The 72,089-nt window shown below is 37.9% G+C and overlaps 1 pseudogene; it reads left to right on the top strand.

Moving 5' to 3' along the window:
* Positions 1-29,136: 29,136 nt before the first annotated feature.
* LOC125075712 lies at positions 29,137-51,382 on the top strand (annotated as a pseudogene).
* Positions 51,383-72,089: the final 20,707 nt, after the last annotated feature.

The raw sequence follows: 72,089 nt of genomic DNA, 5'->3' as shown, positions 1-72,089 counted from the left end.
GAAACATTATCCTGAGACATTACAATTTTTATAGAGTGCTGTCGCGAATACTCCGGGCAATCTTTATCTGTGGCAAAGTGTTTGCCAGAGCAGTGTAGGCATGTAGCATTATCTTTAACAACCTCACACAACTCACCTGTATGAGATTGGGAACATTTAAAACACCTGGGAGTGGATCTACACTGAGTCTTAATGTGGCCATAACGACAACAGTTCAAGCATATTATAGTGGGGAGATTATAGGTTTCAACAGGGAGGGATGTATGGTAGGAAAAGATTTTACCAGGAAGGATTTGACCTTTAAAAGTTATAACAACCGATTGAGTTGGAATCCAGGACACAACTCCTTCGTTAAAAGTCTTACGGTTTAGTCGTCTCAATTTGATTATATCCCCACATCCATGAGGGAGCTCAATTGACTCCAAGAGATCCTCCATAGACCAATCCAATGGGATGCCTTTTATTAGACCCATTCTGGTAACATTATATGTGGGTAAACTAGCCTTATACTTGCAGAGATCTAATATTGGGTTTTTAACAAAATTATTTGCCGCTTGTGCTGATGAAAATTGTATTTCTATTTTATTGCGACCAACATTTTTAACACCATCATTAACAATTGAGCCAATCTTGTGATTATGTAAGAACTGTCCGAATTTAATGGCTCGTATCGAAATACCAGCAGCTGGATCAGCAACTTCCCGAGAGACGTGAACTATGAAGAGCCGAGATGGCCCAGTGGTTAGAACGCGTGCATCTTAACCGATGATTTCGGGTTCAAACCCAGGCAGGCACCACTGAAATTTCATGTGCTTAATTTGTGTTTATAATTCATCTCGTGCTCGGCGGTGAAGGAAAACATCGTGAGGAAACCTGCATGTGTCTAATTTCAACGAAATTCAGCTACATGTGTATTCCGCCAACCCGCATTGGAGCAGCGTGGTGGAATATGCTCCAAACCTTCTCCTCAAAGGGAGAGGAGGCCTTTATCCCAGCAGTGGGACATTTACGGGCTGCTTATGTATGTTATGCTTATGTATAACTTTTAGGGCCATCGATGAAGGATGGATTTACATATATAGTTTGAATGGAAGGACTTGCGGTAGTAGGGTGGACTACTGTTTTCTTAGAGGAGGAAACAAGAGAACATGAGGAATTATCCCCGGAACGTTTGCGAGAGGAGGATGATGAGAGGTCAGTTTGTAATTCTGAGCCCCCAGGATCGGGAGGTTCAGGAGGAGGATCGACATCCATTATAAACTAACTACTGTAACTAAACTAATATACTTTATCTATAATAAAAAACTAAAAAATAACACTTACCGTAACCGAATTATGTTAGTAAAACCCAAAAACCATAAAATCGAACTATTTGCACTGAAAATTAATGAAAGAATCACACAATGTTATTGTAAAAACACAGATATCTCACTAACACGTGTGTCAACCAAAGCTAACGCAAGCGAAAAAAAAAAGGTTTAATGATAAAATTTAATTATATTGCTTGACATATTAAACATTTTTGTTGACATTGATAATTTTTTTTGAAATAAAACTAGTTTTTAACGGATTTAATCGCATATATTAATTATTTTTTTTGCAGTCTGCCCATTGATAATTTTTTTTACTAAATTTCATCATTCAAGCAAAGGTAGTCTATGTTCAGACAGATATTAATAATTGTGTCTGATTTTGCGTTACAAATTATTTTAAGCTATAAAATAAATTATTTATAACATATTTTGTATGGATTGTGACGTCATTGATTTTTTAAATCCTCAATTCTTTAGAAATTTCTAATCGAAAATGTTTTTTTAAAAACCGGCAATAAAAGTAGCTGCACTATCATCTCGCTTAACAGTTTTCGCTTCACACGATATGACATATAGTTACAGAATACCAAATATTTTTCAATTCAAGGTCGTATCGAAATGAGTTCAGAAATGAAAACTGTTTAAAATCCTAACGTGGTTTTTGCAGAATCGCACTACTGGTCCCAAAAGATTCGTTAAGAGGTAAATTTAAAGAAATTAAAATAATGACTGTCGCTTCTCAATTTGTTTTTGATAATGTTATGTATGTACGCAAAAACATAAATGATTTTCCCAGAAATTGTGACGTACACTCTATTAACACTAGGAACAAGAATAAACTTGTTACTCCAAGTACCCGATTACACAGGGTTAGTAACTCTTTTTTGGGGCAATGTATACGTTTTTACAACAGGATCCCAGAAAACGTTCAAAATTATTCAATTATAAAATTCAAAAGAGTCGTTAAAGAGCGTTTGTGTGCTAAAGGATATTACAACACTAATGACTTTTTAGTTGACTGCACACCTTGGGAATGAAATGATCGCCTCCAGGCTGTTTCAAACAACTAAAATATACTTATCATTGTACCTACATGGAAAATGGTTAAAAAAAATGAAAAAAAATATATCCCGCTGAGTTTCTTTCGCCGGTTCTTCTCAGGTCCGAGGTGCTAAATTCCGAACCGGTGGAACCGAAGATTTTTGACTTTGACTTTGACTAATAAATTCTCACATTTTCGTAAGAATTTAAATATTTGTCACATCAATGTGCAAAGTGTTCCAAGTCATTTTTCCGATCTCTATTCTACATTTAACCAGGCATCCATTCATGCTGTTCTTATTTCCGAGACCTGGTTAAAACCTTCTCTTCATTCTACTTCTTTTTCTATACCTAATTACATCTTAATCAGGAATGATCGAATCGGAAAAACTGGTGGGGGTGTTGCAATATATTTAAAAGTCACATCCCTTACAAACTTATTTGTCAATCAACTTCCCAGTATAACGCATCTTCTGAATGAAAATTTATTCATCGAGATAGATGTAGGCACTAAGATAGCCCTTGGAGTGGTCTATTGTCCCCCCAATATTAATTATTTTTCTTCTCTTGAGTCCCTCTTCGAGAATCTGATGCCTAAGTACACTAATCTTATTGTAATGGGGGATATCAACACCTGTCTGATCAAGAGTAATTATCGGTCGTCTAAGCTCAGATTTATACTAGACTCCTTTAACCTTCAGGTTTTACCGCTCGCTGCAACACACCACCCAATCGACGGTCCCGATAGTCTCTTAGACTTAATTATAACGTCTAATGGCGACATGGTCTCTAAATTTGGTCAGTTTTCAGCGCCGGAATTCTCACACCACGATCTAATATTCGCTTCCTTTAAATTCAGATCGCCTAAGCCCAAACCCAAGATGCTGCTGCTGCGAAGCTACCGTAATCTAGATCTCGATTGGTTATTGGACGATGCTACTCTTATTCCTTGGACGCAGATAGAGGTGTTGTCGTCAATTGACGAGAAGTTGCATTTTCTGTGCTCTAAATTAATTGAGTTATTCGACCGACACTCGCCTTTACGCCTTGTTAAAATAAAAAATTCTTCAAACCTTTGTTTTAATGACGATTTAAGAAAAGCGAGAGCCAAGAGGGATAAAGCTTTCCGTAAGTATAAGAGGGACCGTTCTGCTCTCAACTGGTCAGCTTATAAAGCTGCAAGGAATCGCTGCAATCAGTTGTGTAGGAATCTCAAACGCCGATATATCTTTGACAAAATACGTGAATCTTCTCCCGAGGAAGCTTTAAAATTTTTAAATACCCTCGGTATTGGCAAGTCTCAAACTTTCTCCGATCAATCTCAATTGGATTTAAACAATCTCAATCTTTACTTCTCTTCACCTCCAGTCCTCGACTTGCAAACTAAACTTTCAACGCTTTCTGAAATACATGGCTTGCCTAGAATCACTTCCCCACCTTTCAGCTTTTCTCCTATTACGGAGAATAATGTTAAGAAAACCATTCTTTCGATCAAATCTAAGGCGGTTGGTTGCGATGGAGTAAGTCGAGTTATGATTACCCTTATCCTCAATTTTCTAATTCCCTCCATTACTCACATCGTAAACTTCTCCTTTACCACGAGTACATTTCCTGAGATGTGGCGCAAGGCTTTTGTTCTCCCACTCCCTAAAATATCAAATCCTTCGCTATCTTCTCATTTTTGTCCTATAACAATTCTCCCCTTTTTATCCAAAATCCTGGAGTCCATTGCACACCAACAAATCTCTTGCTACCTTCATAAATGCGTCTTATTCAATCCACTCCAATCGGGCTTTCGTCCAGGTCACAGCACAACAACAGCATTGTTAAAGGTCACGGACGATATTCGTATTGCCATGGAAAACAAGCAACTCACAGTGCTCGTGTTAATTGACTTTAGCAATGTTTTCAATGCAGTAGACCATGACCTCCTTCTTGCATTTCTTTCCCATGCTAACTTGTCAGACTCTACCGTTGAATGGTTTTCTTCTTATCTTCGAGGGCGTCGGCAATCCACACGCATTGGTCAGCTACAATCTGATTGGTGCGAAGTGAGTGCCGGCGTTCCTCAAGGCGGCATATTATCTCCTCTGTTATTTTCTGTTTTTATAAACGCCATCACTAAAATTTTAACTTCGCACTACCATCTGTATGCCGATGACTTGCAGCTCTACGAACACTCTACTGTCAATGATCTTGCCGCGGCTATTAACTCCCTAAACGATAATCTCCACCGCATTTCTGTTTGGTCCGCTAAATATGGTATCACTGTCAATCCATCCAAGTGTCAAGCCATCATTATAGGCAGCAGGAGACAGTTAGCTAAGTTAGATGTTCTGACTCTGCCCAGCCTACGATATAATAATATACCAATAGAGTTCAGCAGTAGTGTTAAAGACCTCGGCATTATCATTGACAGTAAACTCAGTTGGGGGGAACATATTAAAGAAGTTTCTCGTAGGTTTTACGCCACTATGCATTCCATAATGCGTTTAAAAATTTTTTTGCCTATGGAAACTAAAATCCAGCTTGTTGCTACCCTCTTGGTTATTTACATTTTTATATTTATTATTACAATTCTTGATTACGGTGACTCCTGTTATCTAGATCTGTCGAAAGAACACCTGAATAAACTTAATCGTCTCCTTAACACGGGTATTCGCTTTATCTTTAGCTTACGTAAATTCGACCACGTTTCTCGTTTTATGAAACAGTTACACTGGCTTCCTATACGGGAACGTAGATATACTCGGCTTCTATGTCTTCTCTACTCTATTCTTACCGACCCTAATGCTCCCACTTACTTATCCTCTAAATTTTCTCTTCTTTCCTCTACTCATAATAAGCCCCTACGATCCTCTCATTCCCTTACCCTTTTCATACCTTCCCATAAATCTGGCTTTGTTTCCAACTCTTTCTCTCTAGTTGCAGCCCGGCTTTGAAACACTTTGCCTGATTCTATTCGTAGAGCTCCATCGCGCGACTCCTTCAAGCGCCAAGTAAAAGAATTTTGTTTGTCGTCTGTCAACACTATGTGATGTCTTTTCATCAATACTATTATCGTAATTGGATTCATATATATATATATTTTTTATGTATATATGTTAAATATTTATGTACTTATATATGTATATGTTTGTGCATATTTATGTATATTATGTATATGTATATTTATGTATTATATATTATGTATAATATCGAAATGTACTGTATTATTATTATATATATTTATAGGCATGTATTGCTACGTATATATATTTTTTTAAATTATTCTTTAACTTCTGTGCACACCCTACTGACTACTCTCCTACACTATTCTGGGTTGGCTGGCAGAAAATGCTATTATAGCGTTAAGTCCGCCCTCTGTACATGTTTTATTTGTGCAATAAAGAATAAAAAAAAAAAAAACATCAAATCAGGTATATCAGATGTAGCATTCTTGGATTTTACGAAAGACCAGAAGATCTTACTGTTACGTTTAATGTTATTTTCAGCATTTCTAATATATCTATTGTAACAATCTAGCTGCACACGTTTTTGGCGATCACGAAGATAGTCAAATTGATCATAGTCATTCGATCTGTCATATATTTTCCACTTTTTATGAAATTTCAGTTTTTCATTGATAATTTTTATTAAAGCTTTGGAATACCAAGGAGGATAGCGTGTATTAGAGATTTCTTAATTGGAACAAATTTTCTAAATACGTTGTTAATAACTTCATAAAAACAGTACATCTATGTCACTGTCATCAATTAAGTCAGTCCAATCCACCTGAGATAACTCTGAGTTTATTGCATCATAATCTACAATCCGAAAGTTAGGTATAAATCGCACTGGCGGCCGCAGTGAAGGGTTCCATGATATTTTAGAATAAATAATCAAAGCTGGGTGATGAGAATCTTCAAAGACCAAAGGTTCATTACATCGACTCACGCTACAAGTAACTTCACTAATGATTAGATCAAGAAATCTTTCATTTATATTTGATACAGCATTGAATTGATTAAACTTTATAAATTGAAGAAAACAGTACAATGACTGGACTAATACATCGTTGTTAATCATTAAATTATTGGTACAAGAGTTACAAGAGCTCCATCCAGCTGCACTGATGTTAAAATCACCTATAATTAAAAAGCAGTCATCAGGTTTATTTACTTGGCAATTTGAGACGGTTTCAAAAAAATCATTAAGACAATCTAACTGATGTGAGGAAAATAACAACAGAACAGATGCAGAACCCTATAACTTGGCTGTTTATTTAATTCTATAGAAAGCATTAAAATGTCAGCGGCAGAACTGGGGGATTGGTAATTTTTCATTTCTTTAACCATCAAACCGCGTTTAACTGCTATAAGCACACTGGCACCAAATCGATCACCCCTTGAGACATAATCACGGTCACATCTATATACATTGTAACGGCAATCAAATAGCTCAGCATCGAAAATACCTGGAGCGAGCCAGGTTTCACTCAAACATATAACATTATAGTCATTAATTAATAAGTTTCTGAAAAATGTATTAGTTTTTTGTGTATTCTGATAACATATCGAACATATACCATAACGAACTTTCATATGAAAAAAGAAACAAACCAACTGTACCAAATTACAAGTAAAGATGATAATCTTAATACACTGTTGGAAAATAATTTCTCAAAAAATTTAAAAACATTGTACATTATTATATAGAAAATCAAATTATTTAATGTTAACTGTATATAAAAAATTGTTGAAGTTGTACCCATGCATGTTACATTTAGAATTATTAATAAAATTAAAAAACACAAAAGAATGAGATACAAAATTATCGAATAATAAGCGATTAACAGAAGCGAAAAAAATCTTACTTTATTTTGTTTAAATCACTCTCATTTGATATATGTATAATGGGACTAGTATCCGTGCGACAACCATAATAGCACAGTTCTTAACCCATGTATATAAAAAATTGTTTTCCCTCGCTTTCACTTTAACCCGCTGTAGAAGAGACTTGTTTTCACTAGTCAGGTGATCGTTAAAAAATATTGGCGAATTACTATTGTTAAATCCTAGGTCACTAGCTTTTAATTTTAATTTTCTTGCTTTACTCAAAAAATCATTCTTTCTATAGCTGGCCAAAAAACGAACAACAATCGGGTTACGTTTTTTTAGAAGTATTATTCTTTGGGGCTACCCGAGTTATAAAATCCAAATCATAATTAATGTTCATGTATCAATTAAATTTTCACCTTTCTTTTCAGGTATACCATAAATTTCTATATTCGAACGTCTCGACCATTGTTCACGGTTGTTGTGTTCTTGCTCAAACCTATTTAAGTTACTTTTAATTTCACCAATTTCCTTATTTGTCGCTTTCAAAGATTTCATATTATTTTCAATAAGTTCAATTTTTTTATTCAAGTTTTCGTACTGGTCATTAATAAATGCTATACTGTCTTGAAAAGAAGCGATTTCCTTCCTAATGGGCATCAATTCTGTAGATATAATGTCTGCAATAGTTGTCTTCATTTTAGAACAAAATTTCTCAAATTCCAAAGAAACAATTTCGCGGACTTGTTCATATGAAATCGACGCCTCCATTGAGCATTCCGGTGATTTGTAAGAAGCACCACGCCTCATTGTTACATTATCGGGTGAACTGCGATCATTATTTTTCTTAAAGGTGTGTTGTCATTAGTATATTGCCTCGGTTTGCTAAGAGAGCATTCAGGACAGACCCAATTTGTTTTAAGGTCGGGTAATATTTTTTTCTTGTCCGTGGGATACATACAAGCGATGTGATAATTGTTTTTGCAATTGGAACATGTAATCATACCAGTAGCTCCCTCTGTGGTCGATTAACAGCACGCAAACTTCATTTTTTATAGAATGTATCTTTTAAAATTGCAAATAATAATCTTGAACATATAAATAAATAAATTTCGATCGAGTTCGCCTCGGGATTGAACTCGGGTCGCTCGAGCGCAAGAGGAGTCCAAAATAGGTATCAACACCACTAGACCAACGATTTACTTCCTAGACTTGATGAAATTATTTAACAGTTGTTAAATTTAAATAAGTGTATTAGTAACGGTTTATCCAATGAGAAGCAAGTTCAGTGACATATGAATGTTCGAATAAAATAACTGGTTTTTTAATGTATATATCACAAAATTGCACTATTTTACTATTTAAAGCACTGACTTTGCACACTTTTAAGAGTTTTATAGGTTTATAGTAGCAGAGATATGAATGAAATTTGAAGAAAAACAATTATTCTGTATTTAAACTGTGATCAACTGTAACTGAATGTTCACATATACAATATTACACTTTATTTTAATAATTATTAATCCAAAGAAGCCACAAACACTAATCCTTGTTACACAAGTATTGCATTTTTTTTTAAATAGCCTAATAAATCTGACGCTCAAAAGATTTTGAAAATTTTATTGCTGGGCTGATGTTGAGGATAATGAAAGTTACTAACTGGTTCACGATTTATTAACGAGACGGTACAATTATACGGACTGTGACGCACTGTTTTACATATGCAATGTTTCGACTTTTATACATGATATCAAAGAGTAAGAGATACACAGATGTGAAACATTTTAGTCATAGAACATGTGAACTTTATTAATTGTTTACTTTAATACCTATGTGCATATACGGCACAATTTCATAAATGTTAAGAGGGAATAAAATAATTATACCACAGAGTCTTAGAAAACAGGTTTCGCAAGCAGCACACGAAGGCCATCCAGGAATTGTAGCCATGAAAGGTCGTTTGCGGTCTAAAGTTTGGTGGCCTAGAATAGACAAAGACGTTGAAGTGATGGTGAAATCGTGCAAAAGTAGTACACTCGTTAGTGTACAGAATCCTCCAGCACTCGTGAAACGTAAAGAGCTTCCTTATGAACCCTGGATAGATATCGCGATTGACCTGTTAGGCCCATTGCCAAATAACGATTATTTATTAGTTATCATTGATTACTACAGCCGTTATAAATAAGTGAAAATCACCAGGAGCATAACTAGTTCACAAATCATTAAAATCTTAAAGGAACTCTTTAGTCGACTGTGCTATTCAAAATCCATAACTGCAGATAATGGCCGGCAGTTTGTGAGTAAAGAGTTTAAAACTTTTTGTGAAGATTGTAACATTAAACTTTTTAGTACTATTCCATATTGGCCACAAATGAATGGGGAGGTTGAGGAATAAGAAAGGACAAACAAACTTGCAAGTACATTTTATCCTACACCTCATATAGTCGAAAAAGCTACATGTGGTGATGTTGCAGTTAGAAATGAGAAAACAGGACAAATACTACGAAGGAATGTCATACAACTAAAACGAGTAGAATGAGAATGGAAATCTATCCAAGATGATAATCTAACTGAAGGCACTAAAAATCAATGAATAAACTAGCCTGATTGGAAATAATTAATTTATAAATAATGTATACGAAATGTAATTTTGAGTTAAAATTATTATAATTAAATTTGTTAAAAAAGAAGGGATGTAGTGTTTGGATCTATATAGTAGATATAATACACTGTCTCACGTACCACACTGGAGGGGGTAGCTGTGACTGTCGGGGAGTCTTGTTGCAAACAAGGTACGAGACGGACGTGCGCCTGCACTCCAGGTGTGGTAGTAGTGAGCCAGTGTCTATAACAGTTATCAGTGAGGGACGGGAGGGTCCTACAGATAGGTTTAAGTATTTCTAATTTATGTTCTTTGTTTGCAATTGAAATAACTTCGTGTATGGCCTGCAACAACGCTGACAACGTTACACCAACTTGTTTCTGCTTATCCATTAAAGAATGGTCTCTTTTAACAGTGACATCGGTTAAAGCCGCCTTCGCCTCGGGGTTGAGTATTGGTGCAACTAGCATTTTGCAATTATCCGGAACCATATAATCACTGAGAAGCTTTTGTTTAGTTTCTTTTGGCAATCCTTTTCTAAAATGTTTTGCCATCTATCCGCCACGTCCTTGTGCATGCTTTTACCGAAGCAAGTATTTGGTTTAAGGGCAACGCCAAGTAATTCCAAAATATCACAGTCCAACTCTTCGGTTTCTGCAGAACGTTGTGGCGTCATCACACTTGGCGGTGTGGCCGGTATGGGTGAAATGGTTGGCATATGTTATAGTACCAGGTACTTAGAGCAGACGTGTTATAATTCCTTTCCACTTTAAAATTCATTTTTTAATATATAAACCTACGTAAACTTTATTTAAATACTGTTATTGTGATTTAAGTGTGTAACATATCCGATTTGAGGTCTAATTTGGACTAAATTTCGCGATTTCTTTTTGTTTTTACGTCACATAACTTAATTTTGAGCTGTGAGTGACTTTGAAGTGACCTTGCGTGTGTTATTTAAACAAAAGGATCTTGATCAAGAGCTTTAACTCAGCAAGCTTACTTTACAAACTAGTTTATAAATTTCGACCTACCAGTTCAGTTGGAGCTGGCCCTGTGGTATAGGAGTTTGATTTTTACACCCAACTATCGTCGCAGTACGGTACAGGTTCAATCCCCAGCTGAACCGACAATTTTTCGTTTCTAAATTTATTTATTCTCATTAACATTGTAAGAATTAAATATTCGTGCTGCAATTTAACAACAGAAGGTGCCACTGTGAGGATGATTTGCACAAAATGTGGCAATAATTATCATTATAAATGCTTATATCCAACTGAGTCCGATGTGGTCCTACCTCACGATGTTAAAACTAAATGGCTTTGCTCGCAGTGCTCGCTATCGATGCCAAGACAAACTAGAAAAGATAATACTCCAGTACGCGGTAATTACAGTTCAAAGATCCACGATAGTAACGAGAATATTACCGTGCGAAGGGGCGGTTCGCCAACGGTTGCATTCACACCAGAGACTAATGACGATTCTTTCTTGGATCAAGTTCGACGAATAATCTCTACCGAAATCGCTGATTTAAAAACCGATTTTTAAACTGTCTTTAACCCCATTACAAAGCGAGCTAAAGGCATTAAAGGATGAATTCCTCAAAATAAAAGATAGTTGAGATTTTGTTAACGGCAAATTCGATGATTTTAGCAATAAAATAAATAAATGTGAATCTGACATTAACATCCTGTCAAACAAGTGCTCTGAATTTGGCCAGCTTAAAACGGTAGTAGATTCAATACAAAAGGAAAATAATAACCGTGAGCAGTGGGCAAGAAAATCTAATATTGAAATATATGGTCTACCGGAGAGAAAGGATGAAAACTTAATTTCCCTCGTGCAAAAAATAGCGGATAAGGCTGAATTCAAACTAAACTGTGATACGGATATTGACTTCGTAACCAGAGTAGCTACCAAAAATAAAGAACATAAAAAAATTAAGCCCGTTATTATAAGGTTCCTTTGCCGTTGGAAGAAAGATGAGTTTTTAGTGAGAGTAAGAAAATTAAAACTAAAAGGCTGTGATATTGGATTTACTTTTAATAATAACTATATTTATTTCAATGATCACTTAACAAGTGCCAATAAAGCGCTCCTGCAATCAGTGAAAAAAGCGGCTAAAGAAAAGGGATACAGATTCGTGTGGGTTAAGAACTGTTCTATAATTCTCATTCATTCTGTACAAGTTAACGGTACGACACGCATACGTCGTCTACCCATTCGTACTAATTAATTAATTATAACAAATTAAAAGATATACTTTTGAAGTGAACAACTGTTTTAAAGTGTATTAGATACTCAAGTTTAAATGTGCTTGATAAAGACTAAAATAATAAACATTAAAACTTAAAATTAACGAAAATATCGAAATAATTGGTGTAAACTAGTGGAGTGGCCAGTGTGTTGTATAAAACGCGTAAGCGACACGGAGTACACGGCGCTTACGACGTTTTGTACGTGACATTTTTATAAGGCAAAGTAATACTTATGCAGTGTTTCTTTTTGTTTACCTGCCTCACATTATAAAACAAAATGAAGTATCTATTAAATGCGTTAGATGTCAAGGTAACTTCCATCACGAATGTATTGGATTATCAGAAGGTGATTTTAAGAAAATGTTGCCAATGAATAAGGCCAAATGGAAGTGTCCTAATTGTAAAATTTCTAAAAAGATTGGTCAAAGCAGTCCCCAGGAGCTGACCGCGTCTCAACCGCATTATATTTTAAACGTTGATGCAAACTCTTTAATGTTTCATTTCGATGAGCGTTTTAATAGATTAAGCTCAACTATCGAGTCATTCAAAACTTTTATAACTGATGAATTGAAAAAAGTTACTGATACGGTCAAGAAGTGTACTGAAAGAATTGTAAACATCGAGTCATCTGTAAAAAGTGTTAATGAAAGAATAGATAATTTTGAGGTCGAATTATCTAAAATCCATAGTTTGCAAGCGGAATTAAATAACTCAAAGACATTGATCAAGGACTTAAAGGAAAGCCACAGTAAGAATGAGCAATGGGTTCGGCGCTCTGATATACAGATTAATGGCATACCTCAAAAAAAGGGTGAGAATTTAATAAATATAGTTAAATTACTTGCTGAACGATCAAACTTTAAATTGTGCCCTGATACTGACATTGACTTTGTTACTCGAGTAGCCACCAAAAATGATTTAGACATTAAAAAGCCTAAACCTATTATTGTGAAGATGCAGGCTCGATATAAAAAAGGTGATTTCTTGTCATCACTTCGCAAATTAGGAAGCATCAAGGCGTCTGACATTGGATTTCCAGGGGTGCAAAATCAAATATATGTTAATGATCACCTCTCCACGCGTAACAAAGCATTATTGAGAGAAGCCAAACGTCTTTCTAAGGAAAAAGGTTATGTCTATTGTTGGGTCCGGAATTGCACGATTATGGTACGAAGAACAGATAACTCGCCGGTACTCCACATTACATCTGAGGAATCTTTAAAAAAAATCTCATAAGCGTTAACTCGATATTTAATATTTTTTTTACTTACTTAATTTATTATCAATCGTTATATTTTTTATATTCTTATATTTTTTATGTAATTCTTTGCATTATATCATACTTTATACCTTATAATCGAATTAAATTTGATGAAATTGCTATGCTTGTCGGCGGTTATGAGTCTAAATCTTGTGATAAGTTAATTTTACTTCTTCTATTTAATAAATATAAGCCTTGGGGTAATTGCTCAGATATTAGTACTCTACTTAAGTATTGGATAATGTTATTCGAAAACTTTAATTGGATAATTCGTAATAAACAGAATGCATATTTGTATATTTTTCTATATCCGCCATGATTTTGAATATTTTTTACCACAACGTTCGTGGTTTACGTACCAAGACAAAACAATTTTATCTTAATGTATTAAATCATAACTATGACATTATCTGCCTAACAGAAACGTGGCTTTTGGAAGGTATTTTTGACGAGGAATTATTTGATATCCGATATACTGTATATCGTAATGACCGTAAATATGACTGTCTTGATATGGAGAGAGGGGGTGGAACATTAATAGCTATTCGTAAGGAATTTTCTGTAGACATGTGTATTAAAGAATTTTCACCAACTCATCCTCATGTCGATATTACATACTTAAAAATTATATTGCGGCACAATTTACCACATAAGTCAATATTTCTTTTCTGTTGCTATTTTCCACAAAATTGTTACCAGGCTGAGTCACAATTGGAATTTTTCGAGTTTGTTTCTGACTTAATTATTCATCATCCATGTCAAGACATTGTGATGGTGGGTGATTTTAACATAAGTAAATCGGTTTGGTATACTATTATATCGGTTTGGTATAATATTAAGAGAGCTGTTATCATCACTTATATAGTGTAGTGTTTCAAATCCTTCTGTGGATGTTATAACATATCAGTTATCTGCATTTATAAATTTTACAAGCTTGCGTCAGTTTAATCACGTTCTTAATGTAAACGGTAGGTTATTGGATTTAATTCTTTCAAATTTACACTGTGATGTATCTCGTACCGCCCCTTTATCTGAACCAGAGGATGCCCACCACCCTGCTCTCTGTCTTATGATAGATATTTGTTCAATTAAAAGGAATTTAAGACCTAATAGGCTTATTGTTCGTTTATATCATAAGGCTGACTATGAGGTTGTTAGTGCTGAATTAGATAAAGTTAATTGGGAGCTTCAGTTAAATAATAAAAATATAACCGAAGCAGTTGATATGTTTTATCAAATCGTGGACCAGATCATACAACATTTTATTCCATCAAAAGTGATTACTGAAAACAATAAATATCCTTGTTGGTACTCTCGGACACTAATTACCTTAATAAATAAAAAATTAAAATGGCATAGGAAGTGGAAAATTTATGGACGAATATATGATTACAATAAATTTTCGGACCTTCGGGCTCAAACAAAAAATATTGAAACGGATTGTTACAACTTATTCGTAGAGAGAGCAGAACAGAATATATATTTTAATTCTAAGCATTTCTGGACTTTCATAAAATCTAAGAAAGGTCATAACAGTCTGCCGGATACTTTATATTATAATAATGAATTCAGTTCTGATGGACAACAAATCTCGAATATGTTTAATCACTTTTTTAATTCTGTTTTTGAATTGGATTAAGGGTCCATGTCGATCATATCGTCTAACAACTCTTGCAATCAGACAAAAATAAATTCAATTGAGGTTACTTATAACAAAGTAGAGCATTATCTTTCAAAGCTGTATATATTTAAGGGTAACGGCCCAGATGGCCTACATCCCATTTTTCTAAAAAATTGCAGCAAGGCACTTTGCACTCCTTTAACTATTCTCTTTACAAAGTCCTTGAACACGGGTTGTATGCCACAGGAGTGGAAGAAATCTTTAATCACACCTATTTTTAAACAAGGCGATAAAAATAATGTTAAAAACTACCGTGGCATTTCAAAATTGTCTGTGATTCCTAAGATGTTTGAAAAAAATATTTTTGATACCTTGTTTCCGTTATTAAGGCCTTTACTTATACCAAATCAACATGGATTCATCAATAAACGCTCAAATGAGTCAAATCTTTGTGAATTTCTTGATATAGTATTGAAAACTATGGAAGATGGTCACCAGGTGGATGCCGTGTACACCGATTATTCGAAAGCTTTTGATATAATTTCTCATAATCTGTTGCAAAAAAAACTAGAAAACATCGGTGTACACGGCGATCTTTTGCGATGGTTGACATCCTACCTTCGTGATCGTACTCAAGCTGTCGCAATTAAAGGGTTTACTTCTACTTTTGTACCTATAACATCCGGTGTGCTTCAGGGTTCCCACCTTGGTCCCTTATTATTTAACGTCTTTATCAATGACTTAACATGCTGCTTCTTAAACTCACAGTTTTTACTCTATGCCGATGATACAAAAAATTTCAAAGTTATAAGAGATAACCAGGATTGTATCGAACTCCAAAATGATCTAAATAGGTTAGGACAGTACCCCACCACACACCACCACCACAGCTGTGGTGCAGAATATGGCACAAGCAGTTCACCAGGCTCCGCCACTGAAACCCGAACCTGCACCCCAGCGGATGGCTTCAGCCGTTACGCTAGCATCGATAGAAGGTCCATCGGGTGCAATTATTGTGCCGGAGACGCCTACATCACAAGGGGTCCAGGAGACGACCTGGTCAACTGTAGTTAGAAAGGGAAGAAAGGGTACGAAAACTCCGGCAGAGGCCGCCATCACAGCTCCACCGCCAATAGCCAAGGCGCCAAAGACGGCCAAAAAAAATAGGATAGTAGCCCCTCGCACGGCTGCAGTAGTTGTGACACTACAGCCGGAGGCGCAGGTAAATGGCATCACATATGCTCACATTCTGGAGCGGGCCGAGCAGGGTGTCAATCTCCAGGATCTAGGGATTTGCGGTGGACTCAAGGTCAGGAGGTCGGCGACGGGACCCAGGGTGTTGGAACTCCCGAAGGCACAGGCGGAGCAGGCGGAGAAGCTAGCCGAGAAGCTCCGCACTGTGCTGGATGGAATCGCCAACGTTGTACGGCCCGTGAAGCGGGTGGACCTCAAGTGACAGGCTTGGACGACTCCGTCACAAAGGAGAAGGTCGTCACCGCAGTAGCATGCGCAGGGGACTGCTCCCCAGAGGCGATTAGATGCGGAGAGATACAGCGTGGTCCCAGCTTTATGGGGATGGTCAAGGTGATATGCCCCGTAATAGCAGCGAAAAAGCTGTCCGATGCCGGTCGTCTCCTGGTTGGTTGGAGTTCGGCCAAGGTGTACGTGTTGGACGAACGCCCTTTGCGCTGCTTCAAGTGCATGGGTCTTGGTCACACTAAGGCGCTCTGCCCATCTAAGGTGGAACAAGGAGGATTGTGCTTCAAATGTGGTTTCGAAGGACACAAATCAGCTACCTGCACCGGAAAATTGCACTGCGCAGTGTGCACCGACGCTGGCAGGCCCTTCGAGCACTTGATGGGGTCAAGGGAATGTAACCCACCCATCACCAAAGGAAAGGTGGTCGACGGCACACAAACCACCAGTAACGGCGGACGGCGCCACGCTGAGGAGGAAACTGCCATGTCATCATGAAAGACAAGCTAAGCTTCCTTCAGACGAATGCCAACCACTGCGCCGGGGCTCAGGACCTGCTACTGCAGTCCATGGTGGAGTGGCAAATCGACCTGGCTGTGGCCTGCGAGCCCTACTTCATCCCTTCCCTACCTCACTGGGTAGGGGATTTGGATGGCACCGTGGCGATACTAATTCGGAACGGAGCGGGTCCCCCCCTCTCACTTATTGAAAGAGGGTCGGGCTACGTAGTGGCGGGGTGGGGAGAGTACGTAGTTGTAGGAACGTATTTCTCACCCAACCGCAGCCTGGCGGATTTCGAGATCTTCCTCGGCTCCGTCAGAGCTGCGGTGTCCAGGCAGTCGTCGAAACCGACAGTGGTTCTCGGTGACTTTAACGCAAAATCACGTGCCTGGGGAAACCCTGCTACGAATCCACGAGGGAGGGCCGTCCAGGTGTGGGCCCTACTCTCCAACCTGTCCCTACTTAACAGAGGGCAGGTGAAGACCTGCGTGCGGCAGCAGGGTGGGTCTGGTTTGGACCTATCTTTCGCCCCCCCTGTTGCAGCACATAAAGTAAGGAACTGGAGGGTAGAAGAGGAGGCGGAGACTCTATCGGATCATAGATACATCCGATTTGAAATCTCCAACTCCGGCAGGCCAGCGGATCCCCCGAGGGTGCAAACTACGTTCCCAAGGTGGTCCCTTGGCCAGTTGAATCGGGAGCTGGTCAACGAAGCTGCCATAGTGCAGCGGTGGGGTTCTGCTGGAAGGAGGGAGGGCTCCAGCGTCGACGAGATGGCGGGCCACATGCGCAGCGCTCTAAAAGAGGTATGTGATGCGGCAATGCCGAGGACCCGGCGGAGGGTATCACGCCGTCAGGTTTACTGGTGGTCGCCCGAAATAGCAGAGCTACGGGCGACATCTAACCGGGCGCGGAAGGCGTACGTTCGCTGTCGCAGGCGCAACGGCCTCAACTCAGTCTTAGAGGGACAGCTGTGGGCCGCTTATCGCCAGTTAAAAAAGGAGCTACAAAAGGCGATAAGTTGTGCCAAACAGCGAGCAAGGGAGGAACTCCTGATGGGCCTGAACAGGAACCCGTGGGGGCGCCCCTATCGTGGTTTGCGAGGGAAGCTCCGCACACAGGCCGCTCCTGTTACGGAAACACTACCGCCAGATCTCCTCCTGCGGCTGGTTGGAGAACTATTTCCTCACCCAGGTGAGCACGCTCCACCAAATATGGCCTCTCGCTTCGTGACGGTTGACAATGTGGCTCCACCACATATCACGGAGCAAGAGATGGAGATGGCCCTGGATCGATTGAGGGTCAGAACCACAGCGCCGGGTCCAGAAGGTGTTCCAGGACGTGTTCTGCGTGACGCCCTGAAACACCTAGGAGGGAGACTTCGGGAACTTTTTGACGAGTGTCTTTCCAATGGACAGTTCCCGAAGCTGTGGAAAGAGGGAAAGTTGGTCCTGTTGCCGAAGGAGGGGCGTCCACAAGACTCTTCTTCGGCATACAGGCCGATTGTGCTGCTGAATGAGACGGGCAAACTCTTCGAAAAGATTCTCGCTGCCCGCCTCTCATCACGGCGACGGGGCGGACCTTTCAGGAGGCGGCTCGCCTAGCTGAGGTCGGAGTGTCGCTCACTGTGGATCGAATCGGGATGCTGGGCTTGAGAGTCTCTGTAACTAAAACAGAGGCCCTCCTATTCCACGGTCCACGCCGAGGTCCCCCTCGAGGAGCGTCTATCACCATCCACGGGACGGTGATTAAGGTGCAGGCCCAGATGAGGTATCTGGGCCTCATCCTGGACGGAAGATGGAGCTTCGGGCAGCATTTTGTCCAACTTAGCCCGAAGCTCATCAACTCTGCTGCGGCCTTAGGTCGCCTTCTACCCAACGTAGGAGGGCCGGAAACACCTTGCCGGCGTTTATACGCTGGCGTGGTGCGCTCTATGGCATTGTACGGTGCACCCATTTGGGTGGACTCTCTGACCGCTCGTAACAAGGCTCTTCTGCGGAGATCGCAGAGGGTCATAGCGGTAAGAGCGATACGCGGCTACCGTACGGTGTCGTGGACGGCGGCGATTCTTGCGAGCGATCCGCCCTGGGAACTACAGGCGGAAGCGCTTGCGGAAGTGTACCGGTTCCGGGTGGAAACAAGGTCTAGTAACGATCGTCCAGGACTGATGGAGGTAAAGCGAGTCAGGGCTCTAGCCCAGCGAGCCTTAATTAGAAGGTGGGAGGAGGACCTGGGGTCCCCCTCGGCAGGCCTGGCGACAGTGGAGGCCATCCAATGTCGCCGATCAAGTGGGGACCACTTGAGTCGCTGGGTAGAACGAAGACACGGCACACTCTCATTCAGGCTGACGCAGGTGCTTACCGGGCACGGCTGCTTCGGTAGGTATCTGCACCGGATAGCGAGTCGAGAGATGACACCCTCCTGCCACGAGTGCGGCGCGCCTTCGGACACGGCCCACCACACTCTGATTGAGTGTTCCGCATGGGGGCCTCAGCGCCATTCCCTGGCGGCTATTGTAGGCGGAGATCTCTCGCTGCCGAGCGTGATAAGCGCTATGATCCACAGCGAGAGATGCTGGAAGGAAATGGTCTTGTTCTGTGAAAACGTGATGACACAGAACATTTCTCATTTCTCATTTCTCAGAAAGAGGCCGCGGAGCGGGAGCGTGAGAACAGTACGGCCGACCCGCAAGAGGACCAGGAAGAAGGCGTCTTCGTTGTGGACACCTTCTCCTCCCGCCATAAGGCTCGCCGGGGATAGTGGGTCTCTGTACCCCGAGAACCCCCTAGGAATTGGAGGCCCACAGAGTTGGGCCTACCGTCAGGACGTCACGGTAGTATGCGCAAGCGATCTCGTGACGTCTCCCAAAAGACGGAGTGGGTACCGCTGGTTTTTTAGTGGGTATTCCGGCGCCTTCAGCGCCGGCGAGCCCCACATACCCCCCCACAACATGTGGGGGAAACGCGTTATGCGTTTTTCCAGCGAAAAAAAAAAAAAAGGGCGTTGTCCTACAGGGGCTGGCCAATTAAATATCGGTGGTTAAAAGTTTTGAGGACGAGATTGTGAGAATGAAATGGGTTGCATTTTAGGGGTCGACTGCTGTTTTAGTCCGTCTGTACGTTGTTGTAAATATGTAACATTTAATTCCTCCTGAACATATTCAAGAGCTTTTTCTGTGGTTTCGGGTCGCATACACCGAATTCGTGAACCCAAAGGTTCTTTTAAGCCGCGAACAAATGCCTGCATAGTAACTTTTCTGTAAAGATCGCGTTTGGCGTCGATCGTAGTCGGTAGTCTCGTGAAGTGTAACGTATGTCATTATCGTACTGAATAGCGTTTGGCAATGGCTATAAAATTTCTGAGGAGTCTTATTTCCTTGTACGGCTAACGAGAGGTCGTTGTATAAAGCTGTTTCGTCCCGTTGGTCAGAAAAATTATTAATTAGTGAAGTTCTGATACCAAGCCAACTATCTGGTATGCCATTAGAATTAATAGTAGCGGCGGCAGTACCCGCAATTTTATTTAGTATCCCGTTTAATACACACAAGTTAGATAATTCGCAACCAGGCGCGGTGTTTAAATATTGCGTTACAATTTGGTCGCAAATATTAATAAATCTCGTAAGTACATTAGGGTTTCCGTCAAAGTCGGGCACAATCCTAAGAATTTTATAAATGGTGTCCGGATCTTGAGACATATTAGGATTCGTATTATCTAAACCTATTAACTTAGAATTAAATTCTAAATTTAAATTTCTGTTACAATCTAAACTACGACGTCGGGCCTGCTGCGATGCAGATTCCCGATATCTATGAACTCTAGGGTGATAAATTTTGGATTGGAAATACAACTAGGATAAGAGCAACACGAGAAAAGTTCAAATGTACTCACATATACTTCATTTCTGGTTTCTCCTCGTGAATCGAAGTCTGGATTCGCCTTCCGGTTCTGCAGCTGGTCCGTAGATTCTGGATACTAGTGATGACCTAACTGCCCCTATCTAGTATCCTACCGACTGCGCCAGTTACGTTAGCTACAGTCGAAAGGTCGAAAAAAACCAAAAACTAATTTAAACTTATTTAATTAAAAGAAATTACAATAAAACTGATTTCCTAATTAGCATGTCTAACCTACTCGATGTAAGTAATTGGAATGAAATAAAATAATAATTAAATTATAAAATCACATTTGCAATGTTACACTTAGTTTGGTTCTCACGATGAAGGAATCGCTGCATCATCAGTCCTCTTGATGTGTGTGTACGTAACTATTTTATAATAAGGTTTGTGTTTGTTTACTATATTATTTTTTTATCCAATCGAGCATACACTGGTGGACTTTGTTTTTCAATGTTGAATTTATTTTTGGATATTTTAATGAATTCTTTAAGGGGCTTATGATTTTAATCTTAAACTGTGATTTTTATATTTTTATGTTATAATATTTTACTACGATCAATATGAATCTTAATATATTTTACCAAAACGTTCATGGATTGCTAACTAAAACCAATGTTTTTTTAGGAACTTAATACAGGAAGATTATGACATTATCTGTCTTAGTGAAACCTGGCTTCATGGTGATATTTTTAATGAGGAACTTTTCGACTCGCGCTACAGCGTATATAGAAGCGATAGAGACTACATTGCGCATGGTAGTAAAATGGGTGGTGGTGTATTAATTGCTGTAAAATCTCACCTATTAATAAGATCAACTGCCTCTCTCACTATGTTAAATTCTGCGGCTGATGTAGTTGGGGTTTCTATGCCTCTGTCTTTGGAGACATCCTCTGCATTACTTCATATACACTGTTGTTATGCACCTCATGGTAAAAACCGTTATGCAGCTTTGTGTGAATATTTTCAATTAGTTTCCAAAGACCTTCTATCAAATCCTAATGATATAATCCTGATTGTTGGCGATTTTAATGTTTCTACAGCGTCTTTGGTTCATGAAGGATTTTTTATGAAATTATCAAACTGCTATGATGACGATATATTTATCAGTGCTTTATATAATTTTCTTAATTTTAATAATCTTAAACAATTTAACTGCGTTCCTAATAAGGATGACAGGTATCTCGATTTAATTATTAGCAATAGTGAGTGTCAAATATCTAAAGTTTCTCCGTTAGTAGCTGAAGATAATTTTCATCCTGCTTTGAGTCTTTGATGTGGTAACATCAATGTTACCACATCGAAGATACTTCGTAGTGCCAATCGCGTTATACGCTTATTTAGACAAGCGGATTATGAAACTATTAACAAGGTTTTAGAAAACATTGATTGGTGAGACTTATTAAATGACACTGATATATCTTCTTCAGTGGATATATTTTATCATACTATTAATTCTGTAATCACAGACTTAATCCCGACAAAAACCGTTAAATACGATAATAGATATCCATTTTGGTATTCCAAATCTTTAATTAAAGTCATAGCCGAAAAACTTAAGTATCATCGCAAATGAAAGTCATATGGCAGGTTATATGATTACGATACATTCAGTATACTACGTGAGCGTCAAAAGAGAGCACAAGTCACGTGTTACGATGATTATATTACTGCATCCGAAAGAAAAATTAAAGGTAACAGCAGGTTTTTTTGGAGTTTTGTGAAGTCAAAACAGACAACAAATGGCATTCCAGATACCCTAACTTACGGAAGTAAGACTGTTAGTGGAGGCACAGATATATGCGACACCTTTAATGAGTATTTCAGTTCAGTTTTCACCACGTCGAATGCTGGAGGTTCAAACAGTCACCCAAAAGCTTTGTCTTTTAATGGTTTAAAAATAGGAGCAATAAGCATTTCATTGCAAGCTGTTAAGAAATACCTTAAAAAGCTTGATATTAATAAAGGCTATGGGCCAGATGGTTTGCCTCCTATATTTTTAAAAGAATGCTCTGAAACTCTTGCTATGCCCCTTTATTTATTATTTAACAAATCTTTAAATTCGGGTGAAATGCCTACATTGTGGAAGCACATGTGCCGTATATGCACATAGGTATTAAATTAAACAATTGATAAAGCTCACATATTCTATGACTAAAATGCTTCACCTCGGTGTATCTCTTACGCTTTGATATCATGTATAAAAGTCGAAACATTGCATATGTAAAACAGTGCGTCACAGTCCGTATAATTGTACCGTCTCGTTAATAAATCGTGAACCAGTTAGTGACTTTCATTATCCTCAACATCAGCCCAGCAACACACACATATGTTGTTCCCATATTGAAGTCTGGTGACAAAAACGTTGTACAAAATTACAGGCCCATATCTAAGCTTTGTACAATAGCAAAATTCTTTGAAAAAATAATATATGATAGCATCTACCCTATGCTGAGACCTTTAATTATTAATGAACAGCATGGCTTTATTGATAAAAGATCTACGGAAACTAATGTGACAGAATTAATCCACCGCGTCATGGCCAGTATGGACAGGGGATACCAGGTAGACGTTGTGTATACTGACTTCTCCAAAGCCTTCGATAAAATTTCACACTTCATTCTCATTCGTAAATTGGAAGAGGTTGGTATACACGGTGATCTGCTTCGTTGGTTCTCTTCCTATTTATTAAATTAAATATAAAAATAAGTAAGAGGTTACTGCTCCTCATTTGTTCCGATTTCCTCAGGTGTTCCTCAGAGCTCTCACCTCGGACCATTACTATTCAATTTATTTATTAACGATGTCCAGAGCATCATCAAGCACTCGACTACACTTTTGTATGCTGATGATATGAAAATATTTCTCGAAGTTGAATCACAATCTGACAGTCTGTATCTACAAGATGACCTCAATAGATTATTTCAATATTGCTGTGATAACCAGTTACTTCTTAACATCGATAAATGCAATGTAATATCTTTTTCGAGAAAACGAAGACCGATAGAATTCAGCTATCACTTAAATGGTGTAAGTTTAAGACGGGTATCCGAGGTGAGAGATCTAGGGATATACCTCGACAGTAAATTCACATTTAATGCACATATCAACCATGCTGTTGCAAAGGCTTATCTTTTTTTTTTTTTTTTTTTTTTTTTTTTTTTTTTTTTTTTTTTTTTTTTTTTTTTTTTTTTTTTTTTATGTCATAAGGTGGCAAACGAGCAGGAGGCTCACCTGATGGAAAGTGACTACCACCGCCCATGGACATCTGCAACACCGGGGGGCTTGCAGGTGCGTTGCCGGCCTTTCAGGAAAGAGTACGCTCTTTTCTTGAAGGTTCCCAAGTCGTATCGGTTCGGAAAAACCGCCGGCGAAAGCTGATTCCACAGAGTGGTTGTGCGAGGCAGAAAATGTCTTAAAAATCGCGCTGTTGTGGATTTTCGGACATCTAGGTGGTGCGGGTGATATTTGGAATTTTGACGAGATGTCCGAAGGTGAAATTCAGCAGCCGGGATTAATCCGAACAATTCCTCGGAACATTCCCCGTGATAAATTCTGTAGAAGATGCAGAGCGATCCAACATCTCTACGCAAAGCCAAAGGATCAAGCAGATCGGAAAGGGCTTGATCGTCGATAACTCGAGCCGCTCTACGTTGGATACGGTCAAATGGAAGGAGCTGGTACTGGGGAGCACCCGCCCAGAGGTGAGAGCAGTATTCCATGTGAGGCCGAATTTGCGCCTTGTATAGTCTTAGACGATGGGCCGACGTGAAATACTGTCTTGCCTTGCTGAGCACACCAAGCTTTTTTGATGCCAATTTGGCTTTGCCTTCCAATTGACCGCGGAACTGAACGAGACTCGAAACATCAACGCCAAGTATTCCGATACTAGCTGTAGCGGCTAACGGAATGTTCTCGAATCGTGGAGATACGATAAATGGTGTTTTTTTAGCAGTTAACGCGCAAACTTGCGTCTTTTTGGGGTTGAAGTGAACTAGGTTTAGCCGACCCCAGTTCGAGACTTTGTTTAACGAAGACTCGATTTCAGATACAAGTTTGTTCCGGTTTTCTTCGACGTTTTCCCGAGAAATATTAGCACGGCCGGTGTATGAGGTGTCTACGGTGCTGTCGTCTGCATAGCAATGAATGTTACTGATTTGCAACAAGTCATTTATATGCAGAAGAAACAGAGTGGGTGATAGAACGCAGCCTTGTGGAACACCAGCATTGTCGAATTTTAAGTCAGAGCATGCACCGTCGACAACGACCTTGATGCTCCGATCTGCCAAAAAACTGGTAATCCAATTGCATAATTTCCCGGGAAGCCCATAGGAAGGAAGCTTCGATAGAAGCGCTTTGTGCCACACGCGATCGAAGGCCTTCGCTATGTCCAGACTGGCTGCTAATGCCTCCCCTTTGCTCTCAACTGCTTCCGCCCATCTATGAGTAAGGTAAACTAGAAGATCACCGGCTGAGCGACCCCGACGGAAACCGTACTGGCGGTCGCTAATCACTCGCTGGTACTCCTCTAGGTACCGCAGGAGCTGGCAGTTTATAATGGACTCCATTACCTTGGAGAACAAGGAGGTGATGACTATAGGCCTATAATTGGATGGGTCTGAGCGGTTGCCCTTTTTAGGGATCGGATGCACCAAAGCAGTCTTCCAGGAGTTCGGGACGACGCCGAATGCATAGGATTGCCGGAAAAGACGCGTTAAGACCGGCGCCAACTCGGGAGCACAAGTCCGTAGCACGATTGGAGGGATGCCATCGGGTCCACTCGACTTATGAATATCCAAGGAAAGAAGTGCTTTACGAACTGCACTTTGCCGGAATTTAACCTCCGGCATCGTGGTATCACACCGTGGGATTGTTGGTGGTGACTTTCCTCGGTCATCCAGAGTCGAGTTCGCTGCGAAGAGAGAGCCTAAAAGATCAGCCTTCTCCTTCGCTGTATTCAATGACTCACCGTCTTGTGCAGAGATGGTAAGGAAGGCTGACAGAAATTCCCTAAGACAGCCTTGACGAGAGACCAGAACGCACGTGTTCCTGGCGCACCAATCTCTCGCCAATTCTGCCTATGTACTCCGTCTTCGCCTTAGCAATCACGTTTTTGAAGGACCTAGAGGCAGAGTTATATTCCCTTCTGATTGCGCTGGTATTTACATCACGAGACGCTGATGCGTTAGCCCAGTCTTGGTAGCGTTCCCATTTTCTGCGTGAAGCCGTTTTGCAGAAACGACCAAACCAGGGCTGGGACTTGCCACCGATGGGGACCGCAGAATACGGAATGAATAGTTCCATACCCTGAAGTACCACATCGGCAACAGAGTCAGCAACAACACTCGGATCATCCGGCGAGAAACAAACCTGCCCCCATGGGTAGGATGCAAAGAAGGACCGCATCCCATCCCAATCTGCTGACCTGTAGTGCCACACTCGGCGGCAGCCCACGAAACGAGGTCGTGAGTAACGCGCAACCGGCACTGTACTTCGGACGAGACAGTGGTCCGACGAGCCCAGAGGGGGTTCGACGATAACCTGGTAGCCATCCGGATGGGAAGTCAGCAGAAGGTCCAACAGGGAAGGTGTATGATCCTCCACGTCTGGTATTCGCGTTGGCGAGGGGACTAGTTGTGTCAAATCATATGCTAAAGCGAAGTCGAGAACAGATCTACCCGCATGATCGGTAGTGCGCGATCCAAGCCATTCGGCATGGTGGGCATTAAAATCGCCAAGAATAACGATCTCTGCGGATGGGATCTGCTGCAGTACGGAATCTGTAGCCATTTGGACGTGCTCAACCAGTCGGTCGGTTTCGGCATTACCGCTATGGGACCTATAAAGGCAAGCGTAGATTCGCGGATGGTCGTCACAATCTACACGCAGCCAGATAATTGATAGGTCCTGTCCTTCAAGGCTGCCGAGGCGTCGAGAGCAGATATCATCTCTGACGTAAACGCACACCCCAGCTCGTGGTACAAAGGAATGTTCCAATTTATACCCGGGGTAGGAAAGAAAAGTCGTATCGGCAGGAGAAGATATCTGAGTCTCGGTAAGAAAGAGCAAGGCCGGCTTCGCCGTCTCAAGGTGAAAGTGGACGGCGTTCAAGTTCGAGTTGAGTCCCCTTATGTTGCAGAAGTCCACAGTGAGGGTGGTAGGGGTTGCCTTATGATGCCTGCTCCGCTTGCCCCGAACAGTGGCGAGCGCAAAATTGCCCCCCCCAGAATTCGGAGGGCAGCCTGGGCATCCCTGCTCAGGTGGTGTATGTCCTGAGCATGGATGCCCAGAGAGGGATTCTCCACCGCAGTCGCTGATGGTACCCTCCTGGGGTAATGTAACCAAATTCTGCACAACCATCATGTTTAAGGGGGGGGGGGGGGTATCGGGCCTCCGGGACTCTCACGTACCAGACGAAACGCGGTAACATAGCTACCACTTCACGCCGATTTTAAGTGAGAGAGTGGTACTTCCCCGGGCGTGCCGGCCCATTCGGCTGCAACCCGAAGGTATGCAGTGTGGCACTACCACTTACACTTATCGAGTGTTTGGATTTGTACTCAAGATTGGCAAAGACTTCAGAGGCTTAGAAACTTTAATTATTTTATATAATGCTTATATTCGCTCAATTCTTGAGTATGGGTCCGTGATCTGGAATCCTCAATATAATATCTACACTGACAAGTTAGTGAAAGTTCAAAAAAAATTTGTTAAACACCTTGAGTTTAAAGTAAAACAAAGTGCTTCCTATTCTTGTTCCTATAATTTATCACCTTTGGCCGACAGACGCGAATTGAGAGATCAGGTTTTCTTGTTTAAAGTTATAAGGAATATAGTTGACTCCCCTTACCTTTTATTCAACATAAATGTTAAATGTCCCAGACTAAGTTCTCGTCACCAGTGTCTATTTGATGTACCTACTACAAGAACAAAATTCACACAAAACAGTTTTATATTCCGATCTTGTAGGAATTATAACAAATATTTTTCTAATGTTGACTTATTTGTAACCACACTAAATTATTTTAAAAATTTTATTAAAAATGCTTTAGATAATCGTAATTAGAGTTACTTTTAAAGAAGATGTAATTTGATGTATTTTTACTAATTTATTATTGTTAACATTATTTTATTTTAATTAAATGCTTATGTGTTCAGATTTTATATTAGGTTAGATTGGATAATAATTATATATTAAATTAAATTCATATCATTGTATTCAAATTGCTCTAATTCTGTATTATTTATAAGTGGAAACTTAATTGGTATCTGTATTACCTTTTTTAATCATATATTTGTGTATTATGTTACTGTTTGTTACCCAAATAAAATAAATAACTTGTGCCATTTCTTGGCCCATTCGGTACACAGAACTTCTTGGCGAAGAATCTGTTTCATTCGTATCACGATTAGGACCTGCAATATGCAGATTAATAAGTCTTTGTACATATGAAATGTATAAATATACATTCATTTAACGTGACAGATACAATCCAGGATAGTTGTTAGCATCACTTAGTTTCATCCAACGAAGAGTCTAACGACGAGCTGAGTATGCGACGGCGTTTAGGCCGTGATTTTCCAGCAACTTCTTGTATACGTTTTCTTCCCATAGTTTAGAGACGTGCGTCGGCTTTGACACGGAAACACATAATGACGTGTCCGAGAGAGATCAGACCGATCCGTCAGGTAGAGAGGCACGCAAAAAAACAAAAAAACAAAAGTACCCCCTAAAAATCCGTGGGACGTGGACGTGGACGTGGGAACGCATCCAATATATGTTAAAAGTAAATTACATAATGCATGTAAAACAAAATTCCATACATCCAGCCGTGTTACCACCCATGCAACTGTACAATGAGCTTGTCAATAACTATAGATACCTACCTGCTAATGTAAAACTACCCATTACTTTAGAATTAAGAAATATTAACATTTTAATGAACACATCTAATGTAATATGTTATAGGACAAACACTAAAAAAATATTTTTGTAATCCGTATACCTATTTTTTGTGGTAGTGCCACACTGCATACCTTCGGGTTGCAGCCGAATGGGCCGGCACGCCTGGGGAAGTACCACTCTCTCACTTAAAACCGGCGTAAAATGGTAGCTATGCTACCGCGTTTCGTCTGGTATGTGAGAGTCCTGGAGGCCCGATCCCCCCCCCCCCCCAACTTGATGGTTGTGCAGAATTTGGTGGAGAATCCCTCTCTGAGCATCCATGCTCAGGACGTACACCACCTGAGCAGGGATGCCCAGGCTGCCCTCCGAATTCTGGCGGGGGGGGGGTTCAATTTTGCGCTCGCCACTGTTCGGGGCAAGCGGAGCAGGCATCATAAGGCAACCCCTACCACCCTCACTGTGGACTTCTGCAACATAAGGGGACTCAACTCGAACTTGAACGCCGTTCACTTTCACCTTGAGACGGCGAAGTCGGCCTTGCTCTTTCTTACCGAGACACAGATATCTTCTCCTGCCGATACGACTTTTCTTTCTTACCCCCGGGTATGAATTAGAACATTCCTTTGTACCACGAGGTGGGGTGTGCGTTTACGTCAGAGATGATATCTGCTCTCGACGCCTCGGCAGCCTTGAAGGACAGGACCTATCGATTATCTGGCTGCGTGTAGATTGTGACGACCATTCGCAAATCTACGCTTGCCTTTATAGGTCCCATAGCGGTAATATCGAAACCGACCGACTGGTTGAGCACGTCCAAATGGCTACAGATTCCGTGCTGCAGCAGATCCCATCCGCAGAGACCGTGGTTATTGGTGATTTTAATGCCCACCATGCCGAATGGCTTGGATCACGTACTACCGATCATGCGGGTAGATCTGTTCTCGACTTCGCTTTAGCATATGATTTGACACAACTGGTCACCTCGCCAACGCGAATACCGGACGTGGAGGATCATACACCTTCCCTGTTGGACCTTCTGCTGACTTCTCATCCGGATAGTTATCAGGTTATCGTCGACCCCCCTCTGGGCTCGTCGGACCACTGTCTCGTTCGGAGTACAGTACCGGTTGCGCGGTACTCACGACCTCGTTTCATGGTTGCCTCGTACCCTTGGGGCAGGTTTGTTTCTCGCTGGATGATCCGAGCGTTATTGCCGACTCTGTTGCCGATGTGGTGCTTAAGGGTATGGAACTGTTCATTCCGTATTCTGCGGTGCCCATCGGTGGCAAGTCCCAGCCCTGGTTTGGTCGTTTCTGCAAAACGGCCTCACGCCGAAAATGGGAACGTTACCATGACTGGGCTAACGCATCGGCCAGCCATTCAGAAAGGAATATAACTCTGCCTCTAGGTCCTTCAAAAATGTGATTGCTAAGGCGAAGACGGAGTACATTGGCAGAATTGGCGAGAGACTGGTGCGTCTCCCTTCAGGAATACTTGCGTTCTGGTCCCTCGCTTAGGCTGTTGTTGGGAATTTCTGTCAGCCTTCCTTTCCATCTCTGCACAAGGACGGTGATTCATTGGCCCATACCGCGAAGGAGAAAGCTGATCTTTTAGTCTCTCTCTTCGCGTCGAATTTGACTCTGGATGACCAAGGAAATTCACCACCAACAATCCCGCGATGCGATACCACGATGCCGGAGGTTAAATTCCGGCAAAGTGCAGTTCGTAAAGCACTTCTTTTCTTGGACATTCATAAGTCGAGTAGATCTTGAAAAAAACAAACAAAATATAGCATCTTCTGCTAAACATAACATCATTAGCATTATTTTAGCATAAGCAGCCTGTAAATTTCCCCACTGCTGGGCTAAAGGCCTCCTCTCCCTTTGAGGAGAAGGTTTGGAGCATATTCCACCACGCTGCTCCAATGCGTATTGGCGGAATACACATGTGGCAGAATTTCGTTGAAATTAGACACAACCAGGTTTCCTCACGATGTTTTCCTTCACCGCCGAGCACGAGATGAATTATAAACACAAATTAAGCACATGAAAATTCAGTGGTGCCTGCCTGGGTTTGAACCCGAAATCATCGGTTAAGATGCACGTGTTCTAACCACTGGGCCATCTTGCCTCTAACATAACATCAATAAAATCGAACACAACAACAGCATCGTAAGAAAAAAGAAATACAGTCTTGTTTGGTATTCAAATCATCCTAAATTTAAGAAAAAGAAACAAAAAAATAAAGTTATTAAAATCAACAACCACGGTTAGGTTATATCTATTAGATACTTATTATTGAGATCGCCAAACACGCAGAGTAGAGTCTAAAACAATAAAAAAAAAAAAAAATCTAACGCATATTTAAATAAGACAGATCAACAGAAAAACTATGATATGATTGCTGGCATGTAGTACTGCCCGTTATAGTGGGTTTCGGCAATATGAACTTAATGTCATGCTCTTTCACACTTGCAAGTTTCTTTCTTGGCAAGTGATATTTGCTGTAACTTTTTTTCCTCAGAAAACTAATATAATATTCCAAATTGACATTTCTCTCTTCGAAAGCTTTACCAACATAATACACTCTTTTTTACCGTACTGCCCATACGGACTTACCAACACTTGCAAATGTTAAAGTTATATTTTTGCCTGCCAATACCACCAGTAAGCTTTAACCCTTAGATCAAGGTTGGTATGCAGTGAGTGACGTAACTGTCAAAAACTGCTTCTTTTTATTTTTGGCTTTTATTTGTGCCAAAAAGGCACAGATTATTTCGTCAATGTCACGTGCGATGGAGAAGACACGGTAGAGATTGATCGGTGAGGTCGAGATTACAGGCTCAATTTAATTTTGAAGGCATAATAGTAGTAGAGGGAATTAAAAACCCACAACCTAAAACAACACAATAATAATAATTCGATAAAAAATAATTGCTATTTAAACACAAAAGAAAAATCACAAAACTATTTACAGCTTAATCTTATTACGTTTAATACATTTACATAGAATTTTACAAAATGGACTAAACACAAACATTAACAAACATTCAACATTAATAGGGCGAGGAACTTTAGGAGGGAGAACGTCATATACAAGATAGAGGAGTTTGGGGCAAGAGAACAGTATATGGGGTAGGAAGCCTTCGCTTAGGCCACACTCACAAAAAGAGTGATCCCTAACTCCAATTTTACATAGATGTATGGGAGTACATGCATGTCTAAGGCGTAGTAGACAGATAGTTGTGGTGACCCAACGATTAGCTTGTGAAGAGAAAACCAAGGTCGCCTTGGAATGTCTGGTTGTAGAGATGCGTAAAATCTACCTTTAGATTTTGATGAAACTTTCCAAACAGAATTCCAGGATTTATCCAGGTGAGTTTTCGCTAGAGCACACAAATTTTGAGAGCCAGTTGTTATAGCAGCTCTAGCGAACGAGTCTGCGGCTTCATTACCGCTTATACCAGAATGGCTTGGCATCCGGACAAGCGATATTTCTATCTCTTTTTGGTGACAGGAGAACAAAGCCTCCCTGATCTTAAGGATAATAAAAAAATCCGCCTACTACGAAATGGATTTTCCTTAATTGCCAACAGACAACTTAGAGTCAGAATAACAATCTGTCTTACGTCATGGGAGTGGGCAAATAGGATGGCAAATAGAATTGCAATCGCTTTACCGGAAAAAATGGATGTTTCAGAAGGGGATTTAAATTGAAGGATAATTTTGAATTTAGGAATCCAACAGGCTGAACCGACACAGCTATCGGGGGATATTTTAGAGGCATCAGTAAATATAAGGAGGTGGTTTGACCAGTTTTGATGAAAAATTCTTTGATACTTACAGTTTGTATCAGGAGCCCGTTAGTAAGACCAAGATCTGTGATAATTGGAGGATTATCGACAAGAACTCTAAATGGAGTGAAAAATAGACTATTTGAATGGAACCTTAATATAGGATGCGGAAGTTTGGTAAATTTTAAAAAACTGTCTAATAACAAGGATGGACTTTTAGGACGAGCACAGAGTTGGGACAGTTTGCTCAAACGGGACCAAAGAGGATGACAAGATAACTGTAATGATTTTACCACGAAGCGGTCACATAAAAATTATCTTCTTAGTTGTAATGGAGGATCAACACATTCAACTCGCAGGGCGTTAGTGGGTGAAGTCTTCATGGCTTCTACAATTATTTTATTTATTTATTTATTTTAAGGACCACTAGTAGCTACTACATGTTTTAATGACAAATGTAACACAATTAAATGAAAATAGTTAACATGTGAAGCTTTTTAAAGTAGCCACAACAATTACAATATTTGTTTTAAAAATACATTAACACATAATTATAGCAACATGAGTAGAAAGATTTGAAAAAAAAAAAAAGTTAAAATTGATAAAAATTAAAGACATGATAAAAATTAAACATGCACTTAATAAAATTAAAATTAAATACACAAATAATTTGATTTGATATAGGTACAAATTAAAATTAAATAATTCATTAAATTCATGCAAAGTTTACATTACAAAAAATCACTAAAAATATACAAATTAATATAAAATAATATTAAGAGAGCACAACAAAAAATAGCTATTAAACATTATTTATTATTCTTTAATTATTTATTTATTATTTATTTATTTGCATCTCTCAACAATTCTAGCGCACGTTTACGATAAATATGGCAGAGTCATTAAAAATATCTAGATCTTGACTAAAACCATTGTACAACCGAGTTGATCTAGGTATTGGTGCATTACCTCCTAATTTCGTTTTTGATATTCTGACATCAAAAGTACCCAGAAAACTACGAGCATTACGCCTCGGAATACGATAGTATATCTTTTCAAGTAAGTGAGTACAGTCAATCTCGTTACGAATTATCTTAAATAGGAAAGAAAGATCTAATAATTGTCTGCGTACAGAGAGACTATCCATATTAAAATCTTTCAAGAGATTGCTGTAATTTTTATTACATTTATTGTATGAGAATTTTTTGTTCCTGGATAGATGATATACAAATCGCTCCTGTATTCTCTCTATACGCAGACGATGTACACTGTAACAAGGATTCCACACTACACTACCGTACTCCAGAACGCTACGCACGTAAGCGTTATAGATTAATTTTTTCGTGTTATTCGTGAAGTGTTTACCGTTTCTCATCAAAAATCCTAACGTTTTGGAACTTTTCGCAATTATTTTATTTAAGTGCGGGACAAAAGTAAGCTTGTCATCAAAAATGACACCTAAATCACTCATTTCAAAAACTTCCTCCAACTTGATGTTATCAATGCTATATATTGTTTCGATTTTATTGAGCTTGCGTGTAAATTTTATATGCTTGCATTTACTTACGTTTAATTCCATTTTATTATTTTTACACCAATTATATACAGCATTGATATCCACCTGCAAGAGCTCTGAGTCAGCTAAGTTATTAATTACTTTTGTTAATTTTAAATCGTCCGCAAATAAAAATACTCTACTATAATGTACCGTATCGCAAATGTCATTAATGAAGATATTAAAGAGCCAAGGTCCTAAGTGTGACCCTTGAGGAACCCCGGAGCAGGCTTTATATAGACTCGAGCTAAAACCTTTTAAGACAACAAATTGTTGTCTATTGTATTAATATGATTTGAACCACTCAAGCATTTTACCATTGAATCCGTACTTACTTAGTTTTAAGAGTAAAATATCGTGCGAAACTTTGTCGAAAGCCTTGGTTAAATCGGTATAAATTGCGTCAACTTGCTTGTTGTTATCAATAGCTGGCACAATGAATTCACTGTACGAAACAAGATTTGATGTTGTAGATCGACCCTTTATAAAGCCGTGCTGGTTATTATTAATCATTTGCTTAACATGACATTCTAGATATGGGTAAACTATTGCTTCAAATACTTTGGCAAAAGTGGAAAGTATGGAAATCGGTCTATAATTCTCAATGCACTCACTACCCTTGGACTTATAAACTGGTACGATCCTAGCTATTTTCCACTTATCAGGAAAAACACCCGAGCGAAGTGATTCGTTGTATAATAAATGTAATGGGAAACTTAATACCCATGCACATTTAGAAATAAATATAGGAGGGATATTATCATAACCTGTCCCTTTAGTTGTATCAAGTCTTTTTAAGTATTGATAAATCTGCCTTCGCGATATTACAAAATTAGTGAACTCTCCAAAGTCATATTTATCTTGATTATTATAAGATGGTAATGTATATGAACTTTGAGATTGTGTGTATACAGAAGCGAAATACAAGGCAAATTCGTTACAAATTTCCGATCCAGATTTCATTACTTTTTGTTTGTAAGTCATTATGCCTGGGAGTGATGTACTATTATCTTGTTTGCCCTTAAGGTATGACCAAAAATATTTAGGATTTTTACTAATATTTTCTTCAACAATTTTAATGTAATTATTGTAGAAAATTTTCGATAAATCTGCACAACGTTTGCTTAGAAGACGTAATGAAATTTCATCAAGTGGGTTTTTATATATTTTGTATTTCTTTAAATAAACTTGTTTTTCTTTATATAAATTTATCATTTCCTTAGTGAACCATGGAGGATATTGTTTACCCTTTAGTTTCGTTTTTGGTACATATTTCTCAATCAATTTGTTCAAAATGTTATAAAATTTATCGATCATTAAGTTTATTGACTTATAATTACAAAATTCGCTTAACCAATTGATATTATCTAATTCTGAAATTATACTTACGTAGTCAGCTTTAAAATAGTTCTTCTTTTCACCAATAATGTTGCTTTTTAAAGAAGTTCTTGGTGTATAAGAGACTAATATATCTAAGGGAGGATGGTGGTGATCTGGAGGCACTATTGGCAAAATAGACTTACTAATTTTTATGTTACTATAATTACTGAATATTAAGTCTAATATTTTATTCTTGTTATTACAAATATTGTTATGTTGAACTAAATTATTGAGAGATGCAAAATCAACTAGCAAATTTCCTAAGGAACTATTAGAAACAACATTATCACCTTTAGCGAACCAATCGATATTACTTAAATTAACATCTCCCACGAGCACAACATGTCTATTCTCTGCAATTCTACTATTAAAATTATTGATAAAATTAGATAGCATATTACGGCAAAAGGGCGGAGGCAAATAAACTGCACATAATGTAATTGATTTGTACTCATCGTGACAATTTTCTCGTTCAATATTTATCCAAAGATCTTCACACTGACTTTCACAAAAACTGAGTCGCATTGATTTCAGTTTATTGGAGACTGCCACCAAAACTCCACCACCATCTTTTTTACAATGCAAACGTGAACTATCACGATCTCTTCTGTATATTGTATAACGACTGTCGAATAATTCATGGTTCTCTATTCTATTATTAAGCCACGTTTCTGTTAATATAATAACATCATAATTTGTACAAGATAAATTGCAGATGAAGTCATGTGTTTTAGTACGGAGACCTCGGACATTCTGGTAGTATATATTAAGACCGTTGAATATTATAACATGAAACACCAAAATGATCTATCAGTTTAGAGTGCAAAGTAATTTACTGGATATTATCCAATACAGTATGATTTTTTACATAAATACATTCTGAATGTTCTGTCTTTCTCATAAATACCTTTCCTTGTCTTACCCACACAAATCTGTATTTTTTTTCTTTAGATTTTATTCTAGCTGCTGCATGTAAAGACTTAATAGCTGGTGGCAAGTGTTCCATAACATATATTGGCTACTTATCTGCTGCAATACCTATGTGACTTGTGTTCAGTTTATCGTCAGGATGCGATTTATTGTAATTGATGACACATGCTAGCATCATGTCTCTCATTCGTGGTGTGGATAGCTTTACAATCACAGATCTGGGTCTTTTGTCGCTGTTATTCAATTTTGCAACTCTAGTACAGTGATGTATATCAGACTCCTTTAGATCACATGATATTGTTTTACTCAGTTGCATTACTGTACTAATTAAATTTTCATTTTTATGCTCAGGAATCATTTGTATTTCAATGTTATTTGATCGATTATGCTGCTCCATAGTTTGTATTCTTTGTTGCAAATCAGATGTTAAATTTTTGTAGTGCTTTTTTCTCTCTTTCCATTTCCGCAATTTTATCGTCGTAACTTGCAATTATTTTTTTAGTAGATTCGTATTCTTCGCTCAAAAAAGTCATCGAGTTTTCAATAGTACATATTTGCTTACTTTACTTTTATAGGTTTAAGATTTTCTTGAATCATTTTGTTTAACATGTTAGTGATATCTTCTAATAGTAAATTTTTAAAGGCCTGAAACTCATTACGAATGATTTGTTCAACTTCTTGTTTAGTAAGTTGTTCTGATGCAGGCGACGACTTTTCAGACTGATTGCTTTTTGGTCGGTTTGTCACATTGTAAGATTCTGGAGAAGTATTTTTTCTTGTTGTTATTATTTTTTTCTGTGGAATCATTCTTATTTAGTTACGACTATGTCAGCAGCTTCTTTACAGAAAAATAAATAAATTAAAATGAAATAGGTCGCCAACAACTTGGTTTGGAACCCGTATAGTTCGCGCGTGGAAGTATAGTTCACACCGTTGGGCCAACGATATAGTTAATAATTAAAGTAAAAATTGCGAACTGTATGTACAACATTATAATATGCACCTGGAGTTTTTATTAAACACCCGCTACAGAAAAAGTTATTCTCTTTGTTTCTACTCACTTCACTGTATATTTTTTTAAATATTTCTTTGTTTTATTTTAAATTTATAGAAATTTAGGTCTTTCTTAAAATCGTTTTATAAAGCATTTATTTCTAATTTTTATCAAGACACTACTATCGTAACTTTTGTGGCTAGTTAAATAAGTCACTGTCCTCAATAAAAGTACCTATATTATATAATTATCTTGTCACACTTTTCGTATTAAACTTATTCAAAACAATAATTCTTTTTATATAGTTCACACACTGTCTTTGTTATTTACACATATCTACGTTATTTAATTGCAAAACACAGTCTTTATATTTTTAAAACAATTTTTTTACGGAGCTATATAGTTCCGTGCGCGTACGTACGTACGTACGTACGTACGAATTATTATATAACGGCCCATTATTCTAAGGCATCTGTGTTGGATTCTATTAAGTTTATCGGAAACGGTTTTATTAAGTGGATCTAAGACAAATAGTCCATAGTTTAAATGAATACGGACTATTGTATTGTACAGTAGTTTAAAAGAACAGGGGTGAGCTCCCCACCAGAAACCTGAGACAGCTCTAAGGAAGCCTTTTTCTAATTTTTTGATAATATGTTCAGAGTGACACATTCCGTTCAGTTTGTTAACGAGTATTTTGCCTTGAAATTTCGCCTTATTGACAAAGTTGATACGCTGATCCCCACAAAACAGGTCAAAGACGGGAATTAACCTTTCTCGTGTAAAAGCAACTGCCTGAGTCTTATCTACTGATAGAGATAAGCCATGATCAGAGAGCCATAGGTCAAGATAATGCAAAGCAGAGTTTAAACGCAATGTTAAGTTTTGGACGGAAGAAGATCAATGATATAATACAATGTCATCAGCATATTGAAGGATGTTACAAAAGTTTTTAACAGATAATTCGAGGTCGTGGGTATAAATGCTGTAAAGCAGAGGGCTGAGGACAGAGCCTTGCGGGAGACCTTTCCAGACGAATCGGGGGGGAAGTAAAAAAATTTGGTGTTTAACAGAAATTGATCATCAATGGCAAAATAGCAGATTACATATGAAATGAGTAATCCTCGGAGAGATGCTCAGCTGGTGCAGTTTTTGCCTGAGTACCGGAAGAAGAACATTATCATATGCAGAAGAAATATCTAGAAAAACACCCACTAGTTACTCTCCGTTAAAAAAAAGCTATTCGAATGTGTCGTGAGAATGCTGATACTATCGAGAGTACTCCGACCCTTTCGAAAGCCAAATTGAGAGGGTGAGAGAATATTCCTGCTTTCCATTATTCCAAACGGTTTTTCAGGAGGTGTTCAGTTACTTTTACTAATGTAAATGATAAAGCAATGGGTCTATAAGAACTTGGGTCCAATGGGCTTATTCCTGGTTTGAGGATAGGGATAATAGTTTGGGACTTCCAAGATTCCGGGACGATTCCTGCTGAGAAAAAAGCATTAATTAAATTCAAATAGACGCATTTAGCTTTATCACTAAGGTTTACTATAAAAGAACGAACCTGGTGACGAGTCTTTAAGTCCCTTTAGAGCTGTATGGAGCTCTGAGAGAGTAAACGGACCATCCAAATTACCCGATACAAGTGTTGGAGTCAACGTAATAAAACTATCCTGGCATGGGACAAAGGGAGGTCAGCTTGGCAGCAAAATCATTAAGCCATATGGAGGGATTATTGGAATTTGGATTTTACTGAGTTGAGGAACCGGCGAAATTTCTTAAGATTTGTCCAAACTGTTTGAGGAGGAGACCGAGGACTGAAGGATTCACAGATGTTGGTCCACCCATGCTTTTTCTTTTTGGAGAACAGTCTTTTAATTTTGGCATCAATACGCTGATATTTGATGAAATTCTGTGGAGTCATAGAGACTGTATATGACTCTTCGGCTTCAGATCTCCGTTGGACCATGATATTCCATTCTTCATCCCACCGAGGAGGGGAATGCTTTCCCCTCCTTGGTGTGAAGTCTTTTTATTCATATTTTTTGGAGGAAAATGGGCATCAGCAGAGGATTTGATAGCATTAAGAAAAAGTTCGTAGTAAGCAACAATATTTTCATCATTCACAAAACCAGGGAGGGAGTCTAAAATGGCATCAACAGAGTTAGAGTATGCTGACCAGTTAACATTTTTTAGTCTGTATTTTAGAAGAGGGGATGATTTGAAGGGTGTTTGATGGGCGCTTCCAAATGTTGATGGGAGGATATTCCAATATAATTGTGAGGATAGGGAGGGATTTGATAGAGATAAATCGACAGCGGAATAAAGATTCTGATTTGGATAAACTCTACGAGTCGGTGAGCCATCGTTGAAAATGCATAAATTTACATCATCAGCGATGTCTATCAACAAGGGAGCAAATCCATCACAGTAATAGGAACCCCATAATGTATGATGGGCATTAAAATCCCATAACAAGAACAGGGCTTAGAAGGGAAAAGAAAATGGAGTGTAATTCAGGAGCAAGTGAAGAATTAGGATGGGGAATGTAAAGGGATAAAAAAGGTATATATTGAAGGCTTTTATAGCCACGGCATTGATATGCTGGCTTAAAGGAGGCATGTAAATTTGAGAGAAGGGAATAGACTGCCTGATCAGGATGGCACTACCTGCATACCCATCACTTCTGTCATCTCTCAAACAGGAAAAACCCGGAATCCGAAATCGAGAACCGGGAATTAACCATGTCTCAGAGAGGGCAATAATGACGGGTTTATATGAATTAATAAGGTCAGGTTTCTTAGGACGAATGCTTTTGCAATTCCATTGAAGGAATCTGATTGGGGCCATTTTTAAGGATATTGAAGAGTTGATTTAAATCATTGACAACGGTGGACGGTAAAGGGATTTCATTGCATGTGCTTAGAATGTTAAGGAGGATTTTGGTGAGTAATTCTAATAAGTTAGGATTGTTATTAGGAGGGGAGGGGTTACCAACATTTAGGGCACAACCATTTGGAGAGGAGGAAGGGCAATTGCCAATTATGGCTTGGTGGGCTTGTTTATCATACGTCTTCCCTTGAGGAACTCTAGGGGAAGGAGAACGGAAGATCGTCTGTCTATATTGAGTGTTCCTCGGCCCGATGCCGATATTAGCGGACACTTCCACGCGAGTGTTTTAAAAGAAACCACAAACTTAGAACCCTGCCTTACGGACAATTACGTGTGTATTGTCTCGCATGATTGGTCATTTCAGTGCAGTTGTATTTTTTTATCTAAGCGATAAGAAGAGACCAGCTTATATTGAGCTCTGTTATTCAGACGGCCGATATACTATAAGTGTACTATAAAACTGATTCTTTGTTTAAGCGGTGCATTTCTTGTGAGTTATTGAAGTTAATATAATAACCGGCTTGTGTGTAACAATTAATGGTGATTGACAAAACTCAACGTTGCACGAAATTAGATAAAATGCCGCTTCAACGATCCCCGAGCTCGTCGAGCTCCTCAACTAGTAAGGTTTAAGGTTTAAAGATCTTTATTCTCAACAAGACAATACATAGTCACTTATTTGAGAACATTACTAACTTAAAATATATACCATTGCTAACATTCGTCACACCAAGTTTTATTTAATCTGTAGTGGTTAGTACGAAATTAATAAGAAAATAAAAGAAAAGAAAAGAAAAACGCACCCACTGTATGCGTTAGTTGGTAAGATATTGCGCAAGTTGCGTTTTAAATGCGCTAAGTGAATGCGTCTTCCTTATACAAGAAAGTATTCTATTATAAAGCTGTGCTCCTTCAAATGTGATCATTTTCTTTCCATAATTAGTTTTGGTTTTTGGCAGAACTAAAAGGCTAACTCGTCGGTTGCTACGTTTACTATTGCGCTTGGTAAATGTTATATTAGTGTAAATGCTTTTATTAAGTGATTTTTGAATAAAGATACAAACGTTATAAGTATATAATTGATTGATGTTCATTATTTTAGTATCTTTGTAAATATTTTTAGTGGCCGTTAGATATGGATAGTTAAAAAGTAGCTTGATAAGTTTATTTTGTGCAATTTGTAAGTTAGCAAGTTTTGTTTTTGCGGCACTTCCCCAAACTTCGATTAAGTATGAAAGATGCGGTTTTACTAGTGTATTGTAAATTGTGTACCGAAGTTTATGAGGAATACAGCGGACAATGTTACGAAGTGATCCGAGTAGTGATGAAAGCTTGCTTTTAATGTATTCGATTTGGGTGTTCCACGTTAATGAACTGTCAATTCTTAAACCCAAGTATTTCTCGCTATTTTTTTGCTGAATCGGTGTATTATTAATTTTTAGTGGTTCATGTGGTGGTATGACCTTATTTTTAGCTTTAAATAAAATGTAGCATGTCTTAGAGATATTAATGGTTAGAAGATTGGACTGAAACCATGAAAATATAGTGTTTAGATCGTCTTGAGCTTGTGAAGAAGCTTGTTTGAAGTAAAATAAACAAGTGTCATCAGCATATAGGGTTAAATGTCCGTGTAGTCCGATATATTGTATATTATTAATATATATTAAAAATAGTAATGGGCCTAAAATAGATCCCTGTGGGACTCCATATGATATAGGTAGTGCATCGCTTTTATAATTATCTATTTTAACTACTTGTGTTCTGTTTTGTAAATACAAACATTTTTAGAGCTGAACCGGTGATATTTATAGTTTCTAATTTTTTTAACAATAATTTGGGGCTTACTGTATCGAAAGCTTTTTTAAATCAATAAAGACTCCTAAGACAATATTTTTGCAATCTATATTATGTTTCACTTTATTGACGAGATCTACTGTTGCTGTGAGAGTGTTACGTTTTGGTCTAAACCCATATTGCCTTTCAGTAATAAAGTTAATCGATTCTAAGTATTCGTCTAATCTACAATATAATTTTTTTTCTAAAATTTTAGATAATATGGGCAGTACAGAGATGGGTCGATAGTTTCCTGGATCAGTTTTAGGGCCAGATTTATATATAGGAGTAACTTTTGCTGTTTTTAGTGAGTCAGGAAATTCCCCTTTAGTAATTAGCTTATTGAAACATTTACTCAAACTATCTGAAACTAAATATTTTATACATTTTATTATTTTAGTGCTGACCAGATCTATACCTGTGCTGCAATTCGAATCGAGTTTATCAATGATTTTAATAATTTCATCAGATGTACATGGCCTAAGAGTAGACAGCTCAAGAACGCGTGAAGACTCTGGTTTGGGTAAGGCATGGCTAAAATCATCGTGATATTGTTTAGGGATTTCATTTGCTAATATCGACACAATTGTGGCAAAATATCTGTTGAATATTTGACAGACTTCCTTGGGATCGGTAAAAGTTATCGAATCTACAATTAATTTTGGAGGAGCACAGCTGTGTTGAATTTTATTATTAGCTAAAATATTTACTAGACTCCACATTTTTTTTGGTTTATTCAGACATTTATTAAATTCGTTAAAATAGTAAAAATCTTTTGTGTTTTGGATTAATTTAGCAACCTGATCTCTTTTTTCGTAGAAATCTTTTTTTATGTCACAACTATTAGGATTCCTTTTCATTTTAATCTAGCAGGAGTTTCTATGATTTATTTCAGCTAAAATATGATTATTTATCCAGTCGCTTTGAGGTGGATTGAGAATCTTACTCTTTAATATTTTATTTCGTTCTATACATAGTTTTATTTTATTTTCTAAAGTTGAATAATCATGTGAATAATCATCTCCTCAACTAGTACCCAGGTACAATCGGAACCTGATATTCTCGCGAAAGTAGGTGAAGAATTTGAAAACTCCTTCGTGTCCATAAGGCATAAGCGCTTACGTACTGACACTCCGAAGAACCCTGATAGCTTCACTGAATTTAAAAATGAAATACAAAATATGCTATGTTCTTGGAAAACTGAACAGAACTCAGCCCCGAAACGATACGACTTGGGAACCTTCAAGAAAAGAGCGTACTTATTTCTTAAAGGCCGGCAACGCACCTGTAACCCCCCTGGTGTTGCAGATGTCCATGGGCGGTGGTAATCACTTTCCATCAGGTGAGCCTCCTGCTCGTTTGCCCCCTATAACATAAAAAAAAAGAAAAAGTATGAAATACTAACAAAAGTACCTAAATTTAATAAATCGCGAAAGCCTACAGATAAGCTAAAAACTCAACACATAGGCCTGCCTGGAGAAGTAAAACCTTTCTACATAGATGAACTTCTGTCAGCCTCGACCAAAAAGCTATTCTTTATAGCCCGTGGTTTTGCCAAGGAGAATAGATATAGATTTTGTTGGACCGCTAATTCCAGGGTATTTCTGCGCAAGGAGCAAGGATCGAAGCAAGTCCTGATCAAAACCGAACAATGCCTACGTGATCTCAAAAATGATAAAATGATAAATGACTAGCACACAACCCTGTCAAGTATTTAATAATTTCTATTATAAGGTCTACTACCCAAATCCCACCACACTACACACGATACACTAATTACATTCATACAAACACTCATCTTAACTTTCATATATGTCTCTCATTATCTACAATAATTACTACATTATGCCTCATAGCCATTTACTTACATATGCCTATAATTTTTAAAATTATCTCCTCCTTTCGTTATATACATTGTGTTTGTGTATGTATACATGTATGTTTAAGTATATGTATGTATGTGCATATGTATATATATAGTCTTTTTGTTTATGCGGCTAATATATATATGTATATACTGCAACCTATTCTACGACCAACATGGCTTTTTGGCGATATGATTCGACGTCCACATGCTACCAACGTCCGATATACAGACGCAACAAGGGAGACAGCGTCTATAACCTTCGCCTTTGTCTCCTCGTTACAGAAATGTAGGAATTGCAAAAACAAATTGGAAGTCATTTCAGTTCCAATTCGACTGTACTAAATATTTTCGTAGTACCGCAGCAAAAAACTACTAAACTCAGCGGCGAAACCGGCTTCATGTGTAACTTACACATCAAGTCGTATTGCGCGTCCATTGGATGACTCTGGTTCGAGACCCATCTATGCTATATATTATTATTGTTATTTTGTATTTTTGTTCCTATTATATTTTATTTTATTTATAATTGACGACGGCGACAGTTGTTCTGTTATATGGAGTATAGATATAATACTCTTATATAATCTATAACTATGAAGCAGATACAAATTAGCATCTTGTATATAATGTAATTGTACATTATTAAAATTTTAAAATCTACCTATATTTGTAATACATTTTATTTAATTTTGAACCTTGACATATTAGGCAGCAAACTTGAATAAGAGACTTATTATAATTGTTGTTTATCATTGCAGATAATAACAACCATGGCAAGGAAGATATTTTGTCTCCTCATAAAACTACACATAAAAATAAAATTTATAACACCATTGCGTTGGTAGGTTTATCGTACAAAACGAATTGAATATTATTTGTAATGTTTAGTCTCTCTTTTTTTTATTTATATTACAGTTAGGCATAGTATTATAAGTCGTTTATCATACTTTACAGAGACCTCGATACAAATATCCGTTTTATGCACCAACCAACACCAGTAAAGATGACTCATTAGACGAGTCTATTAATAATAGAAATAGGGATGAAACTTATATATACCAACCGAAGATGAGTACTTTGATGTTAAAACTGCCACAGATACAGCTGAAATGAGTTCTGTTTTCTTTAACAATACCGATAATTCTAATAACAATGAAGCAAACGAACAAAATTATGAATTAGTTACATTAATGCTTCACTTGAAATCGATACTGATAAAAACCACTCTGTAGAATATAATAGTCAAAGTCAAAGTCAAAAATCTTTATTCAATATAGAAGTGTTTACACTTGCTTATTGATAGTCAAAAATCTACCACCGGTTCGGAATCTAGCACCTCGGACCTGAGAAGAACCGGCGAAAGAAACTCAGCGGGATATATATATATTTTTACCATTTTGCATGTACAATGATATTTATATTTTAGTTATTTGAAACAGCCTGGAGGCGATCATTTCATTCCCTAGGTGTGCAGTCAACTAAAAAGTCATTAGTGTTGTAATATCCTTTAGCACACAAACGCTCTTTAACGATTCTTTTGAATTTTATAATTGAATAATTTTGAACGTTTTCTGGGATCCTGTTGTAAAAACGTATACTATAGTGGTAGTGCCACACTGCATACTTTTGGGTTGCAGCCGAATGGGCCGGCACGCCCGGGGAAGTACCACTCTCTCACTTAAAATCGGCGTGAAGTGGTAGCTATGCTACTGCGTTTCGTCCGGTATGTGAGAGTCCCGGAGGCCCGATCCCCCTCCCCCCAAAAACATAATGGTTGTGCAGAATTTGGTTTTATTACCCCAGGAGGGTACCATCAGCGACTGCGGTGGAGAATCCCTCTCTGGGCATCCATGCTCAGGACGTACACAACCTGAGCAGGGATGCCCAGGCTGCCCTCCGAATTCTGGGGGGGGCAATTTTGCGCTAGCCACTGTTCGGGGCAAGCGGAGCAGGCATCATAAGGCAACCCCTACCACCCTCACCGTGGACTTCTGCAACATAAGGGGACTCAATTTCAACTTGAACGCTATATATAAAGTATTATTATATTTCATAAATAAAAGTACAACGATTTACAATGACAAATAATAGCGTTTTACAAGCCTCTTAAAAGCAGCAACGGATTGTGCACGTCTTATATTTATGGGCAAGGAGTTCCACAAGCGTACTGCTTGGACAGAGAAGGATTTAGTAAAAAAGGAAGAAGTATGGGAAGGAGTTTTAAGAGTAAGGTTTTGTTCGGAGCGAAGACTGCGGAAATGGGAATCACTAAGGAATTGGAAGGACTGTTTTAGATAAATAGGGGCATTGGGGTTGAAAAGTATACAGTAGAGAAGAGAGAGAATGTGTGTATTCCTGCGAAGGCGGATCGGGAGCCACTCGAGCTTTTTGCGAAAATCGGAAATGTGGTCATACTTGCGAAGCCCAAATATGAACCTGATGCAAAGATTTTGAATGCGCTCAAGTTTGTTCAATTGATCTTCTCTAAGATCAAGATAACAGCAATCTGCATAATCAAGAATTGGTAAAAGGATAGATTGTGCTAACGCAATTTTGGTGGGAATCGGTAAAAGGTTACGTAATCTACGTAGGGAACCAACAGCAACAAACATTTTTCTGCTTACCTCACTCATTTGTGGATTCCAAGAAAGGGTTTTATCGAATATTATACCCAGATTTTTTATTTTATCACTGTATGGAATTATGGCATTGTCAAATAATATAGGGGATAAAAGAGAAAAATCTATTCGTGAGATTAATATTGGACTGCCAATAATAATAGATTGACACTTAAGTGGATTTATTTTGAGACCGAATGAATTGCTCCAACTTAAGATCTTTTTTAAGTCTGAGTTAATTGTCTGTATTGTCAGTGGTAAATCTATTAACTTAGAGTGACAGTAAATCTGAAAATCGTCGGCATACAGGTGGTAGAGAGAAGATATATTGTGAGTTATGGAATTAATAAAAATCGAAAATAGCAGAGGTGAAAGCACTCCGCCTTGGGGCACACCGGCATTTAAAATTGACCAATTAGAATAAGAGTCCTGAACTCGGATTCTTTGTCTGCGGCCATGTAGATAACAACGAAACCAGTCAATTACAGTAGGACATATATTAAGAGAACTTAAAATAGCCAGTAATATGTCAAAATCAACAGTATTGAAGGCATTACTGAAATCCAGTAATGTCAAAACTGTAACTTCCTGGTTATCCATAGCTAATCTGATGTCATCGGTGATCTTAACTAAAGCAGTAGCCGTACTATGACAAGTTCGGAAACCCGACTGAAGTGGGTTAAATAGGTTATTTTTGGTTAGGAATAAATTAAGTTGTTGGTAAACAAGGCGCTCCAGGACTTTTGAGAGAAAAGGAAGTATGGATATAGGGCGGAAATCACTATAGGACGATGGATTAACTTTTTTCGGTAATGGGACAATTTGAGCGTCTTTCCAGGAGGAAGGATAAATACCAGTATTAATGGAATTATTAAGGATACATGTGATGACAGGAATAAGGTAATCAATGATAGGAATTATCATTTTACGGCTAATGCAGTCAGAGCCGACAGCATCAGAATTTATAGCTAAAATATTCTTCTTAATATCACTTTCCGTTAATTGACTAAAACTAAAAGATGGGAATGCTGGAGTGGATGAAGCAGAAAGATTATTTATTGTTTTTGATTTGACAGTGCCATCGATAGCAACTGCTGACGCGAAATGATTATTGAGCTGATTAAGATCGACATTATTGAAGTTTGTATCCGACTGAGCTTTCCCAACTCCAAGAGATTTCAGAAATTTCCAAACTTTAGAGGTATCGCCCTCCTCAACTACAGCTTTGTGAATATGCCGTCGATGTGTGTCTCTACACAGCCTGTTGCAACGATTTCGATACTTTATATATTTTTCTTTATTTGTGTCTGACGGATTCGATTTATATTTGGCTTTAGCTAAATTTTTCTTTTCTTGGAGACGTTTTATATCTGAGGTAAGCCATGGTGCCGGTAAATGTTTGATACGAATACGCCGAACAGGTGCATGTGTATCATAAAGTTTAGTTAAAAGCGAATTGAATACACCAACCTGTTCATTAACAGTATTTCCATTTAACGCCACCGACCAGTCAATCTTAGCAGCATCAGCTTGCAGACGCTCTAAATCCATCCCAGCAAAATTGCGTTGCAGAAGAATTCTTGATTTTGCCTTCGGGGGTTTGATTTTATAGGATAGATATAAAAGATCATGGTAAGAAAAGGCATGCGCATCACATTGACCATGTTTTTCAACATGGTCAATAGATGACACAATGATTAAATCAAGAAGAGAAGGAACAGAATGAGGAAAACAGTGCGTAGCAGAAAGTGGCAAGACTGTCATGTTCACCCCGTTGACAAGCGATGTCAGACGAGATGACCGACAATCATTTTTAAGCAGACATGTATTGAAGTCACCCATGACCACCGTATGACTGTACGAAGGTACGAATGACTCCAACAGATTTTCAAAACTTAAAAAATAATCCACATTCTGCGACGGACTATAATAAACACCTAAAAGAAGTTTAGTGTGTGAAAGTGTAACATCAATGAAAAGGTGTTCTGCCTCTCCACTGGTGTGAGACTGAGAGTAACTAACAATCGAGTATGCAATATGAGATCTGAGATATATGGCAACACCCCCGCCCGTTCGCCCTAAACGATCATTTCGGATCAGAAGAAAACCAGGGAGTGAATACGTTGTAGACGGCAAACAGGGTTTAAGCCATGACTCAGATATCAATATTGCATGAAGATTTTTATTCTGGAAAGAGGATAATAAGTCTGGATAATGTGCAGGAATACTTTGCGCATTAATATGAACTATATTAAAATTTTTTTCAACATCAGAGAAATAAGTATCAAGGGACTCGTTGACGGAATGTATACTATGGAAACTACTGTCACTGTTCGAACCATTTGAGGATAAAGAAAAAAAAGATTCACTATCAGAGCTGTCATTAAAAGCCATTGTAACTACAACTGTAAGTAAAGTATAAATAATAATAAATATGTATATAAATTATTTTAAATATATAATTATATATATTTCAATATTATAAAATGTCTATAACTGCTAAAAAATATAATAAATTTAGTATAATGTCCATTTATCCGCCAGCTGTAAGGAAAACAAAGCACATTTATTACACTCAAAAACAAAAATCAATATAAGATTAACAAAGCAGGATTCATGCATCATACATGTAAATGCATCATACATGCATCATACGCGAATCTACGCGTGCCTTTATAGGTCCCATAGCGGTAATGCCGAAACCGACCGACTGGTTGAACACGTCCAAATGGCTACAGATTCCGTGCTGCAGCAGATCCCATCCGCAGAGATCGTAATTCTTGGCGAATTTAATGCCCACCATGCCGAATGGCTTGGATCGCGCACTACCGATCATGCGGGTAGATCTGTTCTCGACTTCGCTTTAGCATATGATTTGACACAACTAGTCCCCTCGCCAACGCGAATACCAGACGTGGAGGATCATACACCTTCCCTGTTGGACCTTCTGCTGACTTCTCATCCGGATGGCTACCAGGTTATCGTCGATCCCGCTCTGGACTCGTCGGACCACTGTCTCGTCCGAAGTACAGTGCCGGTTGCGCGGTACTCACGACCTCGTTTCGTGGGCTGCCGACGAGTGTGGCACTACAGGTCAGCAGATTGGGATGGGATGCGGTCCTTCTTTGCATCCTACCCATGGGGGCAGGTTTGTTTCTCGCCGGATGATCCGAGCGTTGTTGCTGACTCTGTCGCCGATGTGGTACTTCAGGTTATGGAACTATTCACTCCGTATTCACCGGTCCCCATCGGTGGCAAGTCCCAGCCCTGCTTTGGTCGTTTCTGCAAAACGGCTTCACGCCGAAAATGGGAACGCTACCAGGACTGGGCTAACGCATCAGCGTCTCGTGATGTAAATACCAGCGCATTCAGAAAGGAATATAACTCTGCCTCTAGGTCCTTCAAAAATGTGATTGCTGAGGCGAAGACGGAGTACATTGGCAGAATTGGCGAGAGACTGGTGCGCCTCCCTTCAGGAACACGTGCGTTCTAGTCTCTCGCCAAGGCTGTCTTAGGGAATTTCTGTCAGCCTTCCTTACCATCTCTGCACAAGGACGGTGTGTCATTGGCCCATACAGCGAAGAAGAAGGCTGATCTTTTAGGCTCTCTCTTCGCGGCGAACTCGACTCTGGATGACCGAGGAAAGTCACCACCAACAATCCCGCGGTGTGATACCACGATGCCGGAGGTTAAATTCCGGCAAAGTGCAGTTCGTAAAGCACTTCTTTCCTTGGATATTCATAAGTCGAGTGGACCCGATAGAATTCCTCCAATCGTGCTACGGACTTGTGCTCCCGAGTTGGCGCCGGTCTTAACGCGTCTTTTCCGGCAATCCTATACATTCGGCGTCGTCCCAAACTCCTGGAAGACTGCTTTGGTGCATCCGATCCCTAAAAAGGGCAACCGCTTAGACCCGTCCAATTATAGGCCTATAGCCATCATCTCCTTGTTCTCCAAGATAATGGAGTCCATTATAAACTGCCAGCTCCTGCGGTACCTAGAGGAGTACCAGCTGATTAGCGACCGCCGTACGGTTTTCGTCGGGGTCTGAAATCGAGTCTTCGTTGAACAAAGTCTTGAACTGGGGTCGGCTAAACCTAGTCCATTTCAAACCCAAAAAGACGCAAGTTTGCGCGTTAACTGCTAAAAAAACACCATTTGTCGTATCTCCACGATTCGAGAATATTCCGTTAGCCGCCACAGCTAGTATCGGAATACTTGGCGTCGATGTTTCGAGCATCGTTCAGTTCCGAGGTCAATTGGAAGGCAAAGCCAAATTGGCATCAAAAAAGCTCGGTGTGCTCAGCAAGGCAAGACAGTATTTCACGTCGGCCCATCGTCTAAGACTATACAAGGCGCAAATTCGGCCTCACCTGGAATACTGCTCTCACCTCTGGGCGGGTGCTCCCCAGTACCAGTTCCTTCCATTTGACCGTATCCAACGTAGAGCGGCTCGAATTATCGACGATCAAGCCCTTTCCGATCTGCTTGATCCTTTGGCTTTGCGTAGAGATGTTGGATCGCTCTGCATCTTCTACAGAATTTATCACGGGGAATATTCCGAGGAATTGTTGAGGCTGCTGAATTTCACCTTCGGACATCTCGTCAAAATTCTAAATTTCACCCGCACCACTTAGATGTCCGTAAATCCACAACAGCGCGGTTTTCAAGGCATTTTCTGCCTCGCACAACCTCTCTGTGGAACCAGCTTTCGCCGGCGGTTTTTCCGGACCGATACGACTTGGGAACCTTCAAGAAAAGAGCGTACTCTTTCCTGAAAGGCCGGCAACGCACCTGCAAGCCCACCGGTGTTGCAGATGTCCATGGGCGGTGGTAGTCACTTTCCATTAGGTGAGCCTCCTGCTCGTTTGCCACCTTTGACATAAAAAAAAAAAATTGCCCCAAAAAAGAATTACTAACCCTGTGTAATCGGGTACTTGGAGTAACAAGTTTATTCTTGTTCCTAGTGTTAATAGAATGTACGTCACATTTTCTGGGAAAATCATTTATGTTTTTGCGTACATACATAACATTATCAAAAACAAATTGAGAAGCGACAGTCATTATTTTAATTTCTTTAAATTTACCTCTTAACGAATCTTTTGGTCCAGTAGTGCGATTCTGCAAAAACCACGTTAGGATTTTAAGCAATTTTCATTTCTGAACTCATTTCGATACGACCTTGAATTGAAAAATATTTGGTATTCCGTAACTATATGTCATATCGTGTGAAGCGAAAACTGTTAAGCGAGATGATAGTGCAGCTACTTTTATTGCCGGTTTTTAAAAAAACATTTTCGATTAGAAATTTCTAAAGAACTGAGTATTTAAAAAATCAATGACGTCATAATCCATACAAAATATGTTATAAATAATTTATTTTATAGCTTAAAATAATTTGTAACGCAAAATCAGACACAATTATTAATATCTGTCTGAACATAGACTACCTTTGCATGAAATTTTGTAAAAAAATTATCAATGTCAACAAAAATGTTTAATATGTTAAGCAATATAATTAAATTTTATCATTTAACCAAGAATTTAATTGAATCGAAGATTCTTTACTACTTTTAATTATTTCCGTTTGCTTTTATTTTCATAATAAATGATGATGAAGTAAGTACCTATTTTTCTATATTTATTTTCTATGTTCGAAATAGTGCGAATGAAATATATGCCTATGTAGATTCACTGTATTCTATTATTTTCAACCTATTTAGAATGCATCCTGAAGGTGCTACTGCTAAAAAATTTTACTACATAATATACAACTACAACTTTGAGTGATCACTTTACCCTAAATTGGTTGATTCAAATCAATTTTCAGACATTCAGTATAGTATGTGGAAGTCCCACATATGTATGTTATATTTCAGTTTTTTTTTATAAAATGGTTACTATTTTTAATACTATTTTATTTATTTTAGGTATACCATTGACGCTGACTGGTATGCTACCATAGCATAGCTGAAAAAATGTGAAAATAGAGGAACAGCATCTGACACAGGAATATCAAATTTCATAAAGCATAATAAGTTTTAGCCTTACTAATCTGCTCTGCAGATTTTAATATTTCTACACAAAATGGTCCAAATATCAATGAGGGAGGAAAAACTTTGGGATTTGAAATGAACATTAAAAAATTATATACATATTGTTGTTTTATTATTTGTACAATACAGTTTTTGTATATACACATTATTATTATTATAGTCTTTATTTATTACATTGCCGTTCAAATAAACAAAATATAAATATTACAATTAGATATCTATAGTTGTATATAAGTAATTATAATATTTTGTTATATTATTGACATTCCTTTTTAAGTAGTGTAAAGTAATTGACATTTAAAAATTAATTACACTGAATTTAAATAATTAATTGAACTACAAACATTTCTAATTAGGTATCTATTCATTTAATTATATATTTTTATATTATTAAAATGCTTTTAAAAATAGTGTACATTAACTAACATTTAACAATTTATTGCACATCATTTAAACAAATAATTAAATTATTCACAATACCTAATAATTTATTATTTATAATAATTTATATTTTTCAAATAACTAGGCACTTATTTATCTTTTATTATTAACACACTTTTAAATGCATTTTATCTGAATTTCTTATTTTGTCTTTTAGTTTTAGATTTAGTATATTCCATTGACTTGAAATACTTGTAATAGTAAGTTTTTTTTTGTGTAATTATTAAATATACAAGTGTAGATCAGACATGACAGTATGCAGGAATCCAGTAGCTTTTTTTTCGATTTTAAAAGAAGATTCAATTCAAGTATTTACTTATTGTCTGTGTAGTTTGTCATGGTGTCTGGTTGTAGTAAACTATATCTGTTTACCCATTATTTATATTTTATATATATACCTGTATATATTCTAGTAAGATATTGTTGACTTAAATGGGTATTGATTGGTAGCTGTAGCGTTATATAAATTTGCAATGCATCTGAAACAGAATTATAATAAATGGATATGTTAATTAGAAGGAATAATTCCCTTGATATAAAAATCAGCAATTATATGTTAAAGAAAAATCTTTGTAAAATTGTAAACCTCACTTAAAGTTTAATATAAAGGTTTTTGTTCTTCTATATTTTTTATATCTCAATAAAACTTCGTTGACAATGAATTCTTATTCATTCCTTACTGCAAGATAAATATGATTTGATTTGAATATGATGAAAATTTACTTACTTATGTATACTTACGTTAGAAAAAACTCTTTCCTAGTGATAATATCACGTCAAGGTAGCTTTATTTGGTCCTCGAACACGTTTTGAATAGATCACAACAGTTTTCACTTGAGCCTTCCGCCACATTATATCAACTTTTAATTTGACGTATTAAGTCGAAGTTAGTTTAATTTTTTAAAATCGAAATCGTGTTTGAGAATCGCAATTAATGTCAAATAATACAGTTCTCATTGAAAATTTGTTCGTATTACTTACAATCTCACAAAGTGGCGCTAGCATTAGCAGCCCGTAAATGTCCCACTGCTGGGATAAAGGCCTCCTCTCCCTTTGAGGAGAAGGTTTTGGAGCATATTCCACCACGCTGCTCCAATGCGGGTTGGCGGAATACACATGTGGCAGAATTTCGTTGAAATTAGACACATGCAGGTTTCCTCACGATGATTTCCTTCACCGCCGAGCACGAGATGAATTATAAACACAAATTAAGCACATGAAATTTCAGTGGTGCCTGCCTGGGTTTGAACTCGAAATCATCGGTTAAGATGCACGCGTTCTAACCACTGGGCCATCTCGGCTCAAAAAAAGTGGCGCTAGTATATCTTTAATTCGAGTTGCAGAATACCAAATATAGTTTTCATTAAAAATTCCACATGAGGAATCGAAATATGAGTTTCAGAATCACCTAGCAGGTTATAAATTGCACGAATAATCCTCTTCTGCAGTAAAAAAATAGTATTCATGTCCGCTGCATTACCCCAGAGTAGGATGGCATACGACATTATACTGTGGAAATAACTGAAGTACACAAGGCGAGACGTATCCACATCAGTCAGTCATCAGAGTCTAATTTTTTTTACCGCATAGGCTGCAGAGCTGAGTCTATTCGCCAATTTATTTATATGGGGGCCCCATTGGAGTTTAGAGTCTATTATCATACCAAGAAACTCTGTTGATTCTAATACATCTAATGCTTCCCCGTTTAAACGTACACTCGTTTTGACACATCTTACATTGGGAGTAGTGAATTTAATACATTTAGTCTTTTTACTATTTAACATTAAATTATTAACACTAAACCAATTTACTATTTCAGAGAGAGTATTGTTCACATCTTCATATATTGAAAGACGTCTTTTTATTTTAAAAATTAAAGAAGTATCATCAGCAAATAATACTATCTCGAGTTTATCACTTAGGAGATGTGGCAGGTCATTTATATAAACAAGGAAGAGAAATGGTCCAAGAATTGATCCTTGAGGGACCCCCACAGTAACCGGAGACCCCGGAGATCTCTTTCCATTTACATCAACCCTCTGAATCCGATTGCTCAGATACGAAATCAGAAGACTGAGTGCAGTGTCCCTAATTCCATAATGACGTAGCTTCCTGACCAAAGTTTCGTGTTGCACTCAATCAAAGGCCTTAGATAAATCACAAAATATCCCTAAGGCATCCTGTGACACCTCCCAGGCCTTGCAAATATTTTTAACGAGCTCAACACCAGACTCAGGTGTCGAGCGACCCCTTGTAAATCCAAATTGTTTCTTGTGTAGCAACTTGTTATTGTTAAAATGTACTAGCATTTGATTTAGTAATAACTTTTCAAAGATCTTGCTAAGAGTTGGTAGTACAGAGATGGGCCTATAGTTGATGGGTTCTGATTACTGACTTAAATATTGGTAATACTCTTCTATGTTTCATGTTTCACGATTCTGGGAGACTCTGAGGCACAAGTTATGTATGCTGATGCTGAAGTTGTTAAACCTAACAAAACAGCAATCTCGAGGCTCAAGAGGACTGTGAAGAAATAGTCGTATTCGCAATTTTTCTACATAATATATATTTATTTTTTAATTTGTTAAGAAATAATCGCAAGACCTCCCGAACATCGAGCGCTACCAAGAATTACCATACCGTGGGGACCATTCAGTGATTCACCGATTTCGTTATAAATATGTAATTCAGACTACAGATCTTTACTTTTTGTTCTGACATCGAACAGACTGTCACGTATTATAAATTAGAAATAAATAATTGTTAAATTTAATTACTTAAATAAACGTATAAGTTAAATTCGTTCGGTTTTCATTCTGCATCTTCAACGGCAGCCCTACGTAATTGGCGCAGTCGGTAGGATGCTCGCGGAACGTTTCACGTAGAAGATTTCCGTAATCGCGTGAAGCCTCGCCGTAGCTTGTCTAGCTGCTGCATCCAGAGCATCCGAATCTACGAGTAGTGCTGCACGAGAGGTATCCAGACATCGATAACGCAGAGAGACCGAAACATGTTCATGTGAGTACACTAGATTCTTTTTAGTGGTTGCTCAATCCTAGCCTAACTAGCCTGTGTTAATAAAATTTGCCAAGATTTTTCATTTAAGAACATCGAAGGAACCTAGGATAGTTATTAGTAGTAGGCAAACTTTCGTAGATAATAGAAGAGATATTAGTTTAAGTAGTATAGAAGAACAAACGGAATTGTCTGAGTTAGACACCATTTATAAAGCCTTAAGGTTGGTACCCGAGTTCGACGGGAACCCAAATGTACTTACTAGATTTTTAAAATTATGTGACCAATTGGTAGGACAGTTTTGTAGTGATAGTAGTAGTGAATTAAGTAGGTGTGCTCTTCTCAACGGAATTCTTAACAAAGTAACAGGCTCTGCTGCTCGCTTAATTAATTCTAATGGGATTTCATCCGACTGGCAAGGCATTCGAACTGCTTTAGTGAACAACTTCGCGGACCAACGAGATGAGACCGCTCTATATAACGATTTAGCTATTTATCGCAAGGTTCTAGCACCGCGCAGGAGTATTATGAGCGTTGCCAGAATCTATACAGTACTATAATGACCTATGTAAGCCTGCATGATACCCTTGAGACCACCATCAATGCTAAACGAGATCTTTATCGTAAATTAACGCTTCAAGCGTATTTGCGAGGTTTGAACGATCCCTTAGGATCGCGCATACGTTGCATGCGCCCTGAAACCATCGAAAAGGCATTAGAATTCGTACACGTGGAGATGAATACTATGTACCTACAACCAAAGATTACCTGACAAAAAATCTATAAATTCTATATCCGTACCAAATCATTTCGTAAGTGCCTTTAAAATGCCTAACCAACAGTTTTCAATGCCCGCGCCTAAACCTTTTAACTTTAATATACCTGACCCTTCACGCCCTCATTTCGTTCCACCATCTGCACCGCAATGGAGACAGAATCTATTGGTATTCATAAGAGCTAAAAGCATCCATTATTCCGTTCTCGATTACGACACTTATACAGTCATGTTAAATAAACTAAAAGGTTTATACAATTCAAATATAGTAATGAAGTAAATTTTGGGTGGTAGGCAAAGAAAACTACAACACTGTTCTGGGATTATAAGTTTCGATTTTATTATCTATTTTTAATCTAAGTCAACAATATTCATCAGTTTATTAAAGTTTAAGTTCTATTATATACTTACAAGTGTTATCTCAGCTTAATATATGCATATAGTGCTTATTTAAACATTTCACCTGCACTGTCCTGCTGGCACAACAAACTTCATCTTTATAAACACTGAGTTTGTACAATTTTCATCAAACATGGCAAACTATTATACTGTAATGGAAACACAAAAGGCACTAGAAGGTTCCTTGCTGGAGAAGATGTCGGAATTTGAGAAGCAGCTCAAGGCAAGTACCCCAGGGAGTAACATCAATCTCGCAGCTCTGGCTGATGAATTTAATTGCTTTAATGATCACGTCTGGTCAATTCTAAGCCTTCTCAGACAGCAGATAATGGAAATCAGCCGAGTTGTTGATAATGTGGAGATGAGACATCGCAGGAAGTATTTGCTTTTTAATGGTGTGCCTGAAGAAGCGAATGAGGATCTCACAAACACTATTTCTGGGATCTGTACAAACAAGCTTGGTGTTCCTGATGCAACTAAGGATAAAATTATTGCCTGTCATCGCCTCGGCAAACACTCTGAGGGTAAGCATCGTCCCGTGCTTGTAAGGTTTGTTGACCTTAATTTAAAAAGTGCCATCTGGAAGAAAAAGGCAAGTCTTAAGGGCTCCTCTTTTGTGCTATCAGAGTTCTTAACGCACCAACGCCAGTCTCTATTTCTACTTGCTCGTAATAAATTGGGTATGAGGAATTGCTGGAGTTTAGATGGCAATATATTTGTCAAGATGCCTGATGGTTCCAGACATCGTATTGACTCTAAAGAAAGTCTTTCAAGCTGACTGGAAAAATCGCTGTTGCTGGTGAGGGATCTTCATCAGGTACCCAGGATAACTCATCAACCGGTCTCAGTTCCAAGCTCAAACGTGCAGTGAGAGCTAAGAAATAGTGTTTATTATTTTATTTTTATTTATTTTCTTATAATTGTTAACTTCAATCTTATTGCCTTCTTATTCTTATAGTATCATATTTTTGTCTTCTTGTTATAACATTCTCGAGCCATTGCATATCTTATAAATAACGGTATTCTTTTGTCATTTTTGAGCGTATCACGTTATTTCTTTGTACTTTTGTTGCTTTCCGTGATAATATGTTGTAATTCAATTCAATTCAATTATTATTTGGTGACTAATTTTCAATTTATAGTTTACAAATAAGAACTCCGGTATAGTGCTGGGAGTTTTTTTCAGAAACGGTTTTAAGAACTAGTTACTTTAAAAAGAACGAACGAACTGTTTCTGGATTTAAAACGAACGAGACGACACTCGGCACCGGCGGCCGTCGTTTTGGTACTGCTTCGCGAACCGGTTCCTTTCACGTGTAACTGACTAAGCACTCTATTTTGATAGTCGTAAGGACTATTATTGTATGAATATTAAACCAGTTATAAAGAACTACTTTGGATTTGAAGTAACGAATATGCTACAATGAATCTTATTTCTATAGAAATACAATGCAAATTTGGTTGTAGAAGAAAAGACTAAATCGAAAAACCTGTTTCTTGGTACCGCTGCGCGTACCGGTTCCGATCACGCGTAACTGACTAAGCACTTTATTTTGATCGCCGTAAGGACTATTATTGTATGAATATTAAACCAGTTATAAAGAACTACTTTGGATTTGAATCTTATTCCTACAGAAATACAAATTCAAATTTGTTTGTAGAAGAATTAAAAAATTACGAAACAAAAAAAAAAGTTTTCGTAGGCTCCTTATACGCTTATTATTTTTTTATTACTGATTTAGTATTAACTGCTTATAATCGGGTAATCCTCAGCCGTAATAGTTGAAATTACAAATAATTTATAAATATTTCTTAACTTTCTGTTTTTTTAAATGCAAATAAGTGCGTGACGTAGAATTAATCCAAATAAATTATAAAATCGAAGTCTATTTTCAAAATTATATAATATGACTCCAGTGTTGAATATACATTATTTCAGTAAAGTATCGTAAATATACTAAGTTCTCGAACCTATGAAAACAAACCGGTTTTTTTTTATAACCCTTTCGAAGAACTGTTTTGTAAATGTAAAAAACCGGTTCGTTTCGTTTTACGTAAAATCTGAAATGACCAGCACTACTCCGGTATTTCAATAATTGAGTTGACGTTGACATTTGACACAACAACTTGTTGACTTTGGTCATGTCGGAAAAGCAAAGGTATTATACCGTACAGCCTAACAGCATAAACATTAAATATTTTTGCTTTTATCACACGATGTTTTTGATAACAAAATAAGAATACCCTTGTACTTGATGTTATTAATTAATGTTACTATGTCTTTGTTACTATTGCCTTGGCCTTTTAAATTCTTGTATTTTCTTATCCACATTGTTTGTTTTTTTCCTGTTTTTATTTAGTGTTTATTATTTTGTTATTGTGTTAATGTAACCGTCAACCGGCGGGACGTGCAGAAATTTTGATTAATAGATATAGTATCAATATTTATTGAAAGAATATATACATATTTATCTTATTTTAATTAAATCATTCAGCATATTTTATTCATAATATAAATATATATTTTATATATTGTATTCAATTTATCGAAACGTACAATTAAAATTGTAAAATTATGTCCACTACAGATGATATATTTTTATCAGCATGTAGTAATAGTTGTTCCTCTGACGTAGACGATGATTCTTTCCATGTTCCTGAAACGCTTGGGTCCTTGCTTAGTAGTTCTTTTCTCAATTCTCCTCACTTTTTTAATGTATGTCATATTAACGCTCAAAGCTTACCTTCTCATTTTACTGATTTTCTTGAAGCCTTTTCCAATGCCCCTGTAGACGCCATTTTAATATCCGAAAGTTGGTTAAAACCTTCTCTTAGTTCTTGCTTATACAGTTTTCCTGGTTTTGTGCTAATTCGGAACGACCGTATAGGCAAAGGTGGCGGAGGTGTGGCTATTTACCTACGCTCTGAGATTTCCTATAATATTCTTTTTTCATCTCCTTCTTCATTCTCGTTCTCTGCTGAATTTTTATTCATTGAAATCCGTCTCAGGGGTGTGAAAGTGGTCCTTGGAGTTATTTACTGCCCTCCTGCTGTTGACTATTTCTCTTCACTTGAACCTGTCCTTGAGTCCCTTTCATCGGATTACACACATCATGTAATCATGGGCGATCTGAATACAGATATGTTAAAAATGACTCCACGTTCTTTAAAACTTTCTAGCCTCTTAAATTCTATTAATTTCAACATTCTCCCTTCTGGAGCTACACATCATAACTTTGACTCGCCTGATACTTGGTTGGATGTTATTATTGTCTCCTCAACAAATAATGTAATTAAATATGGTCAATTATCAGCTCCCGGATTCTCTCGTCACGATCTTTTATATGTGTCCTACAAGCTTAAGCCTCTTAAAATTAAACCTCCTACAGTGTGGATGCGCAATCTTGCTAAAATTAACTTAGAAAACTTAAAAAATGATGCAGAATCGCTTGACATGTCTTTAGTGTATAATTCATCAACAATTAATGATAAAGTTTCTCACTTCAATACATCCATTTCATCACTTTTTGATAAACATGCACCAATGTGTCCTGTCAAGATAAGAAGACCGCCCGCTCCTTGGATTACTAAAGGGGTGCGTATGGCTATGTCTCGTCGTGATCGTGCTTTCCGCAAATATAAACATGACAGGTGCAAAGAAAATTGGGAATTATATAAGGCTGCTCGCAACCGGTGTAACTTGATGGTAAGAACAGTTTCTACAAACATTAGGCATAAATAAGCGTAACAATAAATTTTCTGTGCCTTCATTGTCTCCTGATAGTTTAAACTCACATTTTTCTTCTTCTACTCTATTATGTCCTAATATTAAATTACGTACTATTTCAGAAATTGAATCCATGGCCTCTCCTTCTTTTAACGACTTCGTTCTTTCTCCAGTGTCTGATGAAGAAATTCGTAAAATTATACTGTCAATCACATCGAATGCTACTGGTGTTGATGGCATTAATCGATATATGATAACATATATTCTAGACTATTTACTGCCAGCTATAACTCACATTGTAAATTTTTCTATTTCATCAGGAGAGTTCCCTGTACTATGGCGTAGAGCTTATGTTATTCCTCTTCCTATAGTTTCCAACCTCTCCCAGTTAAATCACTACAGACCCATTTCCATTCTTCCTTTCTTGTCAAAAGTCTTAGAATTAAGTATTTACCAACAAGTCTCTTCCTTTGTTTATAACAATAATATTCTCAGCTCATATCAGTCAGGTTTCCGACCAGGCCATAGTACAGCTACTGCTCTTCTCAAAGTAACTGAGGATATTCGGATTGGTATGGAGAATAGATTGATCACCATACTGGTCCTTATTGATTTTTCCAACGCGTTTAACTTGGTAGATCATGATATTGTTCTTGCAATTTTTAAGCATTTAAACTTTTCTTCATCAGCTCTGGACTGGTTCTCCGCATATCTTCGCGGCCGCCAGCAAGCGGTCAGGCTGGATCAATCTCTTTCCGGGTGGCTTGACCTATCTGCTGGCGTGCCGCAGGGTGGCATCCTTTCTCCTATTATTTTTTCTATTTTTATAAATTTTCTTACTTATAACATCGACTGTTCTTACCATTTCTACGCCGATGATCTGCAACTCTATACTCATACTAAGTTGGAGGATATCGATTCAGCTGTAAATAAAATTAATCGAAACCTTACTTACATATATAACTGGTCTAATAAATATGGTATCATGGTAAATCCAGCTAAGTGTCAGGCGATCATTGTTGGTAGTTCGCGTATCATTTCCAAGTGCGATATATCTTCTTTGCCAAATATCGTGTTTAATAACAATATCATACCTTACTCTCAAAATGTTAAAGATCTCGGACTGCACATTGATTCAACTTTGAGCTGGAAGGTGCATATTAATGAAGTTAGTCGCTCGGTTACCGCCACCTTAAGGTGTCTCAATAGATTAAGAAATTTTCTCCCTATTAAAACAAAAGTTTTGCTAGTGCAAGCCCTTATATATCCGATCATCGATTACGCTGATGTGTGTTATGTCGATCTCAGTGAATTTTTTTTAAACAAACTCGATCGCCTCATAAATAATTCCCTGCGTTTCATCTTCTGCCTTCGAAAATTCGACCACATTTCCCACTGTCGAGCCGAACTCAAATGCTCCCTATCCGCCAACGCAGAGATTTACGGCTACTGTGTTCTCTTTTTTCTATTCTTTTTGACCCTCTTTCCCCTGATTACTTAAAGGATAAATTCAAATTTCTTTCTGACAATCACGATCGACAGCTACGCTCTATTGATTCTCTCCTTCTCTCTTTTCCCAGTCACTTCTCTGGTTTCCTAACTAACGCTTTCTCTGTCCAAGCTGTCAGATTATGGAATAAACTTCCGGTAGAAATTAGAAAGGCTCCTACTAAGGCATTGTTCAAGCGTCGTTTACAGGATCATCTTATTAAAAACCTCTCTTAAGTTTCTCCTTCTTTCTCTCACTACGCTGTGTTTTTAAAATTTCTATTATGTCTCTGTTAACTATAAATGTGTATTCTCATGCATATATATAATATTTTATCTATGTTTCTGTTTTATTATTATTACTTTCGTATTTATTGTAAAATTTATTGTTACCGCCTTCATGACTTTCTGTTTGGCCTAAAGGTTGACTGGTAGAGAATGCCTTCAGGCATTATGTCCGCCTTTTGTTCCAACTTTTGTTGTTGGTCAATAAAGTTTTTAAATAAATAAATAAATAAATATAGTGCTAGATATTAATTTTAGGGAATATTTAGATCTATTAAGATTAGGATATTATTATAAAGATAATGATATAATCTTGGTAATTAAGTTTCCAATCATGAATCCCAATAACTACATCCTTTACAAATTGTCCTTAGCCCCTAATAGTAATGATAAAATTATAATCCCTACCTATCCATACGTAGCAATTCACGAGAAAGATCTACTGTATATAGGACAGAATGTCCGAAGTACAGTCACGGTCATCTTTGCGAGGACAACTTAAACCGACACTATGGAGAGCAAACGAGCTGCATTCAACATCTTATACTCCAGTAACATATCCATGAAACCTGTCGGGTTACTCCAGTAATCTTATCTTCTCAAGCCATGGAACAATTGGATGATCGTCACTATGTTCTGAGCTTTCCCAACTTAACGAAAGTTCATTTAACCTGTTCTCAAGATCAATACAAAAACCTTCTCGGAAGCTATCTAGCTGAAATACCTAAAGGGTGTACTCTACAAACGTCCATCTTCACCATCACTAACCACCATGATCAAGTAAAAGGACAAGTTTTCAAAATGTTGAATATAGAATATAGTAATAAAGATCCATACAAAGCGACAGCGAAGAACATCTTGAAATTGAACAGTATAGATTTGACTCACTTACATTCAACCAATACCAGGATTGCCTCTCAAGAACCAGTGACTTTGGAATTGTCGAACTTAGACACGCTCTATCACACGACTATACCTGTCTACCTACTCATCGGTGCATCTCACTCACTATTAGCATCGTCCTCATTCGTCGCAAATGTATGCATTCAAAAAATACCAACCAGAAGGAAAATGAGGCAACCAGAACACAAGAAGTCCAGGACAGCCCCAGAGATCCTATGTCTCTATCAGCACTATTTTCGACAAAAGTCTCCAAATAGCTGCTGATCCTGCGGAGGGAGTTGTTAAGAAATAATCGCAAGACCTCCCGAACATCGAGCGCTACCAAGAATTACCATACCGTGAGAAATAATCACACCATGCATTCCTTGAAGCTACCACCTGTTGCCACATCGCTGCTTTGTTTCGCAAGACCTCCCGAACATCGAGCGCTACCAAGAATTACCATACCGTGGGGACCATTCAGTGATTCACCGATTTCATTATAAATATGTAATTCAGACTACAGATCTTTACTTTTTGTTCTGACATCGAACAGACTGTCACGTATTATAAATTAGAAATAATTAATTGTTAAATTTAATTACTTAAATAAACGTATAAGTTAAATTCGTTCGGTTTAATTCTGCATCCTCAACGGCAGCCCTACGTAATTAATTCATCCATATTATGTTTATTTTGTAATGTCATATTATAAGTAATAACAATGTATTCCTCAATAGTTTTTCGATATCTGTAGAATTCCTCTTTTCATTAGATATTTTATATTCTTTTTATATACAACTTCGTTTTACCCACATTTTTCTTTTTTATTGTTTTAATGTTAGAAGTTTATTTTTTTTTTTTTTATTTTGGCTATGTTAGAAGTTTAAAAATAATACAGTAATATGTTACACTGACATCTGACAGCTGACGGCTGGCTGACTGACCAGTGTTGAAATAATAAGGAGTGAGTACTCACAGTAATATTAAGTCCTAAAATATTATTATCTTAACTTATTTTAAGTTATATTTTTTTTTTTGTGTTATTATTTTTTTGAATTTACTTTATGCTTTATTATTATTATTTTTTTTTTTGCCATTTATGTTGATATTACTCTTGAATGTGTAATAACTTGTTACAGATCTTGTATTTTACGTTTTTTACAATTGTTTACTTTCATATTTTTGAAGTTGTTCTATTTATAATTATGTTTTAAGTGTAACTACTATTGTGGCTGATAGCTATTTTATTAGCTTTTTGGTTACTTAGTTTAATAGGTCATATCATTTAGAATATTATAAGTTATATATTGTTTTTATTTACTTATTATTTATTAATCTTATTTTATTTATTTATTATTAATATAGTTTTTATTATTATTATTATTTATATATATATATATATATATATATATATATATATATATATAGTCTGATGGATCCTTTAGTGATGATAGCTTCCACAGTACATCTATTCCTTCACTAAATGTCACTCTCGAATCATATTTTTCCGACTGTGTGAAAAATTTTAATATCATTCACATCAATGCCCAAAGTGTTCCGGCTAATTACCCTGATATGACGAGAGAGAGTAGTATCGGAGAGCGATTGACTTAATCTAACTGCTTGCTGGCGGCCGCGAAGATATGATGAGAACCACTCCAAAACTAATGGCGAAAACTTGAGATGCTCGAGTATAGCAAGGACAATATCATGGTCAACCATGTTAAAAGCATTAGAGAAGTCGATTAAGACTAAAATGGTGACCATTCTATTCTCCATACCATTCCGAACATCCTCCGTGACCTTCAGAAGAGCCGTAGTAGTACTATGACCGGGTCGAAAACCCGACTGAAATGAACTAAGGATATTGTTACTATAAACGAAGGAGGTCACTTGTTTGTAAACTGTATGTTCAAGAATTTTGGACATAAAGGGCAGGATCGAGATAGGTCTAAAATCAGTTAACTTGCTAGGGTTAGAGACTTTAGGAAGAGGAATGACAAAAGCCTTGCGCCAATTTATAGGGAACATCCCGGATGACATGGAAAAGTTAACAATGTGAGTGATAGCGGGCAGGACTTTATTTACAATAGATATAATCATCAGACGATTGATACCATCAAAACCAGTAGCATTTGATTTAATTGTAAATAAAATTTTACGAATTTCATCACCAGTTATCGGAGAAAATACAAAGTTATCACTTGAAGCAACGGACATGGACCTGATTTCAGAAATAGAAATAAATTTACATAGCTACGAAGAAAAGACGTTTTATAAATCACTAAATTGAAAAAACGCTTATACCGACTTGCTTCTTTTCAATTTAGTGTTACTTATTTATCGTTAATTTTTTCGCTAAGATGAAATATATATTTTTTTTTTTTATATGTAATATAGATATTTTTTTAGTACTATATTTTAGATCAATTTAAAAGGCATAGTCATACACCAAGAAAACGCTATTATTTTCTATTTGCTTCCCGCAGCATATTTTTTAATTTCAAAAGTATAAATCATTTATTATTATTCTTTATTGTACAAATAAAACATGTACAGAGGGCGGACTTAACGCTATAATAGCATTTTCTGCCAGCTAACCCAGAATAGTGTAGGAGAGTAGTCAGTAGGGTGTGCACAGAAGTTAAAGAATAATTTAAAAAAATATATATACGTAGCAATACATGCCTATAAATATATATAATAATAATACAGTACATTTCGATATTATACATAATATATAATACATAAATATACATATACATAATATACATAAATATGCACAAACATATACATATATAAGTATATAAATATTTAACATATATACATAAAAAATATATATATATATGAATCCAATTACGATAAAAGTATTGATGAAAAGACATCACATAGTGTTGACAGACGACAAATAAAATTCTTTTACTTGGCGCTTGAAGGAGTCGCGCGATGGAGCTCTACGAATAGAATCAGGCAAAGTGTTTCAAAGCCGGGCTGCAACTAGAGAGAAAGAGTTGGAAACAAAGCCAGATTTATGGGAAGGTATGAAAAGGGTAAGGGAATGAGAGGATCGTAGGGGCTTATTATGAGTAGAGGAAAGAAGAGAAAATTTAGAGGATAAGTAAGTGGGAGCATTAGGGTCGGTAAGAATAGAGTAGAGAAGACATAGAAGCCGAGTATATCTACGTTCCCGTATAGGAAGCCAGTGTAACTGTTTCATAAAACGAGAAACGTGGTCGAATTTACGTAAGCTAAAGATAAAGCGAATACCCGTGTTAAGGAGACGATTAAGTTTATTCAGGTGTTCTTCCGACAGATCTAGATAACAGGAGTCACCGTAATCAAGAATTGGAACCAAGAGGGTAGTAACAAGCTGGATTTTAGTTTCCATAGGCAAAAAAATTTTTAAACGCATTATGGAATGCATAGTGGCGTAAAACCTACGAGAAACTTCTTTAATATGTTCCCCCCAACTGAGTTTACTGTCAATGATAATGCCGAGGTCTTTAACACTACTGCTGAATTCTATTGGTATATTATTATATCGTAGGCTGGGCAGAGTCAGAACATCTAACTTAGCTAACTGTCTCCTGCTGCCTATAATGATGGCTTGACACTTGGATGGATTGACAGTGATACCATATTTAGCGGACCAAAGAGAAATGCGGTGGAGATTATCGTTTAGGGAGTTAATAGCCGTGGCAAGATCATTGACAGTAGAGTGTTCGTAGAGCTGCAAGTCATCGGCATACAGATGGTAGTGCGAAGTTAAAATTTTAGTGATGGCGTTTATAAAAACAGAAAATAACAGAGGAGATAATATGCCACCTTGAGGAACGCCGGCACTCACTTCGCACCAATCAGATTGTAGTTGACCAATGCGTGTGGATTGCCGACGCCCTCGAAGATAAGAAGAAAACCATTCAACGGTAGAGTCTGACAAGTTAGCATGGGAAAGAAATGCAAGAAGGAGGTCATGGTCTACTGCATTGAAAGCATTGCTAAAGTCAATTAACACGAGCACTGTGAGTTGCTGGTTTTCCATGGCAATACGAATATCGTCCGTGACCTTTAACAATGCTGTTGTTGTGCTGTGGGCTGACCTGGGCGAAAGCCCAACTGGAGTGGATTGAATAAGTCGCATTTATGAAGGTAGCAAGAGATTTGTTGGTGTGCAATGGACTCCAGGATTTTGGATAAAAAGGGAAGAATTGTTATAGGACGAAAATGAGAAGGTAGCGAAGGATTTGATATTGGGAGTGGGAGAACAAAAGCCTTGCGCCACATCTCAGGAAATGTACTCGTGGTAAAGGAGAAGTTTACGATGTGAGTAATGGAGGGAATTAGAAAATTGAGGATAAGGGTAATCATAATTCGACTTACTCCATCGCAACCAACCGCCTTAGATTTGATCGAAAGAATGGTTTTTTTAACATCATTCTCCGTAATAGGAGAAAAGCTGAAAGGTGGGGAAGTGATTCTAGGCAAGCCATGTATTTCAGAAAGCGTTGAAAGTTTAGTTTGCAAGTCGAGGACTGGAGGTGAAGAGAAGTGAAGATTGAGATTGTTTAAATCCAATTGAGATTGATCAGAGAAAGTTTGAGACTTGCCAATACCGAGGGTATTTAAAAATTTTAAAGGGTCCTCGGGAGAAGATTCACGTATTTTGTCAAAGATATATCGGCGTTTGAGCTTCCTACACAACTGATTGCAGCGATTCCTTGCAGCTTTATAAGCTGACCAGTTGAGAGCAGAACGGTCCCTCTTATACTTACGGAAGGCTTTATCCCTCTTGGCTCTCGCTTTTCTTAAATCGTCATTAAAGCAAAGGTTTGAAGAGTTTCTTATTTTAACAAGGCGTAAAGGCGAGTGTCGGTCGAATAACTCAATTAATTTAGAGCACAGAAAATGCAACTTCTCGTCAATTGACGTCAACACCTCTATCTGCGTCCAAGGAATAAGAGTAGCATCGTCCAATAACCTATCGAGATCTAGATTACGGTAGCTTCGCAGCAGCAGCATCTTGGGTTTGGGCTTAGGCGATCTGAATTTAAAGGAGGCGATATTAGATCGTGGTGTGAGAATTCCGGCGCTGACCAAATTTAGAGACCATGTCGCCATTAGACGTTATAATTAAGTCTAAGAGACTATCAGGACCGACGATTGGGTGGTGTGTTGCAGCAAGCGGTAAAACCTGAAGGTTAAAGGAGTCTAGTATAAATCTGAGCTTAGATGACCGATAATTACTCTTGATCAGATAGGTGTTGATATCTCCCATTACAATAAGATTAGTGTACTTAGGCATCAGATTCTCGAAGAGGGACTCAAGAGAAGAAAAATAATTGATATTGGGGGGACAATAGACCACTCCAAGGGCTATCTTGGTGCCTACATCTATCTCGATGAATAAATATTCAGAAGATGCGTTATACTGGGAAGTTGATTGACAAATAAGTTTGTAAGGGATGTGACTTTTTAAATATATTGCAACACCCCCACCAGTTTTTCCGATTCGATCATTCCTGATTAAGATGTATTTAGGTATAGAAAAAGAAGTAGAATGAAGAGAAGGTTTTAACCAGGTCTCGGAAATAAGAACAGCATGAATGGATGCCTGGTTAAATGTAGAATAGAGATCGGAAAAATGACTTGGAACACTTTGCGCATTGATGTGACAACTATTTAAATTCTTACGAAAATGTGAGAATTTATTAGACAGTAAATCTCCTAGTAATTGAAAATTATCATCAGTACTAAGAAAAGAAATGTCGTCATCATCATCTCTTGCAGAATTAAATGATTCGGAGCTTGAATTCATAATGCATATACAAAAAAATATAATATACTAAATAAAATATATATTTATACAATAATATATTTATATATAACAAATATTTAAATATAATTATACAAAATCAAAGAATTAAAAAAACTAAAATAAATAAGGTAAATTGACTAGACTAATCATACACATTCTGTTGGCTCACAACAATTCACTTAACCTACGTAACTAATAAGAAATACTAAAATACATAAGCAAAACAAAAAACAATGCGTGCTAAGGTCTAGAAACTATGTATCTAAGTGAATTACAAAAAAGTTTGCTCATCCCAAAAACACAAAAGTTAAAATGGATTAATAATAATAATAGTTGATTAATAATGATAAAAAGAAACAGATGTAAATAAAACTAATCATTTCGTAATAAAGGTAAAAGTAGATATTAAAAAAAAAAAAGAAAAAGAAACTCCATCATGCACATGAAAGTTAAAATTCAATCGTTTGCCATAATGACATGACTATATAAAAAAAGTAATTTTATCCATTTAATTGTAGCAAACTAATACAGATTGAGAAACATGTATCTAAAAACACTATCATCCAAGTCACTAGCAATTGACAGTTGGCCTCAGGTGTCAACTTGTCAAGTGTCAACAGTATGGAATTGATAAACAAATATACCCGGGATTAACATGTAACTTGGATAAAGAATAAAAAAAAGAAAAATTATAATTATAATTGCTACGGGTACACTAATAATTAAAAGAAAAGAAAATATAGTATCACAATTACCCACAAGAAATGACCACTGTGGGACAATATAAACATCATTGTGATGGTAAAAAACAATTAAGAGTAAGTGAACTGTAACTTAAGATAAACATTGTGTTGATTTTAAATAAATTTTACACATATGCGTATTATTTGCGATCAATAATCGACTTTCCCTTCTATCTTGCTGCCATCGGTGAATATAAGGGGGCCGACTATATGGTGTTCTTCAAGGGCTTGTGAATCCAGGCTCTCTAGGCGCACATACTTAGTTGTTTCGAGTAACGATGGGTGGGGGTTTTGCAGAGGACCCACCCTGCGCTCTAGTTTACGTCCGGGTGGTAGGACATCCACGCTGTAGCCTTTTTTTATCTTGAATACGGTGGCAGCATCTCGGACGCGGAGGTCAAGGGGGAGTAGTCCTGCTAGGGCTAGTCCGATGTGAGAGATACTGTCCTGTACGCTTTGTAAATCTTTAGGGCGAAGCCTCTTTGCAGCGAGTTTAACTTATTCCTTAGCGTCAACTTCTCTGCTGCGGCAGACCAAACGCTAGCCGCGTACAAGACGATAGGCTCTATAACCGCCACGTAGATAGGTAGATAGGTAGGTAGGCATAGTTGACTTTTATGCTCCGATCCTGTAAATAGGATGCCACCAAGGCATACAAGTTGCGTGGGGAATGCTTGCGTACCATCTGTTTCTTAAGGGCTAGCCACCATGCATTGTTGAAAGCGCCCTTTATATCGAGTGATACCAGAAGTACTAATTTCTTTGATCTTACTTCCTCCTGGATATAGTCGATTAGGTCGTAGAGAGCGTCTTCCATTCCTCGCTGGAGCATGAATCCGTACTGGCTCGGGTGAAAAGTGGGGAGTAGGCGCATTGAAGCCTGCCCACCATAAGTTTTTCCACTACCCTACCAAGGATTGGTAATAATCCGTTTGGTCCTACAGGACTTAGGATGGGTGTAATCCTTTTCCTGGTTTGCGAAGAACGCATACATGGGCAGCTTTCCACTGTTTGGGGAAGTATGATAGCGATAAGCACTTGTTTACTAATGCTAAGAATATCTCCCTGTTACAGTTTATTGCTGCGGTGCAGACATCGGACGTTAGCCCATCCGGACCTGGAGCTATTCTTTGAATTGAGACTCGAAAAAACCAATTCTAGCTCCGCGGAGCTAGAATTGGTTTTTTTGGAGCTAGAGTTGTGTAAGGTGGGTCATCGTTCGATAGGTCTTTAATCTCCGCTGGAGTTTTGTCTTCTGTGATCTTCCTCACAGACTTTTGCAGTTCTGTTTCGGCATGGACAGAGTCATCTGGATAGAACGTTTCCGCGAGAAGCTTGGCTGACTGATCTGGCGACAGTGTTTCACCAGCTGAGTTCCTCAGCAGCATGTCGTCCCGTCTTCTCGAGGTCTTCCTTATTACTCTGTAGACACCGTCCCAGACGCTTTCTCGGTGTTGGGTCGAGTAAAACTCCTGCCAGCTTTGAGTAGTTGCTTCGTACGCTTTCCTCTTGTAATTTTACCTGGCCTGTACGTATTCTTCGACTGTGAGTTGTTTCCTACTGGGTGCAGCATTACGTATTCGGCGTTTTTTCCGAAGCACTTTTTTTTATGTCAAAAGGTGGCAAACGAGCAGGAGGCTCACCTGATGGAAAGTGACTACCACCGTCCATGGACAAACCGGGGGGCTTGCAGGTGCGTTGCCGGCCTTTAAGAAATAAGTACGCTCTTTTCTTGAAGGTTCCCAAGTCGTATATTTTCTGACCTCATAAAACATAGTAGAGTATTACCAATATTTAAGTCAGGTAGTACAAAAGACCCCAACAACTATAGGCCCAACTCTGTACTACCAACTCTTAGTTGAAAAGTTATTACTAAATCAAATGCTAGTACATTTTAACAATA

This window comes from Vanessa atalanta, chromosome W (genome assembly GCF_905147765.1).
Source record: "Vanessa atalanta chromosome W, ilVanAtal1.2, whole genome shotgun sequence".
In the NCBI taxonomy this organism is placed as follows: Eukaryota; Metazoa; Arthropoda; class Insecta; order Lepidoptera; family Nymphalidae; genus Vanessa; species Vanessa atalanta.
The sequence above is the reverse complement of the archived record's forward strand: the minus strand, read 5'-3'. Positions and strand labels throughout refer to the sequence as shown.